Raw genomic sequence first — 72,089 nt, 5'->3', positions numbered from 1 at the left:
CCGTTGAGAGGCCGGCGCGAGTTGTTAGCTGGGGACGTGCCGCGGAAGCCATATCAGAGACGGAGGGGAATATGTCGCGAAGTTTCGGTCTGGCCAGATGCCGTCACGACTTCCAAACACAAATTTTACCGCGCAGGCGGTAATCTGATTGCCATTTCCCACTTTCGGCACGTCTTATTAAAAAGTAAGGTTCTACCTACGCTTGAGACGAAAATTTAATACAATGTCACTTCACGTTTACGTAACCTGTGTTTGCGCCGGAAAAAAAATAAATCTAAATTACTGTGTAGACTCTTACGTTAAACTAACTTACTTTTTTATGTGGACGAAATAGTTAGGTGGATAAAATATAAAAAAATTTAAAATAAAACCCAAGGCAAACATTCTTTACCTTTCAAATAAAAAATGCAGTTTCCAGCATGAATTTAACGTCATTTTATTGTTAACACTGCCATGAATTTTCTTATTTTTTTCAACTCAGTATGTCAATATTTTACCAATAATTCAGATATATTTAATTGTAAGGAAATAAAGAAAAACAAAAAAAATTGCTTTCCTGTAATATTATTTGTTATCCAAAAACTAGCGGTAATAAAACACGTGTGTATTGTGTTATTTCTATTTTTTATTGAGTATTTTTTATATATCCATGTCCGTAGTTTGCCTTGGCTTAAAAGCTAAGGTAACTGTGGTATATTTGTATGCATAAATGTTTACACTGCATGAAGTAACAAAACGTAAATGCCATATATTGTGACGAAATAAGCAATATTTTTTTGCGGAAACTATCTGAGTGTTCGAAATCTTGATAATCGAGGTCATATTATAAATATTTCGTAAAAAAAAGTAATTTGGACTTATAACTTCATCAAGACATGGCTAATAAACTAACAAAAAGAAATTAAAATTTTATAGTAGTTATAAATATACTTTTTTTTTACTTATATGTACTATAATTGTAAAACGATTTGTTCCTCGTATAGTATAATTTTATAATAAAAAACGTTTGAAAATAAAACAAAATATAGCTTCATTACTTGCGGAGATGATTCTTTGAATAATTACACTCTGACATCAAAATAGATCGAACTGTAAATTAAAATTACTTTAGGTAAAAAAATAAAACAAATTACTGTTAAATGTAGCTGAAAACGTTTCGACTTTAAAAAGGTTATTTATTTTGAAACTCAGACATACATTAAAATTGGAGCTGAATAGAATGTCCATTTTTTTCACGTGGCAGGTATTCAATATTTGATGAAAAGTTTTCCAATTAATTTGTTTACATAAACCCAAGTTTATTACTCTTATTAAATGAGTAATTATTCAAAACTTCAAGCTACTTATACGCATTAACGCCTTTTTAGGGCTTAAAAAATTGTAAATTTGGAAACCTGTAGTTGAATTGGTGAACACAGGATTTTTTTTCGTGCCACTACCGTAAATACTGGGTGACTGTACAAACTTTGCCGTTGCAGTTTTACTGTCAGGGTTCTAAAAACATCGTTTGTTTCGCTCTAACACAAAATCATTAGGGTAAATATAAATATGCAGTATCAGTTACAATTATTTATGTGTTTTTGAATGTTTCTGTTAAAAAAAAGGTGGTTTAAAATTATTAATAGTCATACAAGGCGTGTGTGTGTTTCTGTAAGCACGCCATCTTTGATTCAAACGCGAGTGTTGGCAAGCTCCGTCCCACGGCGGGCCGACCTGGCTCGATCCTCGGCGAGCCCGGAGCGCCGGCAGCGTGGCGGACGTTGCCCCATTTGACCCGATAGTTTATTCGTACTCCCCCGCCCTCCCATCACCCCACCCCATCCTCTCCCCTTCCTCTACTCCCTTTCCAACTCTCCCCTCTTCCCTTTCAAACCATCCCCTTACCCCCCTCCCTTACCACCCTCCCCTTAAATCCACGCCCCCTTACCCCCCTTTCCCTTACCTCCCCTCCCCCTTACCACCCAGCCCCCTTACCCCCCTCCCCCTTTCCAAACCCTCCCCTTCTCTTACCATCCCTCCCCTACCCTTATCACCCTCCCCTCCCCCTTACACACCCTTTTCACTCCTCCTCTTACCAGCCCTCTCATCACCCTTACCCCATCCCCAACCCTTTACCGACCCTATCCACCCCCTTAACCCCTCCCCACTACCCGCCCCTCCCCCTTTCCAACCCTCCCCTTCACCTGAAGCTCTGTCACCACTCTGGAGTCTAGTCCGACGCCACAGTTCGCGACCGCCCACTTACACGATCATATTACACAGCCACAATGAGTGCTAACTGGCAGCACGACGGGAAACGGCATAAGCCGCCCCCAAAAGACCAGACCTGACCAAACCAATGCGGACTTAAAGTCCAAGTGCCCCAACCCTTGCATAGTAGAACTTCTACCACGCCCCACTCTTCTTCCAGGACCATCCTTCTATTCCTGTAATCCACCTGCTTGTAATAATGCATGACCTCTGCATCCCGCATGTATGTGCCCAGGGTTTTCCCTCTGTCTATGGAGGTTTTACCTGGGACCAACTTATCTAGTTTTAGTCTAGAATTAAGAGCGAGGGGAGTAGTCATGGCGAAAACGTCTGCCATGGCTGGCCAATCCCCTCCTAGCACATGATGCACGTGACCTTTTCTGCATGGTTAAAAACCCGCATGTTTAGAGCGTATAGGGCTTGCCCTGAGACGCACTTAGAGTCTTCCCTACCTAGACCCCTCCCTTACACACTTAGTTTTAACTTAGGTTAGGGGGAAAAAACCATACCACCCCACCCCTCACCAACCCCTCCCCCCTCCCCAACGCCGCCACACGCCACTGACCAGTCCGGAGTGCTCCGCCGAAACGCGTGATCGCGAACCAACTCGCGGCGGTGTGTTTGGTCACGACCCACGTGACGTCAAAGGCGACCAAACCACTGAAAATTTAACGCGTGCGTTATATAAAATATTTTATCAGTGAAATATAAAGCATTGTTTCACTTACGATTTAATTTATTTTTTAAAATATTATTTTTATTTTGGGAATTTAAACCATCGATGATTTGTTTCATAATTATTTCATTTGAATTACCGTGTATTGCCGTAGCAAACATAACACCACGGATAAAAAATACTACTGTAACAGTTCCTAACCTCAAATACTGTTTTAGTTGAACTTCAGGGTAAATTGGTTTGGCTCCGTAGCGGTTCCAGCTACGATAAAAAGAAAATCGAACCAATAAAATTTCACTTTATTTAATACCTACTATAGTTCAAGGACATCGCTAAATTCTTATTCTTTTCACTCCAACCAACTGATACGTGGCATACAACTTACATAACTTAGCACCGGTGCGATAAATAGCGATTTGTTTTGTTCAAAATCGAAGGTTACGGTACATGCCGTCAGAACGTCATCAACGGTCGGGTATTAACGGAAATTGTTCTTGTGTTCGTAATGGCGCAGCTTCTTCTTGCGGTAATCTCCGCTACCTTTGATGTTTGCCGTGTCCTGTGTTGCAACATGTGTGCTCATAATCAGATCGCTTGCCGCTCTATTCGTACCTCTTTCACGAATAAAGGGCGGAACTCTACTCAAGATGTGTCCCACCTTTAAATAAAAAATTGGTTGTCTGTAAAGTCGGTTTACGGACGATAGTTTAACGTGACAACGTCATAATAAAACATTTATGAAATGATTGCATACTTTTATGAAAAAAATTAAATCATTTTTATTGAATTATCACTATTTTGTATGGATACAAAGAAGGAGTGAAATGAAATCTACAATTTAATTGATAAATTTACTTTTATTTGCACACATTAATTCAAATATCTTTATTACTTTAACGCAGAGATTATTTTAACTATAACTTTTATACATGTTTGCTATTTAACTTCTTTCAATCTGTGATATTCTGTTAAGGTTAGGACGATGATAGGAAAAGTAGAAAACGAATGGGAGTGTTTCAAGGATGATGTGAAGAAAAATGGCTTACCCAACACCAAGAGCAGTCAAAAATAATATATTTCCGTCACGGACTCTGCAGCAATGCTAGGAGGAACGAGTTAGCAAAGAGCAATGAAAATGTTACATTGAAATTCATGAAAACAGAATAATTACGCCACGGACTCGGTCGCAAGGCTAGGAGGTTCAGGTTAGCAAAGAGCAATATAAAATGAGCGTAACGGGACACAGCGAAATGGGACAAAGTGCGTAACGGGACACTTTTTCGGGCGTGCAGCCGGCGTTCATCGATTTATTAGACGTTGTCACGTCAAAAAATTGGTTGTCTGTAAAGTCGGTTTACGGACGATAGTTTAACGCGAAACGTCATAACAAAACATTGATGAAATGATTGCATTCTTTTATGAATAAAATTGAATCATTTTTATTAAATTATTACTTTTTTTTATGGATAAAAAGAAGGAGTGAAATTTACTTTTATTTGCACTCATTAATTCAAATATGTTTATTACTTTAACGAACAGATTATTTTAAATATAACTTTTATACATGTTAGTAGTATAACATAGCCGGTCCTGAAACAGGCGTCAGGCGGTGGAGCCGAGAGCCGGCTCCGCCATATTGGATTGTGACGTCACGGCGGCCATCTTGGATGGTTGTGACCTTGACCTTTGACCTTGACCTTGAATTTGATCCTCAAAATCCGTCAAAATTGGGCAAAATTTGCCCAAAATTCCTCAAAAATCTTCAAAATTTCCATTTATGTGGAAAAAAATTCCGCCAAAAAATCTCAAAAAATTCCACAAATTAAAAATTTCTCTTTTAGAGGGAAAAATTTCCCGTTTCGAGGGAAAATTTCCCGATTTAGTCCTTAAAAATCCCAACGGCTAGAAATGTCCTGATAGAGGCTTAAGCATCCTTAACTCAAGCCTCAGTTAAGCCTCTATCAGGATGTGACCTTGACCTTTGACCTTGACCCCTACGGCCATCTTGGATCCACCATCTTGGATGACGTCATTTCGTTTTCTCGAACATTCCGGCATTGTGTTATCGGCCATTTTGAATTATGACGTCACCGTTGCAATTTCCGTTACGGCCGCCATCTTTAAATTTATTATCCGATTTTAATGAAAAAAATTTAAAAATTATAAAAAAAAATTAAATAATAAAATTTTTAATAAAATATTTAAAAAACAAACATTTACAACACGGAGCTCGGAGTCCTCGGTTCAAACCCGACGAGTGCAAAAAAAAAATAAAAATGGCGACCGATCCTTCCCCCGCGGTGGCTGCAGGCATACTGACTCCCACCACTTTTTTTTTTCAAAGCATATATATATCGTCAGGTAGTATGACGTCATGTCCGCCATCTTGTCCTCGTCTGCTGGAAGCCATCATCAGTGTATCGTCGGCGAGAGTGCGCTGACGTCATGTTAGTTTAATTCTTATCCGCTAGAGTGCAGTAATCATTTATTATTGCTGTGACACCCGACATCTTGTCATTTGGCCGCCATCTTGAAAATCCATAATTATTTAGCTAGAAATTCGGGAAAAATTCCAAAATTCATTAAATAAATTGACAATAAATGTACGGATCGATTAGATCGACTAAGGTCCTTGGTACGATCTAGGACGATGCAAAAAAATTAAATATAACATCAATTTAACATAATAGTAACAGGTTCGAGTAATTAAACGCCACAAGTTCTTTTATAAACATAATATTTATTACATAATTTCTATTCTACTACAGGATTATTTGCGAAAGCCAGCAATCTTATAATCATTTAGTTCCGCAGCGGTGTGAAATGACTAATTCTTAGCTCCAATCGGTTTATACTAGACAGAGTCCAGCCAGAACCTTTACAGACATAGTCCACCTCTTCTTGACAGAGTTTCTGGATACCGTTTTTAACAGTTTGCTTCACATCGTTAGAACTGTAAATTACTGCAGCCGATGTCTTGAATGCACACTTCTTCACTTTGTCATCGAACGGATATGGCTTTCCATATATACAGTCCAACCACAAGTTATATTTCAAAGGTCCGTTTGTTGCTACATCATCAGTAAGCTGATTGATTATGTCCTCTCTGATATCATCAAGAAAATTACAAATGTCTTTCGACTCACCTAACGTATTTAAATAATAGTAGTCCTTCAATGTTCCACGAAATGCAGACTGCGCCAAGTAGAAGCCATTATCGTTCACTTGTAATGCGCCGAACACAGTCTTAGGTTTATTTTCCTGTTCAGACGTCATACCAATCGGTTGCTGCACATCGGTTTTCTTGCTTGTACGCTCACGAGCCTTCAACCTAAACCGAGGAGTCGAAATTTCTGCAGGTAGTTCAGCAGTAGGCACACGGACTTCACCTTTACAGTTTTTCGCATGTCGTCGCAAATTATCAATTCGAGTAAACCATTCATGACACTCATCACATCGAAACTTCATGCGAGATGGATTCTTCATGCATTTGCTCCGCTCATGTCTTCGTGCATCATGAGCAAATGCGAACGACGTATCACAGTAGCTGCAAGGATACCGTGGTAATGAACACGAACCTTTCAGACCCGATCCAGATACTGACGTTGCCGCAGTTGCACCATTTCCAGGCATTCTCTTATGAACATCAATGCATCGTTGTTGCGCCGAAACCTTTACTTTCTGCCGCACAGCAGGACCTTTGCATGCCTTCATGTGCGTTTTCATATTATCTTTTCTGGCAAACTGCTTATGACATTTCTCACAAACAAACATTTTACGATATCGGTTCTTGGCACATTCTCTATTCTCATGTCGTCGAGCATTGCTGTTGTTTGAGAAAATCTTGTCGCAGTAACAGCACCGATGTTCGTTAGTTGTTGTCGATTCGGCATCCATTGAAGTCTTCATTGAGGTCGTATCGTCGATCGTCGTGGTTTCCTGCACATCCAGCACTAGCGGCATTAAAGTCTCTTCTGCTGGCGGTACCACGTCTGTTGAAGTCTCCTCCAGTGTTGACATCGACGTTGCCAACGGGATCTGCTCCACCATCGTCGACGCTGACGTCATGGTTCCCGTAGACGATGGTACAACGTCCATCGAGTTCGGCGTTAAAGTCGGTAAAGATGCCATCGAGTTCTCAAGAACAGGTAATTACGCGACTTATGCACCAGATGAAACCAACTAGGCGATCCTTACAACACCGACGTCAGTAACAAACTAAGCATCCTGTTGTCTAGAGCTCGCTTATATATACATGCACCGTATGGAATAATACGCTAGTCAAATCAAGAACCATTTTCAATAATACTAGAGTCAAAACAACATTAAAAAATAGAAGCACCATCAACAAAAAAAGGAAGCACCGACAACGAAAAGGAAGCACCTTCAAAAAAGGAAAAACAAAAGGAAGCACCGACAACGAAAAGGAAGCACCATCAACGAAAAGGCAGCACATTTGGAAGCACCGACAACGAAAAGGCAGCACATTTGGAAGCACCGACAACGAAAAGGCAGCACCGACAACGAAAAGGCAGCACCGACAACGAAAAGGCAGCACATTTGGAAGCACCGACAACGAAAAGGCAGCACCGACAACGAAAAGGCAGCACATTTGGAAGCACCGACAACGAAAAGGCAGCACCGACAACGAAAAGGCAGCACATTTGGAAGCACCGACAAAGAAAAGGCAGCACCGACAACGAAAAGGCAACACATTTGGAAGCACCGACAACGAAAAGGCCGCACCGCCAACGAAAAGGAAGCACATTTGGAAGCACCGACAACGAAAAGGTCGCACCGCCAACGAAAAGGAAGCACATTTGGAAGCACCGACAACGAAAAGGAAGCACCATCAACGAAAAGGCCGCACCGCCAACGAAAAGGAAGCACATTTGGAAGCACCGACAACGAAAAGGCAGCACCGCCAACGAAAAGGAAGCACATTTGGAAGCACCGACAAAGAAAAGGCAGCACCGCCAACGAAAAGGAAGCACATTTGGAAGCACCGACAACGAAAAGGCAGCACCATCGACGAAAAGGAAGCACATTAATTTGTCATTGACTCCAATATTCATTGGCTCCAATATTCATTAGCTCCAATATTCATTGGCTCCAATATTCATTGACTCCAATATCCATGAGCTCCAATATCAATTGGCTCGAATTGCTCCAAAAGGTTCCATCAGCCTTTTGGCTCCAACAGTTTTTTGGCTCCGATAGTCATTGGCTCCAATAGTCTTTGGCTACAATATTCATTGGCTCCAATATTCATTGGCTCCAATATTCAATGGCTCCAATATTCATTGACTCCAATATTCATTGGCTCCATCAGTCATTGACAACTACAGCCTTTTGGTCCCAAAAGTCTTTTGGCTCCAAATATATTAGGCTAGAATTCTTCGAGTCTAAGAGACTATGAGACCACATGGTTACAGAACTACGTGACTACGAATCTTCAAGTTTACGAGACTGCGAGGCTACAGAGCTACGAAGCCTCTAGTACACAGGTTTACGTGACTGCGAGGATACAGGACTACCAGTCTGCATGAGTACTTGACTACGAAGCTACTCGTCTACAAGGCTACAATTACAGCATCTGTTTTCGTCAGAATTTTCTCTTTTGCTCCAACTGCACCACCAGCATTATGTTATAAGATTACAAGGCCGCTTGCTTACGTAGCTTCAAGTCTACGAGGATACTTGGATACGTAGCTTCAATTCTACGAGGTCCTAAGACTTCATGACAACGCGACTTCGAGCCATGAGGTTACGAGATTACGTGACTACGAATCTTCATGTTTACGAGACTGCGAGGCTACAGAGCTACGAAGCCTCTAGAAAACGAGTTTACGTGACTGCGTGGATACAGGAATACAAGTCTGCATGAGTTCTTGACTACGAAGCTACTCGTCTGCAAGGCTCCAATTGACACATCTGTCTTCGATGGAATTTTCTCTTTTGCTACATCTACACCATCAGCATTATGTTATAAGATTACAAAGCTACTTGCTTACGTAGCTTCAAGTCTACGAGGCTCCAATACATCATGACTACGAGACTACGAACCATGAGGTTACGAGACTATGCGATTGCAAGTCTTCAAGGTTACGTCATCGCGAGGCTATAGGACTACGAAGCTTCCAGAACGCATGGTTACGAGAATGCATGACTAATTGACCGCATGGCTACGAAACTTTATGTCTCTAACTGACTACAATAGCACTATTCAGTGGTGAGAGTTAATTTATTTCATGCAAAGGTACTTGCTGCAAGCAGTTCCGCTTTTCAACATCAGATGACGTCATGTTTTGCTTGCAGGTAAAATAATATTTATTTATTTTATGCGGGATGCGGGTTGTTCACTATCGGTCGCATAAGAAGAATGGCATCGATAGTCTTCAAGGAGAAGGAAGTCGGTCCTTCCTGCTAGTGCTTATCAGATTTCTCACGGTCCGCCATCTTGGATTGCGACGTCACGGCTGCCATCTTGGATGGGTGTGACTTTGACCTTTGACCGAAACCGCAGGAATGATCGCAAGCACACGGATTAACCATCATAATATTGATAAGAATAATCAGGAGCACACGGAGAAAACCATCATAATATTGGCAAGAATAATCAGGAGCACACGGAGAAAAACGACACATGTTTTCTTTGATATCATAAAATTACAGGAAAAAAATATTTAAAAATAAAAATAAATTAATAAAAATTTTTAAAATAAAAACAAAAAATACATAAACTGATTCTGCTAGCTTGTAAACTTATCATTGTTGAGCAAAGATAGAGTTCTAGTACAAGCCAGAATTTTATGTATTTTTTGTTTTTATTTTAAAAATTTTTATTAATTTATTTTTATTTTTAAATATTTTTTTCCTGTAATTTTATGATATCAAAGAAAACATGTGTCGTTTTTCTCCGTGTGCTCCTGATTATTCTTGCCAATATTATGATGGTTTTCTCCGTGTGCTCCTGATTATTCTTATCAATATTATGATGGTTAATCCGTGTGCTTGCGATCATTCCTGCGGTTTCGGTCAAAGGTCAAAGTCACACCCATCCAAGATGGCAGCCGTGACGTCGCAATCCAAGATGGCGGACCGTGAGAAATCTGATAAGCACTAGCAGGAAGGACCGACTTCCTTCTCCTTGAAGACTATCGATGCCATTCTTCTTATGCGACCGATAGTGAACAACCCGCATCCCGCATAAAATAAATAAATATTATTTTACCTGCAAGCAAAACATGACGTCATCTGATGTTGAAAAGCGGAACTGCTTGCAGCAAGTACCTTTGCATGAAATAAATTAACTCTCACCACTGAATAGTGCTATTGTAGTCAGTTAGAGACATAAAGTTTCGTAGCCATGCGGTCAATTAGTCATGCATTCTCGTAACCATGCGTTCTGGAAGCTTCGTAGTCCTATAGCCTCGCGATGACGTAACCTTGAAGACTTGCAATCGCATAGTCTCGTAACCTCATGGTTCGTAGTCTCGTAGTCATGATGTATTGGAGCCTCGTAGACTTGAAGCTACGTAAGCAAGTAGCTTTGTAATCTTATAACATAATGCTGATGGTGTAGATGTAGCAAAAGAGAAAATTCCATCGAAGACAGATGTGTCAATTGGAGCCTTGCAGACGAGTAGCTTCGTAGTCAAGAACTCATGCAGACTTGTATTCCTGTATCCACGCAGTCACGTAAACTCGTTTTCTAGAGGCTTCGTAGCTCTGTAGCCTCGCAGTCTCGTAAACATGAAGATTCGTAGTCACGTAATCTCGTAACCTCATGGCTCGAAGTCGCGTTGTCATGAAGTCTTAGGACCTCGTAGAATTGAAGCTACATATCCAAGTATCCTCGTAGACTTGAAGCTACGTAAGCAAGCGGCCTTGTAATCTTATAACATAATGCTGGTGGTGCAGTTGGAGCAAAAGAGAAAATTCTGACGAAAACAGATGCTGTAATTGTAGCCTTGTAGACGAGTAGCTTCGTAGTCAAGTACTCATGCAGACTGGTAGTCCTGTATCCTCGCAGTCACGTAAACCTGTGTACTAGAGGCTTCGTAGCTCTGTAGCCTCGCAGTCTCGTAAACTTGAAGATTCGTAGTCACGTAGTTCTGTAACCATGTGGTCTCATAGTCTCTTAGACTCGAAGAATTCTAGCCTAATATATTTGGAGCCAAAAGACTTTTGGGACCAAAAGACTGTAGTTGTCAATGACTGATGGAGCCAATGAATATTGGAGTCAATGAATATTGGAGCCATTGAATATTGGAGCCAATGAATATTGGAGCCAATGAATATTGTAGCCAAAGACTATTGGAGCCAATGACTATCGGAGCCAAAAAACTGTTGGAGCCAAAAGGCTGATGGAACCTTTTGGAGCAATTCGAGCCAATTGATATTGGAGCTCATGGATATTGGAGTCAATGAATATTGGAGCCAATGAATATTGGAGCTAATGAATATTGGAGCCAATGAATATTGGAGTCAATGACAAATTAATGTGCTTCCTTTTCGTCGATGGTGCTGCCTTTTCGTTGTCGGTGCTTCCAAATGTGCTTCCTTTTCGTTGGCGGTGCTGCCTTTTCTTTGTCGGTGCTTCCAAATGTGCTTCCTTTTCGTTGGCGGTGCTGCCTTTTCGTTGTCGGTGCTTCCAAATGTGCTTCCTTTTCGTTGGCGGTGCGGCCTTTTCGTTGATGGTGCTTCCTTTTCGTTGTCGGTGCTTCCAAATGTGCTTCCTTTTCGTTGGCGGTGCGACCTTTTCGTTGTCGGTGCTTCCAAATGTGCTTCCTTTTCGTTGGCGGTGCGGCCTTTTCGTTGTCGGTGCTTCCAAATGTGTTGCCTTTTCGTTGTCGGTGCTGCCTTTTCTTTGTCGGTGCTTCCAAATGTGCTGCCTCTTCGTTGTCGGTGCTGCCTTTTCGTTGTCGGTGCTTCCAAATGTGCTGCATTTTCGTTGTCGGTGCTGCCTTTTCGTTGTCGGTGCTTCCAAATGTGCTGCCTTTTCGTTGTCGGTGCTGCCTTTTCGTTGTCGGTGCTGCCTTTTCGTTGTCGGTGCTTCCAAATGTGCTGCCTTTTCGTTGTCGGTGCTTCCAAATGTGCTGCCTTTTCGTTGATGGTGCTTCCTTTTCGTTGTCGGTGCTTCCTTTTGTTTTTCCTTTTTTGAAGTTGCTTCCTTTTCGTTGTCGGTGCTTCCTTTTTTTGTTGATGGTGCTTCTATTTTTTAATGTTGTTTTGACTCTAGTATTATTGAAAATGGTTCTTGATTTGACTAGCGTATTATTCCATACGGTGCATGTATATATAAGCGAGCTCTAGACAACAGGATGCTTAGTTTGTTACTGACGGCGGTGTTGTAAGGATCGCCTAGTTTGTTTCATCTGGTGCATAAGTCGCGTAATTACCTGTTCTTGAGAACTCGATGGCATCTTTACCGACTTTAACGCCGAACTCGATGGACGTTGTACCATCGTCTACGGGAACCATGACGTCAGCGTCGACGATGGTGGAGCAGATCCCGTTGGCAACGTCGATGTCAACACTGGAGGAGACTTCAACAGACGTGGTACCGCCAGCAGAAGAGACTTTAATGCCGCTAGTGCTGGATGTGCAGGAAACCACGACGATCGACGATACGACCTCAATGAAGACTTCAATGGATGCCGAATCGACAACAACTAACGAACATCGGTGCTGTTACTGCGACAAGATTTTCTCAAACAACAGCAATGCTCGACGACATGAGAATAGAGAATGTGCCAAGAACCGATATCGTAAAATGTTTGTTTGTGAGAAATGTCATAAGCAGTTTGCCAGAAAAGATAATATGAAAACGCACATGAAGGCATGCAAAGGTCCTGCTGTGCGGCAGAAAGTAAAGGTTTCGGCGCAACAACGATGCATTGATGTTCATAAGAGAATGCCTGGAAATGGTGCAACTGCGGCAACGTCAGTATCTGGATCGGGTCTGAAAGGTTCGTGTTCATTACCACGGTATCCTTGCAGCTACTGTGATACGTCGTTCGCATTTGCTCATGATGCACGAAGACATGAGCGGAGCAAATGCATGAAGAATCCATCTCGCATGAAGTTTCGATGTGATGAGTGTCATGAATGGTTTACTCGAATTGATAATTTGCGACGACATGCGAAAAACTGTAAAGGTGAAGTCCGTGTGCCTACTGCTGAACTACCTGCAGAAATTTCGACTCCTCGGTTTAGGTTGAAGGCTCGTGAGCGTACAAGCAAGAAAACCGATGTGCAGCAACCGATTGGTATGACGTCTGAACAGGAAAATAAACCTAAGACTGTGTTCGGCGCATTACAAGTGAACGATAATGGCTTCTACTTGGCGCAGTCTGCATTTCGTGGAACATTGAAGGACTACTATTATTTAAATACGTTAGGTGAGTCGAAAGACATTTGTAATTTTCTTGATGATATCAGAGAGGACATAATCAATCAGCTTACTGATGATGTAGCAACAAACGGACCTTTGAAATATAACTTGTGGTTGGACTGTATATATGGAAAGCCATATCCGTTCGATGACAAAGTGAAGAAGTGTGCATTCAAGACATCGGCTGCAGTAATTTACAGTTCTAACGATGTGAAGCAAACTGTTAAAAACGGTATCCAGAAACTCTGTCAAGAAGAGGTGGACTATGTCTGTAAAGGTTCTGGCTGGACTCTGTCTAGTATAAACCGATTGGAGCTAAGAATTAGTCATTTCACACCGCTGCGGAACTAAATGATTATAAGATTGCTGGCTTTCGCAAATAATCCTGTAGTAGAATAGAAATTATGTAATAAATATTATGTTTATAAAAGAACTTGTGGCGTTTAATTACTCGAACCTGTTACTACTATGTTAAATTGATGTTATATTTAATTTTTTTTGCATCGTCCTAGATCGTACCAAGGACCTTAGTCGATCTAATCGATCCGTACATTTATTGTCAATTTATTTAATGAATTTTGGAATTTTTCCCGAATTTCTAGCTAAATAATTATGGATTTTCAAGATGGCGGCCAAATGACAAGATGTCGGGTGTCACAGCAATAATAAATGATTACTGCACTCTAGCGGATAAGAATTAAACTAACATGACGTCAGCGCACTCTCGCCGACGATACACTGATGATGGCTTCCAGCAGACGAGGACAAGATGGCGGACATGACGTCATACTACCTGACGATATATATATGCTTTGAAAAAAAAAAGTGGTGGGAGTCAGTATGCCTGCAGCCACCGCGGGGGAAGGATCGGTCGCCATTTTTATTTTTTTTTGCACTCGTCGGGTTTGAACCGAGGACTCCGAGCTCCGTGTTGTAAATGTTTGTTTTTTAAATATTTTATTAAAAATTTTATTATTTAATTTTTTTTTATAATTTTTAAATTTTTTTCATTAAAATCGGATAATAAATTTAAAGATGGCGGCCGTAACGGAAATTGCAACGGTGACGTCATAATTCAAAATGGCCGATAACACAATGCCGGAATGTTCGAGAAAACGAAATGACGTCATCCAAGATGGTGGATCCAAGATGGCCGTAGGGGTCAAGGTCAAAGGCCAAGGTCACATCCTGATAGAGGCTTAACTGAGGCTTGAGTTAAGGATGCTTAAGCCTCTATCAGGACATTTCTAGCCGTTGGGATTTTTAAGGACTAAATCGGGAAATTTTCCCTCGAAACGGGAAATTTTTCCCTCTAAAAGAGAAATTTTTAATTTGTGGAATTTTTTGAGATTTTTTGGCGGAATTTTTTTCCACATAAATGGAAATTTTGAAGATTTTTGAGGAATTTTGGGCAAATTTTGCCCAATTTTGACGGATTTTGAGGATCAAATTCAAGGTCAAGGTCAAAGGTCAAGGTCACAACCATCCAAGATGGCCGCCGTGACGTCACAATCCAATATGGCGGAGCCGGCTCTCGGCTCCACCGCCTGACGCCTGTTTCAGGACCGGCTATGTTATACTACTCATGTTTGCTGTTTAACTTCTTCCAATCTGTGTTATTCTGTTAAGAATAGGACGATGATAGGAAACGTAGGAAACGAATGGGAGTGTTTCAAGTTTAATGTGCCTCGAAAAAGTCAAATCGATGGTTGTTCCAATCGAGTGGAAGAGAGATAGATGCGGCGCAAGCGTACAATGAGCGTAACGGGACAAATCGTAACGGGACAATGTGCGTAACGGGACAACGAGTCATACTTTTTCGTGCGTGCAGCCGGCGTTCATAGATTTATTAGACGTTGTCACGTCAAGAAAGGCCAAATGCGTAAAATCTAACGTGGATCAGGCCAACGTGTTCTTTCCTCAGTGATGTTGTTCCGTTTTAATTTAAGATAGAACGTTTGCACAAGCATTGAAATTTTACATCTGTGATATAACTGTTTCCATCCATGGACTATCAACTGAAGCATGTAACTTACGAATTGAAATAATTCATCAAGTATGCTTTACTTTATTTCGTTTAAACTGAATTTAACTTTCTAGAAGTGGTTCCCTGTTGATGTGGCTGATCTCTACCTTATTGGTATCCCGAAAAATGACCACGGGCAATGGGTTGGCCACTACTACACAACACTTAGTCCCTCCTGCACCTTTTACATGCTTCTGTCTGCAAGAATATCATAGACCACCAGTTCTGTGGTTTTGTGGCGTGACGGAACAATACAGATCTTTCGTGGCAGAAAACCAGCTGTGTGTGTTTTACAACTACACGAATATACCTTTGTACTTAGATTATATGTTAATTAAATAGAAATTAAGAGAGAAAGTGTGAAGATGCATATATATAATATATACACATATGTAATAGTTGAGGATAGTGAAAGTGTGATTTGATTAACAAAAAAAAAGTTTATATTGATGTAAACGTTAATTTTGGAAGGGAAAGAAAAAAAACTTTATGGAAAGAAGTTTCAGGAAGGCTTTATAGCTGTACGAGGAAGTAAAACGCAATGGATAAGGATGCAAATCCTCCATGTGTTACCCTAGAAAAGTATATATACTTCGCAATGGATTCTCTTGGCTCCATTTAAGATACTGTAACTGGTGAAAAAATTGTGCAAATCAAGATCTAATAGCACTATCTGGAGCATCATGCACGATTATATGGTATATGCTTCAATAACTTTATAAAATAAATAATAACACAACTTAGACTTTGTTACCGCTATTAACAATATACCCCTTAGGTGACCTCTGTAAGCTACGAAATTGTAATAATTTAGAAATCTTTGTAGATTGAAATAATGACTAAAATATAATAGAATATTATAAACAAACGATAATAAATAAACAGGAGCATTATATGTACTGCACAAAAATAAGATATTTGCTTATGCAAAGTTTTCCGAAGCAGAATTAAGAGTATGTAAATAATGATTCATGACTCGTGAGCCAGGGTTGAAAGTATTTTTTTTTCTGGAATCATAAACAAAAATTAAGCCCGAAAAAGCAAAGCAATATCTAACGCATTCCGCAAGCACGAAAAATCTCAGATGTATTTCACGTGCTTCCTTTCATTTTATTTGAGCAGTGCTCGCGAGCTGCGCAGCGACCAATCCGCGGTCCCGAAATTGAAATTTCTGGCATGATTGGCCACATTTTACAATATATCTGAACCTCACGTTTATCTTAAACTTTGAGTGTGTTTCCAGGTCCCGCTGTAGCCAGAGGGTCACGTACCGAAACAAATGAAATTAAAATGTTATAAGAAATGCTAAATGTTACCCTGAAGTGTTAGTTTTAAAGGATGAACAAGCTTTAACGTTCATTTCAGTTGAATATTCTTCAGATATCTTTTCGTATCAAACATATGCTTTTACAGCAAGATCCTGTCTCTATACAAGAAACATGAAATAACCACAGGCTTACAAGAAAACAACAAATCCAAAAGTATGTTACTAACTGAAACTGTACAGCTGCGAACCTTTAATATGCTACATTCCACATAGCTGGTACGTAAATTATAAACTTTTCGTTACGATAAAATACAATAATCTCTTTATCTGATTGAACAAGCATTAATCTTACAGTATTCTACTCCTGGTGAACCTTCATACAATCGTTTTATACAAAAACATGAAAATTTACAATTCGTAACACACTTAAATATTAATATATGTCCGCTCAGTTTAAATTTCTGAGGGTGACCCCACCCTAACAAATTAATAAACAAGCAGTACGCCACTATTAAGTTCAAGGTCAATGTGTTCCTGGACTCTGTTCGACCATAGCACTCTGATCATCTTTTGCAGCAATATTTACTTACAAAATTCTCAAGTTAAATGTAATAATCATCTCACTCTTCAACCGCCATATTAAACCTAAAGGCTAGAGAACAGTTAATACCAATTGGAAATCTGGACATTATCATTACAACAATTTTTGCTTGTGAACATTAAACGTACTCTACTGTCCTACATACAACTGTGAGCTGAAAATCGCCAGGGATGAGCAAACTAGAGTGCTCAAAATTACTAAAGACGTGTTCTCAAGCATAACTTCCAAGAATACTGAAACAGCAAATTAATTTATCCGAAACCCTCGAGTGTACTTAGGCATCACAGATAGTGCATTTAGATTTACCACCACACAAACAAGAAACTTTTGGAACCAAAGTCGTGCTACGAGCTCACTACCATACTTCCCAACAAATTTTGTTGCATCTACAAAATAAGTAGAATACGAACACATTGAACTAAAAAGCATGCAGACTCGAACTGAAACGCGAGCAGGTTCAACCAGATTCCAAATTTCAAAGAGCACCCAAACATTAACATCTTAACTACTAATTAAATGCCACCGCGACTTACACTAAGTGCTGCCCGCACGCAAGTTCTGGGAGACCGTCACGCATCCTTAATATTACAACATGCCTAGCCAAGAGCTCGAAGAAGAAGAGGAAAGTTTTGTCACGATGCAATCATAACTACAACTGTCTACTACCCGATGCAAATGCGCGGAGGGGAAGAAATATACTAAGGAAGGGGAAGGAAAGGGAGGGGAAAGGCAGGCATAGTCTAGAACCGGAAATCAATCAAGTCGCGGCGGGCTCTTCAAATCCTAAGCGTCCACCAGTTACTGCCGATACACCGTTACTAGGGAGGTTTCCTCCTAGGAATAACACAGAGAAAAAAAAAAACAATTAGGTACTTTAACTAAAGATTACTTTAAAAACCAGTGGACAAGAAATTATTTTTAATACAACAATAGAGATATTATAACTTTCTACATCACATGGCTATGGTTAAATGGATATATTAAATAAGTTTTTAGATATAATACTGATTAATTTTTTTTCGAAAACTGGCGTAAAATTTTATATTTCAGCTGATGTTACATTCAAGAATTTTTTAAAACCATTGAGAAGATAACATATTAAATAATTGGTCATTATTTAGCTTTTTATGCTTATTAATGTGCGCTGTTAATACTGTAAAGTTATTCAAGAAACAGTTTGCAAGTAACTTTATATCTTGGACGTATTGGGACAACACAAAGCATAAATTCCCGGTTAAGAACCCGAACCTAGTGTTACTTAGAACCTTATTCTATAGTGATAGTTGTTTTCATGTAAATGTACAAATTGATTAATAACTGTAATTTTTCCTGAGTATATCTGTTACCTTTACAAAACAAATTACAGTGTACGCCATGGATACAAAAATCCAGTTAGCATAAGGCTGCGACATTTTTTGAAACAGAAAGCATAAAATCAAACAATGTGTGTGTGTTAAAACTGTGGCTGTCACTTTAAAATATGTACACATGTGTTAAGTAATTTAAAAAACAATTTTACTTCTAGTTTGAACCAATTATTTTAATCATAAAACTGGAAAATATGATAATTGTAATTTAAATATTGTTCTTGCAAAAATTATTTTGGATACACGTTAAGTAATTGTGCAAAACCCTGTTCATAAGCAGTGATACCTCACAGTTCTGAGAGGCTATAGACATTTGATTAAGTTAGGATAATTTACGCTACATTAGAGTGGTGACGTGGATGTGTTTACAAATTGTGCACTACATGCCGATCATAAATACAATCGAGTAACTTAATACATATACGAAATTGCAATAATTTTAATGCGATTTGTGGCTTATTTTAAATATGAGATTTGAAGTATACTTTCAATGGTAATTTTTGGTACGATGCTTTTGATACGGATGTGTTTGACTAACATGAACACGTTAGTAAAGGCTACGCTAATCTTGTGATTAAAGACAATGAGGGGTGTGGAGTATATGCATGAACGCATGGACATGGGTGAACGGAAGTACCACGAGGAAAAAAAAAATGAATGCTGAACTCAACACGCATGAAAATTTTTAATGACTAATTAAAAAACAAAATGCTCGAGTAAACATACGAAAATGTGACTGCCACGTAGTTGGAAAGAAAACAAAATAAAAACGTAATAGGCGGAGTGGTGGGAAGAAGGTCGGTCGCAAGGACATATATCGAGCTTACGGCGTGTCCCAGCAGCTCCGGCCACTCGACGTAAGCACGCCCGCGCCGGGCGACAGCGGGACACAGCGCGACGGAGTGCAGTGCGGAACAGGGGGGATTTTCCCGAATAAACGGCTTTTCTATTTGTTTCCCCCACGATGCCTTTGTTTCCCGGGAGCTCCGGGTACAATGTGTTTGCGCGCGCGCGTATGTGTGTGCCGGCTGAAAGAGCAGATTTATGTTGTTTCATACATTCCACGTACGTCACCGCCGTTTTTTCAAATTCAAGCATTCGGGAAATTCTTTTTAAGCTGTTTCTTTGTGCCACTTGATAAAATTGCTACAGACGGATTAAAGTTATTGGCTTCTCTTTTTTTTGTTTGAAAATTAATTGGCGTTAGTGTGCTAAAAAAACAAACAAATTAAGTTTATTTCTCAAGTTATACAGCATACGGAAAACTCAACTTGACATGTCTGCAGACATTGCAAGTGCTAACCTGCCGAATTTGTGAACATTCACAATTAGTTCCAGTTCTTAAGCTTCATGGATGAAATAAGTTTGCCTTCGGAAAATCAACTATCATGCTTTCAAGAAGTGTTAAACGGAATCACCGAATCAGTTGATACTGAATATAGATGTTCTTTTATGATTGTTCATAATCACATAATTGACGGGTATTTTGTTATAATTTAAATTAATTAAAAATGTTTTATATTTGGGAAAAATATTGTCTATTTATCCGCTTTGCGTTTCATTTTATAACTGAAGGAGTATCCAAGATATTTTAATGAAATTGTCTTAGTACATACTGTAACATCTTTATAATGATAATCATCAAAACTATGTGTCTTCTAAAATATATACTATTTTATGTTTTAATTATGTCACGTTTTATCATATGGTTCATAATGTTTCTAAGCAACATATTTTTTTATTAAAACAATAAAATAAATACGTATATTATATGAAACACATAATTAACAAAATTCAGACCCTTTAAATATGTTTTGGTTTATATATTTCGTAGTAGGGTGCTTTTAAAATATATTGATTCTGTTATACAATATTAAATATTTATTTTTAATATGATAATATATTATACGTAAATTTTTTATAGTCGCAAGTTACATTCAAAAATATTTTATTCCTATTTGTTTTTAGTTTGAAAAGTACTTGATACATTTTAAATGCATTTAACTTAACTTGTTATTTTATGGTTGGAATCATGAACGTTTAAAAAGTTACTGAAAAAATAAAACTACTCGGTCGAGTGCACGGTGTTTATTTGTAAAAAAAAACTGAAAAATAACCTCTCAATGACGAGTAAAACATCTAGTTTATCATTGGAACTGGAGAAATAAAACTGAGTGTAAAATATGTGTTATCAAAGATACTTTCTGTAGTCAACGTTGCAAACCGTAAGCGAGTTCTAACGCTTTTGAAAATTTTCAGACAGTGGTTTATTATTCATGTTATGGCCACTTTATTTGATTGTCAAATGGAAACTCTTCGATATTCCACAAACCACTTGCTACAGATTTGAGCGATTGCTTCAGGCGAAGAAATAGGGCGAAACGAAATTTTTAAATAAAAAAAAACCTAGGATATAAAATACACTAATAATGTTGTGCAGTTGATATAAAAAGTCCAAACGTGAACCTAATACATACAACCCTTGCATTTTTTGATATACCAGAAATATTTTCAACAGAGATTCACTTAGTGTACACTGTTATAAATTACAGTAAATTTACAAACTTTTCAAGGAAGGATTTAAATGAAATAAACGAAGAGGTCTTCGTAATTTCAAATAACTGAATCTTCGAAGAAACTACGCCGCATTTCGACTTTCGAGTTGTCTGATTTGTTCTTAAAAAAAGGACACGTGGACAAAGAAGATTGTTATTGCTGTAGACATAACCAGTTCTTTGATTGTTTTGTTAATGTTGTAAGCATTGAGAATGTTTACATGTAGTTTATTATTGTTTTTTGCAGAAATTTGATTTTAATATTAATTTTATTGTAATGTTTCATACAAAAGTTATCATAGTGTTTATAACGAGCTACCCTTGATTAGGAGTGTTGATTATTCCTTATTTTAAATTTAATTTCTATTATTTTGTTCATTATATTTATTTTTATAATTTATTGAATCATTCCTTTTGTACTTTGTCTGCACTAGGCACACATTCTTCGTGAATTTAAACCTGAACACAGTTCGCCAGGTAGAAATTATTTCCTCCAATATTTCTCATAGAACTGTTTCTCTTTGCTGCCTTACTCAGTTTGAAGTGGAGATTTGTAGCAATAAGGCAGTTCAAGGAAGCGTAGGAGAGAGTCGCTTTCAAGCAGGACATCGGGCAAGACGTCTCCTGTGTGTGGGGAGATCCAGATTCCCACGTGACCCACACAGGAGGCGAGAAGACCCCACGACGACCGCGGATCAATTTAGTGATCTTCTATATAAGTTGTATTTCAGGACGTCTGCCATTTGTAGCTACAGACGTAGGGAGTAACGCCGGAGCAGCAGTGAACTTTAGTGTCAGGGCGTTTACGAGACTCCAGTCTGGAAGTTTAAACCAGGTCGCCGATGTCGTCCTACACCCTGGTCCGAGAGATGGTCTTTGGTGAGACTGCCTCAAGTTCACAGCAGTAGCGGATCCAGGAAATTCGGGGAGAGATACACCTCGGCCAATCGTAGGTCACCGTCGCAGCATTTGACTGGAGACATTTTAAAAACAATTGCTGACTCGGTTCAGGACACATGTCCTCTAGGATGTGAGTCAGGCATTTCACTATTACGCCACGCCATTAAATTTTAACCATAGCCTAAAAATAAACAATTTTTTGTGTTTGAGGCTCGGTTTCACGCCCCCTACAAAAACATCTGGATCCGCTATTGTTTTAGTGTTTGCCCTGATAAAGCCTAGCCTCAGCTGGGTTAAGCCCCTCCCAAACCAAAATCCTGGATCCGCCACTGGTTCCCAGCAGTTTTCAGCAACCCGGAGGAGCTGTTGACGTCGAGTTCCTGACGTCCACAGTTTTAGTTTCAGCTCATTCTTCATCGCTCTAACTGACGTTCCAGGATTCACCTAGAGGTCCTGTCAACGATTTCACAGTTCTGCCCAAACCTGAGTATATTGCAGTATTTTGTGGTGAAAGTGTTTTCAAGTGTTGTTACATGTAACCCAGAAATTTATACTTAAATCTTGAAGTATTACTAAGCATTCAAGGGTAATTCACTTAAATACTATATTTTACATGAATTGAACTTCAGTTATGTGCATAAATCCATATAAACTTATTGCTATTTAATATGAATAATTTTAATATTGTAATAAAATATATTTTTTGTCCTCCTCGAACTTTCAAAGTAAATGCTTTGTTTCAAATGAAATTAAAATAATAATAGTTATTATTTTTCATATTCATTAAATGTGAATTTAATTTACTAAAATATGTTTGTCCAAGCAACTAGTACAAGGGAGGCATCGAGTTGAATTAAAAAAATAAAACCCTTAAAGGAAGACTTGCAGAAATAAAAAAAAAATTGGTTTTCTGTAAAGTCGGTTTACGGACGATAGTTTAACGTGAGAACGTCATAACAAAACATTGATGAAATGATTACATACTTTTATGAATAAAATTAGATCATTTTTTATTTTAATAATAAAAGAATAAATACTTGAAACTATACTAGTATTCAGATTTTTAAAATGCAAGAATTATTAACCTTTATTGCCGAAATTGCTGTCATAAGCAAAGAAAACCACATTAACTTTTCACTTCACTTTACAAACAGTCGACGAAACAGTTTACGTGTAGATGACTTTTAATTAATTTTAAAAACTAGTGTTTAGCTATAAAGTTTAAATATAATTATGAACAAGTTTTCATATAAATAAACTGTGATCAAATATCTATCATGAATTATATGAATCACCATAATTTTTTAGTCAATTGTAACATAACCTATTATTACTGCACCTGCCGACAGCGTAACGGAACACAGCGTAACGGAACAATGAGAGTAACGGGACACTTTTTCGTGCGTGCAGCTGGCGTTCATCGATTTATTAGACGTCACGTCAAACAACATCACGGCACGTGAAATCGAGCCTCAAACACAAAAAATTGTTTATTTGTAGGCTATGGTTAAAATATAACGGCGTGGCGCAATAGTGAAATACCTGACTCACATCCTAGAGGACATGTGTCCTGAACCGAGTCAGCAATTGTTTTCAAAATGTCTCCAGTCAAATGCTGTGACGGTGACCTACCATTGGCCGAGGTGTATCGCTCCCCGAATTTCCCTACCTGCATACATCAATTCCGTTGTGTGCGCGCGTCTCGGCTGACCTCATAAAGCCCGTTTATACACAGGCTAGCTGCATTGCCCTAAGTTGCGCAGGTAAGGATATTTATAGTGGGCGGTCGATAGTTTGATGATAGTCAAACTGTAAGCAAACTTCACTGGCAAATGCAATCGTTTAAAATTAAGGGCATTTCGGTTGAAATCAAAGGTATTCGCAGAGTGATTAGTTTACCGTTTTCTCTTTTTCCCCCGTTATTATGCTCGCTTGTATAATGTTATTCTGTAGAGGTTTAATACCGTCTTGAGCCGCTCAGAGTTCACAGGAAAATTATCGGTGATCCAACCGGCAATTTTAGGGAGCACAACGGCATTCCTGGCACATTGAACGAATTGAAAAATTCGCTAGGGGGCATCAACAGTGCAACAGCCATTGTCATAGAGATTTCCGAACAAAAATGGGAGTTTTGAAATAGAACTCCTCCGCAACGCCTTTTGGTAGCTGATTTTCGTAAAATCTATCCTTAGCGGATGTCTAAATAGAAAAACTAATATACGTGCCAAATTTTAAATCTGTAGGTGCTGTAGTTCCTAAGTAATCGCGATGAGTGAGTTACCGAGAGGTATTTCGCTTTTATATGTGTGTACAGAAGACTAGCTGAAGTAGTCGACGTTGCCCGGGATTTACACACGTAGAAGAGGCTTCTTAGCGTGATGGGGAAACTTTTTAATTATAAATATCAAGTAGGCAGCAGATGTTATTTAGATAGAAGCAAACAACCTAAAGAACATTCTTCATGAATTGAATCTTCTTAATTCCTAGGGGGCTATAATATTCAAGCATTACATAAATTCCAATCGCACTAGGGGAACAGTAAGGTACGTGGTGGGGGAACCGGTAAAGGAGAGTTCGTCAGCGGCGACGCCCCTCCAACGCATGCGCTAGCGGTCGAATGGGACGACGATAAGGGGAGGGGATAGGTACGTAGCGCAGCATGCTAGTTGTAACGGTCGGGAGGGTTGATGGCAAGGGAGAGGTAGAAATGACGCAGCAGCAATGATACGGAATTCTAGTAATTATCCTTTTGTTTGTCAACCCCTCGGTTTTCTTTATGGCTAACGATTGAAGCTACCATATTTATTTTATTTTATTAAAAGTATCAAATATTTATTTTTTTTCATGTGGAAAAGAGTTATTGATTTGAATCAAGTATCATTAATTTTTATGTGAATAGTGTGATTGTAAATGTCAAAGAAATCGTATGGACTTAAGAAGTTATCTTTATAAGTGAAAGTTATTTTTTTTGTATGTGAACACAGTGATTTGAAATGTTAAAAGGACTGATAAACTTGTAAGATAGACTTTATAAGTGTAATTGTTGTTTGATTGGGGTGTTTCTTTTTTGTTATTTTACTTTATTGAGCTGAAAATAGCGATAAAACATCAATAATAGAAATAATAAAAGGCAGAAGCAGATAGAGGTGTTATGAAAGACAACGTGGGAATATACCGCTTAAAGAGGCGCCAAGAATTTCCAGAGAACGGATGCGAGAGTACAGGGCACGAATAAAATTTTTTTTTCATTTAAGATCATAATCGTATCCGTGCTATTCGAGATTTGTATCTCTTGTTCAATAAAAAATACTAATAATTTACCACTATCTGTATCCAATAAGCAAGAAGTTCCACTACCGTAATGCGTGGACTCCACACACGCAATTTTTAAAAATATATATTTTGAACCTTTTATAGCAAATATTTTTAGTTTGCCCTGAGTGTAAACTCTTTAGCATTAAATATTTTATTTCAAACTATTATTATCTAAAATAAATTATCAATAAACGATACAAAATTTATGTGGATTAACTGTGTGGTTTCTGCTAAAAATGGATAAACTCATTTGGGTGCTTATTGCATTACTATATGATGATGATGATGATGATGATAAAAATGAAAATTCGTAAAGACAACTTGCAGCCATGCTCGCTTCTGGATTATCTTTCTTGCGTTCCGGACGCCCGGGAATGTTGCTCCCGGCTTCTTCCAAGCGGCTGCAACGAACACGGAAGTTCTGAATCCCCCCGGCCACTTTGCTGGCTCGGCTCCACCGCCGAATTAGCGAACTTGCTACATTAGCTCCCGGCGCGCAGGGCTGCCAACCCCCGGCGGGCCAATTAGAACCGCTTCCGCCTGATGCACGGTCCTCGCTTCTGATCGTGGCTGCACGCGATACTGTCGACCCCAACTTTTGTGCTCTTCCTCACCGCGGCCTTCGCCCTGAGCCGAGAGGAGGGCGGACAATCGACTTGGCATTCGCAGTTTTGAAGTAGCTTGGCTTCTGGGTTGTAGCCGCGTCCTAGGCGAATAATTCACCGACGTTTCGGTCGACATTCCAGTCGTCATCATCAGGGAGCAGTTACCTACTAGGTCCATAGAAGCCAGACACAGCATTGATTTCGACCAATTCCACACCATATCCAACATCCGACAATACAAGAAAAGATACATTCGAGAATCAGGTAGAAATATTAAAACACTCGGCAAACATTAATAGAGAAGATGGCTACAAATTAAGCAAAATATGGAACCCACTCTTTAGAAATCCTCAAAAGATAGCTCCTCATCCGACATCAGACAGATCGCCCCTGATTGGCAAAACATCCCAGCCAACCAGAAGAAAGGAAGGCTCTGATTGGCCCACGGCTGTAGCTAATTAGGAAGCACCTTCCACTCAGGCGAGAGTATATAAAGGCAGGATAACTGGGAATAACCTCAGTAGGTAACTGCTCCCTGATGATGGCGACTGCAATGTCGACCGAAACGTCGGTGAATTATTCGCCTAGGACACGGCTACAACCCAGAAGCCAAGTTACTTCAGACAATGACCGTGAAAGCCTGCGAACAACATTCGCAGTTTTTTTTACATGGTCGCAAATATCTGGAACTCGGATGAACTGTAAAAAAAAAAAATCTTGCAAGAAAGAGATAAGTGAAAGGAACATGTTCTTATATACGGGGAAAAAATAGTTGCAGCTTGAAATATAGAAATTTATTCATTTTTTAAAATATTTTTACAAGCATTTTCGAACAGAGCTATATGAATTTTCATCGCTGGTGACACACGTGTGGATGAAAATTATCTCACGGGCACCTGGAAGTATAAAATTTAATGCGTTGCATTATAACAGGGACACAATGCATTCCTGTTTATCGCATTTATTTTTTTAACTACCAAGTTTTTTTTGAGGATACACGAAATGCCTTTTTTAAATCGATGCTTTTGTAAAATGGTTTGCGTTTTTTTGGTAAAAACTCTTGTGGATTTGTCGCTACCTTGCAAACAGCCGTGCATCACATCGGCAGGATTCCATGGCTTGTTAATTGGCCACAGGGGGGGACAGCAAATCCTCTGGGGCCCCCGGACAGTCCAGGCACGGACAAAGCGTTACAACCGCGGGGATATACGACTGTAAATGATTTGTGCACGTGTGTTGTGGTGCATGTTTTTGGTCATCTGCTCGCAGTGGGATTTACCGACGATCAGTTTTACCTGGTAAAATTACATCGACGTTCAGAAGCACAGGGCGATATTCTGTAACATTTATTTAGTTGACACACGGTAACTTAATTAGTAAATTGAATATAAATATTCATGTAAAAATACAGATATTTGTGAATTAGAACATACACATGAAAACCATTGTAGCACTACAAAAAAAGTGTTCGTTGAAATACTGAGTTCAGATTCTTACCCGGGCATTAATGCTTTGTGTTGTTACAATATCTCTAATAGTTAGTTATTTGTAAAACGTTCCCTGAATAGCTTTACAGTATTAACTGCGCACATTAAAAATATATTTAAAAAAATAGTCCAATTATATATAATTAGATTATTTTTTCCATGGTTTAAAAAACCTTCAACTTGAACTTAACATTATTTTAAATATAATATTATGCGCCAATTTTCGTAAGAAATGCTAAGATTTTCTCGAGTAACGTATTTCATACATGCAAAAATATCCATAGCAATGTAATATTATGTAGAAACTATTTCTTGGCAAACGGATATAAAAAAAAGTAATAGAGACTAAATTTTTTTTTTCTGATGATTGGAGGTGATTTCTTCTAGGTAAAGCCCAACAAATTTTTAAATTTAATATAATGTTCTGCATCAATATCTGCGAAAACTTTGGGTGTTATAAGAGAGGGGACGAGTGTATAAAGAGGTTTAATTGATACAGAATCGCAATTAAAAGTACAAAAAGAAAATGGCTACAGTTAAAATTACGCATAAGCAGTTGTCGGAAGTAGTTACGCTCTGCAGTTATGGGCAGCTGGTGGACTCTACGGGCCAGATAACGGAACGTTATTCACGCCCCGCTTATGTTATCTTTTACCGAACAAATATTTTAACGCATACTGTAACGGATTAGCGTTTTTTTTTGCATTTGTAGAATAGGTTGTCAGCAGGCACAATCATGAAATCAAGAGATTATCACAGAATTGTAGAAATAAATGTTATATATATTTGTACAGTATGTATTCTTTAATGGTTATTATATTAACATTGAGTTTTACAGGAATTATTTTTTTTTCTTCATAACATGCCACATATTGAGTTTATTGGTTAATATGACATAAAATTTAATTGTAAGACGTTTAATATCCATTTATGTGTGTATTGCCCACGGAATAGTTTAAAAAATGATATCTCGCACTCCGGTTAGTTTCAAAATTTATATATGGCCCTTGGAATGAGCAAGGTTGGCTTTTACTAGAGACAGAGATAAGAGGTTGAAGGAAAAATTCTTGCCCAGAGCTGTACCTCGAGAGGCACAACACTTGTAGATAGTTTATAGCAACGAGAGAGAGAAGTGCTAAGCGTAAATACTGCTTTATTTCCCATAATTCTTTGAAAAACATAAATATTGTAAATGTTCTCTGGTTCCTACAACTTGGTCTTAGAGTACGCTGTACTCATAAACGACAGACGCTCTGTGAACATATAATAATTTTAAATTAACCTATCATTGGTCGCATTGTAAAATGTTACACCAGTGGTCGTGCATGAGCATTTTGCTCACAGACTTAATTTTACGATTAGAGTCGTGCTTAACCACTTTTAAAATGCCAAATATTTTTCTTATTGCAAATTAAACAACACTGCTTGTTTAAATAATATTTAATATTATTATCACATGATTTTAAATTTTTTTACATAAATCATCATCACAATAAACTATTTGGCTGTATACTGAGTTTTCTTTGTCCGCGCTACGTATACATAAAAAATAAATGCAGTAGTGTTGGAAGCAACAGAAAATCACACATTATTCACAACTTCATCATTTTCTAGCACAAAAATTATTATTATCTACTGACTCTTTTGAGGGCACACTAATTTATTTTATACGTTTGAGATTATGACTAATAGAACCCACATTATGCAATAGAGAATTTCTACATCAAAATTAACTGCTTTCATGGAAATTTACATTTTATGACTCTTAACTCTATTTGGATTCAGCATTTGTTTTGCTTATCTTACTTTACAATATAAGTTACATCAATTTGGTTTGTACAATTGAAAACCTCAAAATATAAAATATACACTAACTGCACCATATATTTCCAGTTCAATGATAAACTGAAATGTCCAAATATTAACTAAAAATTCTCACATAATTTCATACATGTTCCTAAACACTATCTCAGCGCACATTATTTATGGACATTCAGAACATTTGATTATTGTATGTTCATTGCAAATAGGCTTATTGCAGGTTGCACACGATTTAGATGTTCTTCTATTTTTCTTTCGGAGACAGACAGAACAAAATCCTGGGACTGATTTTCGTTTTGATTCTGTTTGTGCTTCTCTTCCAGCGGCCCTTGCTACAGTTGTTCGCAAAGCTACAGGCAAAGTTGTGATTGAGGCACGAGCTACAAATTGTGGTTTCATTAGCTTCAAAGCTAAGTTCTTTAGAAACACACGTCTTGAGAGTTTTTCTCTAGTATTTGAAGAGTATATTACTTGGCTGTTTTCCCACCAATATTCAACAATGAAAAAAATGTTGTCAGAGGCCATCTGCAGCTTATCATTGACACAAAATATTCACCTTTCAGTTCATCTACAACATCTACTCCGCATTTTGTTAGATTATAAAATGTTATAATCTCGGGTTTTTCAAGCTCCCCCGAAGTTTCGTCAATTTTGTCGTCACTGTGAAGTGTGGACAGAAGCAAAACATTCTTGTTTTTTTTTTGTTACATAAGTACCTGCAGATGAAAAAGCGAACATGCTGCTTCTTTGTGCCCTTCCTTTTGTGTTCACAAATAGGTAAAGGAGGGATTTCCCGATTTTTTCTGAGTGTACCAACATTCGTAGTATTCTTCTGAAGCAGCTCTCTTGCTAAGGGCAGTGAGGTAAAATAGTTATCCATGGTAATTTTCCTGCCTGTATTTATGATAGGGGCAGCAATACGCTTTACCACTTTACTTGACTAGTCACACTTATACGGACCCTCAGGTTGTCTACCAGCATATATTTTCAAATTGCTTGTGGAGAATTTACGCGAGTCTACTAGGGCATACAAATTTAGTTCATACTTGGCAGGTTTATTAGCTATGTACTGCCGGAACTTGCAACATCCTCGAAATGCTTCCATGCAACCATGGTGGATCTTCTGTAAATACAAAGCACAGAATATATATTACATTACTGAAAATTCTAGTCAAAAATAAAACAGAAACTTTAAACTATGGAAAGACTACAATTACATATCTTTTTCTGGAATTCCTAAGTACTTTTCCAAAATTATAAAATCTTGTCTCACTTCTATCCAAATTCAGCTTTCCAGCTTCCGTATTCAAAAGTATTATCTTATTTTGATACGAAAATCAACAAGTTTTTGACTAAATGTTATTGTTTACTATAATTGATGTTAATTGATGTTTTATGGAAAACATGTTTTTATTTTTTTATGTATTTTCAAACAAAATATTGATAATTATAACATAACTTACCTGTTCTGGAACATTCAGCGTTTTGTTGAACAGCCAAAGCCACAATTTTCTTCCCCCGATTCATTTCAATAAGTAATACCACGAATCATTAGATTTATATTAAACAAAATAAGTCTCACGAGAATATATATTCCACGACTAAACACAGAACTTTGCAAACCGAACAGTCGCCACAAGTGTCGCAACGCGAATGGTCGCACTGTGAGCAAACTGCTCATGCGGCGTGCATGCCTGTAAGCGATGTCTTATCTCAAGGCCAAGTATCAGCTACATCCTGTCAGCCACCTAGAGAATTGATAAGGAAGGTTCAAAACTCAGCTAGAAAAAAGGACACCTCCACGCAGCAATTAAAACAATAACAGTAAAACAATATTTCTGAGAGTGAGCAAAATGCTCATAGCGCGACCAATGACGAGTTAAACACCTGCAATACTAAGATTTTACAATAGTTATTAAAAAGGCCTTTACTTAATATGTAACGAACCATATTCTGAAAACAGAAATAAGGCCTCACAATATTATATTTCATTTTAACTGGACTTTAGACAAAGTTGGTCACTAAAAATACTACGGCTGCCATTGATTCATAACCGGCTAAACATGTTATTTGATAGCATGAACTATGCTATTATTTCCTCACAGTCAATCCGTTATTATTAATATTACGAAATTAGACTCTCATTTATATTTCTTGCAATATGAGAAAATTATTCTTAACTTTTACGTATACTATTACAGGGTTTCAATCTCAAAATTATTACATGAGCTCTGATAAAATTATCAGTAATTTATAAATCTATTCCTCATGGCATAAATGCCTTTAAGTGTATACCCGCTCGAAATACTGCGTCTATATGAGAAGTCAGACGCCTTGGATTCTGACGTGACAGTTGCGGGACTGCGTTAGCGAGTCCTCGCAGCGGATTGAGCCCTCGGTCACCTTCTGACCTCGTGCAGCGATGGTGTCGCTGTTTTCGTCCCGCTCGCCCCAGATGTACGCCACCCAGCTACTCGTCCTTGACCTCGGCTGACAACTCGTGCGACGATATTCGTTCTGGCGAGCAAACTCGCGACTGCACAATCTCCAACTAAACCTCGTAAATAACCTTGTACAGGGCGCTCTTGTTCCGTATAGCAATTAACACAACACTTAGGATAGCGATCCTGTCCCTTCTTCACTTCTTGTCCTTTATCAATCTTGTCGTACAGAGTAAAATCAAATATTTTAACTGGCCGCACCGTACGTCTACCTACCTTTATTTAAATGACTGCCTTAAACTTGGTGAATGACGTACCTGTAGATTATAATAAAACGTGAGTCATGTGTCAAAAAATTTCACTACCCATTAGTTGCTTACGAAACTCCCACTCTTGTTCCCTCGGCTTATTTGTTACCAAGTTTCCAACTTTGTCACTGCACATGTCTCTTGTGGACGTGGCTAATACTACTCCACGCTGACGTTATACTCGTTACCTCTTCGATATCGACGACCTCGCTCCAGGTTCTGCACTCCTACTCTGCGGAGATGGACCAAGTCCGTGCTGCTAATAATAAATTGGTAACTCACCAGACGGTAAAAGGTCAGGTCCAGTGTAATTATCGCCGCCCCTCCGTCGGGTGACGTCATGTTCCGCGGCAGTCGGCGCGGTGTGGCGGCAGCTTCTCCTGGACGGAGTCGTCGCAGCAGCTGGAGCTCGGGCAGTGGACACTCTGCACTCTCTCCTGATACCAGCCAGCGTCTCTTACTGCAGTCGCCACGCGGGCACCAGAACACGTCAGGCCCAACACAATAAGCACGCGGCGGCAGAGATAGGTGGGTAGCCTGCTAAAAAGGCGCGAAATAAAGGCGGGTAGCCTGCTAGAAAGGCGCGAAATAAAGGCGGGTAGACTGCTAGAAAGGCGCGAAATAAAGGCGGGTAGACTGCTAAAAAGGCGCGAAAGAAAGGCAGGTAGCCCGCCACCAGGCGCATTGAAATGCGGGTAGCCTGTCACCAGGCGAATTGAAATGCAGGTAGCCTGCCATCAGGCGACAAAGAAATGTGGGTAACCGGCCACCAGGCGGCAAAGCTCGGTGCACACCCAAATTTCTTACACAAACGTGTATGCAGTACGTTACAGACGTAACAAACTCTTTCCTAGTTAGCGACTTCAGCGTTCCACGCCTTCGGCGGAGGCGGTGTTGTGACGGACAGGGTCTGGGTCATGTCTATCCTGGGACTTTTAGGCATGTTCCGTTTCTCGTTGCGCTATGTAAGTATCGGTGGAGGGCTTGTGCGACTCGCGCTGTCTTGCTGAGCGGCTGTCACAGGTGCAGCCTCGCTTTTCAGCGTTCGGTCACTTGAACTCTGCCCCGATTATCGGTGTCGTGATGTATGAGCGCGGTTTCCATTGTTTAGAAAAAAAAACACTTACAATTTAAAAAAAAAAACTATTTAAAACTATTTAAAACTATTTAAAATTCTTATACATATTTTCACAATCATAATTGAATATAGTTAATTTTTTAAGATAACACTCTTCGTTATATTCAAAGTCATAAAAAAATGCAGCACTTAAGCGTCGATTTATTTAAGCTGTGTCAGAGAGTGAGGAGTGGGGTACTCAACGTTTCCTCCCCTCCCCCCCCCCCCCCCATCGGCGCCATCAAGCGCTACACTCATGTGCGTTTGCAATTTTCGGCTGTAAAGAAATTTTTTTTACTCCAAAATATAATTACATCTTCGTAGTGCCGACTGGGTGTTTATTGGCCTGCGGCAATGCCGATGTTTTCGGGAGGAAGCGTCAGCCGCGGTGACTTTGTAGCAGGTGACGATGACGTCCCGCGCGGGTGACTTCACTCGGCCGCCGCCGGGAGCAGCACCTGTCCCGTGGCGGGGCCGCGGGTCCGGGGAACGGAAGAGATGTCTAAGATGTCCATCAAGTTCTGTCCCTGCCCGAACACGCCCGAATATTCAACTTCGCCCAACCTCGGTATTTGTTTTATTTTTGCGCAGGAAAAATGAACTCAAATATTAAAAGTGGTCGGTTCGGTTAGCTACATTAAAACACTTTAAACACTATGGACGGTTAGTTAGGTTAGTATAGCTACATTAAAATAAACAGAGAAATATAAATATACATATATATAAATAAACCCGAGGTTGGCCGAAGGTGAATATTCGGGCGTGTTCGGGCAGGGACAGAACTTGATGTACATCTTAGGCTTCCCGGGAACGGGAGGTCTTCTTTTCACAGACGAGAGAGCCACACCCGAAGTTCCCCGAAGTTCATGCTCGCTTTTTTTTTCGTTCTATCTCATCGTAGAAACCGGTGTGGCATTAAATTTTGCGGTCGATTAGGATATGTTAACTACATCATAAATATACTTTAAAACATTGTGGATGGTTGGTTATATTAGGTAAGTATAGCTACATTAAAAATACTGTAAAATCATATTATGGTTGCTTAGCAAATAAATTTTTAATATGTAGCTATCCAGGGCTAGGAAACCGTTTGCATGATTTCACAGTATCTTTAATGTAGCTATCCTAACCAAATCAATTGTCCACAATGTTTTAAAGTATTTATGATGTAGCTAACCTAATCTAATTGACCATTACTAATGAGACCTGCAAAATTCGCGGATTCATTCGGTGATAGGCTAGAATTCAAACACATACACCTCTTAGATCATTTTGCTATTGGCTTACTGTTCATCTGGACGAATATCAACCAGTTATAAACCCTCGACCAAACAAGGATCGAATCACAGACAAACCAGCTCAGACGACTTACAAGTCGGCAGCCAATGAACTTGCGTTATTTGCCCGAGTGTACAGGGGGAATGTGCAGTCTATCCTGAAGGCCATCGAAACCGCAAATTTTGCAGGTCTCTAACCATTAGTTATGATGAGTTACAATGAACAAAAAAGAAAAACTGAGGATGAACGATCGGGCGTTTGGCTCTCTCAACTGTGAAAAGGATGCTTCCTCCGGGGAACAGCGACCGACCTCCTCGCTGCTGGCAGACACGATGCGCTCTGCCGCCCCAGCCGCTCTAACACACTCCCGATCAAACAACAGGGAGCGGTCCCTAACAGTTCTGCTTTCCTTAAAAAATCTCTGGAATGTTTATAAAAAAGCGAACTGGAATGCTACTCCCACCTAGAGACTGGAAAAAATTCGCGGTTTCAATGACCTCTAGGTTAGACTCCACGATCCTCTATGTACTGGGATAAATTGCACCTGCTCATTGGATACTGACTCGTGACACGCGTTACCTGGAATGCTTGTGATTTGATACTTCTTTTGTTGAAGGTTTTTCATTGGCTTAGAGTCCTTCGGATAAACGGTGGTCCAATCACTGACTCAGCATAAAGGTGTGCGAGTTTGGAGTCTAGCCTACCGCGAAATGAATCCACAAATATTTTTTGGTCTCTAATCCCACCCTACCCTATTAGGGCGCACACGTGGGAGGGGAACGCGAGAATGCCGGCCGTAAGGTCGGAACAATCTGTGCTCTCCGCCACAGCTGCCCGGACCGAGAAAAAATAACAATGGAAACTAGCCAGGGGTGTTCGAACGAATAATCCAGCACGACATGAAGCACAAGTGAGTAATAGTTCTTTTTTGTTTTCGTTCAGGGAACTGAGAGAGAAACCGCACCACAATCATAATAATCAGCGATATACCCTATATGGAAATCTCCCAAACAAAAATAAATATTTATTATAGGTATCATATGTCACGCATTATGTATTATTTGGGAAAAAAAAATTATTAAAAAAAAACATTGATTGTCTGTAAAGTCGGTTTACGGACGATAGTTTAACGGGACAACGTCATAACAAAACATTGATGAAATGATTGATCCAGTAGAAAATGAAATATCATATTCGGTCTGAGACTGAGCCGTAATAGGTTTTTGCAACCAAACCATTTAGGCATTAAAAATATTATATTCTATGAGGAAGAATTTTTTTAATTTTTCTATCTTTTTTATGATAAAATCTACCTATGCATACTTTTATGAATAAAATTGAATCATTTTTATTGAATTATCACTATTTTTTATCGATACAAAGGAGTGAAATGAAATCTACAATTTAATTTAAAAATTTACTTTTATTTGCATTCATTAATTCAAATATATTTATTACTTTTGAAGTATCGCGCGCGCCATATTTATTTTTACAAGAAGAAATTATTGCAGCGGCCAGGATTCGTTCCGTCAACCTTTGAATTGGTAGTCAGCGATGCTTACCGCACGGCAATGAGGCCATATTGGGGAATTATTGTTTCAGATGTTATATATATAAATTTTGTTTTGTGTTGTGGAAGTTTTAAAATGTATTTGAATATTAAACATTACTTTTAAATAACCGTACTGATTGTGCTGAAAATCGGTGAACGATCGTTAAATTACATAATATTAATAATTCAAACGACGAAAATATGATTGAAAAGTCAAATCGATGGTTGTTTCAATCGAGTGGAAGAGAGATGCCACGCATGCGTACAATGAGCATAACAGGACACATCCGTAGTGGGACATCCGTAGTGGTACAATGTGCGTTACGGGACACTTTTTCGTGCATGCAGCCGGCGTTCATCGATTTATTAGACGTTGTCACGTCAAAATCTGTTTGTTTTCTTAGATTCATACACCTAGTAATATAACGAAAAGCAGCAAAAATATGTTTGAAGTTCAATCTTATGAAAGATAACAACTTTTTATACAAGTCATGTCTGATATTGGAAATGTTTGTGCTGATAACGCTGTAAATGTCAAAATGTTGGTTTTAAAGAATTATTATCTCGTAAATGTATTAAACAATTAAATAATAATTTTAAATACTACGTACGTTATTCGATTAAATATGATTTTAGGTGATTCGATACAGAGTAAAGGAAATAATTTAAATCGGTAAGTTTCAAATACATTTTAGAACACAAAACAGTTAAAACTTCCTAAGATAGGAGCTTATAGCTAAATTTGATGTTTTATAATCGTGAAACGAGTTATAAAAACATCCAACAAGATTTTCACCCATAATATAAATTTAAAAATTAACATCGAACAATTAAGTAATACTCTACAACGTGTATGTCAGAAAGATAAGTTTCATCACGATTAATTATGAAGACATACATTTCTGTATAAAATAATTACGTAACCTTATTCAAATATCGACTCAGAAAAATCAAAATGATAAAAACACCAAAAAATGGTTAAAAATTGTGATTAGTTATCTTATACACGCATATCGCTTATATAAATGCTTACCTATTCATTATTTTTAAATTTAGTGACAAAGTTTATGTACAAAAATTATGTCATACATTCGTTTTTAGCGTACTAGGTAGGCTTCTTTACCGGACCCAATTTCATTTTTTGTTAGATGCACCAATTTAGTGTTGTCTTTTTGTGATATAAGATAATTTTACGAACACTAAAATGAGCTGTTAAAACATTTATTTGAGACCTACAAACTTTCTCCTCTGATATTTCATTTCCCTGACAAGGAATACAGAAATCCAGAAGCTGGGAAAAATTTTAACTCTGTAATTTGGGTTTGGTCATTTTTATCGTAGACATACACCTTTCACCATTTTCATATTGATGGCTTATCTCAACCTAACAAGAAAACATAGTTTTATTTTGCCAAGTTCTGAAGGTGCAAATGTCTCGCAAACTCTTGAATTTTTTACATTTACTTTTGACTTAATATAATAATATATTTTAAAATACTTCTGGCCCCATCAGTAGATATTCAAACATTTTTACTCAAATTTTACTAGATAATTTATGCTTTGCAGTATACTAGATAATGCAAAACAATTCTAAAATATTATGAAAATGAATTCATCATAAAACGAAAATGTAATGAAAATTCTTGCATTGGTTCATTGAAGATTAAAGATTTGAAAAAAAAACTGCTGTAGACCTAAAATAGTCAAAATAAAAACAAAGAAGTAATTTTATGACAGTAAAATTATATTTTCTCTTTTTGTTTCCATCGCTAAAACAAAACTCTAACTGAAAACTTATTATAAATACAGTACCTTGCCATTCGTAAATGTATTTATAAAATATACTTAAGTTAAGCCTTATGCTGTGGCTGATTCACAGCTGTGAGTTATGCAATGCAATTTCGTAATAATAGCAATGAAACTGGTCACGAATTTGATATTCACACGTTGGTTCCTTGCGTTGTGGCCAAAACATGATTTTATTTGAAAAATGACACCTATACTTAGTAGGATTAGTTTGCTCGCACAGAACACCTCTCTAAAAACTGAACAGTGGTCAAAGATCTCATAGCGAGCACTTACTCAGCAAACCTCCTGACTCCGGGAGTGTTGTAAAACTTCCAGCCTGTTCCTCACCGTGCAATAAGCTGCTGAAATATGAGCCAAAAATTCTGCCCCGGTTAACACACGGGCCTCATAAACAAGGGTTCATTCACACGTGTCACCAAGCCCACTCTGGGTGAATCCCTCTTTAGTTCATTCCTGCTACTCAAAACCTTTAGAAAAACATCCTAGGCAATAGCTGTGCATATTTTAACCTCACAACTGCGTTTTGTAATCTTGTTAATCTAGTAACAAATGACCAAGTGTAGTTATGTACCTTGAAATAAAAATTTTACATTATAATAATTTTGTAGTTAATGGAACTATTTTTTATTTGGCATTACAAAAGAAAGTTGTTTATAAAAATATAAATTGTTATTATTTTCAGTCTTGTGTGACTTCAATGTTCATGAAAATTGTGCCACGGAGAAGGAAAAATATAAGTGTTCAAAACGAAAACTTTCGCCAAGTTTTTTATTAAATTGAAGTAAGGGTTTCAATAAGATACTTCTTGTTCCGATATGTTGTGAGTTGTAAAACATGCATTTTATGTTGTAATTTTATGTTATGTGCAATAGAATGGCTGTCGGAAGTAGATTCAAAAATTTTCAGTCATCTTGAACACAAGACAAGTTATAATGTTTGTTCAGTATTTCTTGAATACAATACAGTTCCTACGGATTTTTCAAACTTTCTTGAATGCAACACAGTCCTATGGTTTGTTCACACTATATTGAACACAATACAACTCCTATGGTTTGTTCACACTATATTGAACACAATACAACTCCTATGGTTTGTTCACACTATATTGAACATAATACAACTCCTATGGTTTGTTCACACTATATTGAAAACAATACAACTCCTATGGTTTGTTCATACTATCTTGAACCCAATACAATTCATATGGTTTGTTCAGACTATCATGAATACAATACAAGTTGTGGCGGGTGCTACAATCTGTCCCTGTTTTTAGTCTAACTTTGTTTATTTGTTCCGTTTTTAAATTATTAAGAAAACAATTATTTTACGAAAATATCACTAGATCTCGTAACATTTTTCTTATAATAGTAACCCTCAGGCCTAAAATTTTGGGAAATTTGTATTAACTTGTATTTTAATCATTTTAATGTTTTTATGTTTGGACCAAATCGTTTCGTTTCACCAGTGATTCTACCAGGATTTTTTAAGTACTTACTTTCCTGAGTTCGACGGGTTTTTACTAACCGGAAGTTTTTGGACCTGGATACATATCACGCCACTGCGAGGCGCCACTGTCGTGGCCAGCGCAGCGCGGCTGTCGGACTGTGACCCGCGCAGGGCCGGAGCGCGCGGAACACGGCAGTGTGGCAACACTGGACGGCCACCCTGTCAGAGCAATGCTTTCGCATTACGTGCTGGTTACTCCGCAGAGACGGCTACGCATTGCCGTAGGGACACCTGTATTTCGCGATTTCATTTCTTGTCAAGGTTTTCACAAAACACTGTAGCTTTTTCTAAGAGTCATGGCCAATTGTGAGGGTGCAGCAGTACGGTGACCACATTCTCATTGGCCCCGTCAAGAGCGGGACGACACCTCTCACCAACCTCAGCCAATAACCACAGGAGAAAAGCTACAGTATTTTGTGAAATACCTTGATACGAAATGTATTCGCGAAATACAGGTGTGTCTACGCATTGGCCCTGAAGGTAAAAACATGGAACCCACATCTACTGCACTGAAGTCTGTGAGCAAGTTCAGTGCCATCAATTTTTTTGGACGTGACAACGTCTAATAAATCGATGAACGCCGGCTGCACGCACGAAAAAGTGTCCCGTTACGCACATTTCCCCGTTACGCTGTGTCCCGTTACGCTAATTGTACGCTTGCGCCGCATCTATCTCTCTTCCACTCGACTGTTTATAAAGTGAAGTGAATAGTTAATGTGGTTTTGATTGCTTATTACAACAATAATTTCGGCAATGAAGGTTAATTATTCTTGCATTTTAAAAATCTGATTACTAGTATAATTTCAAGTATTTATTCTTTTATTATTAAAATAAAAATGATTCATTTTTATTCATAAAGTATGCAATAATTTCATCAATGTTTTGTTATGACGTTGTCACCTTAAACTATCATCCGTAAACCGACTTTACAGACAACCATTTTTTTTTTCGTTTTCACGTTCCAGTAGCTGTGGCTACGTGTTCGTTTTTTTTGGAGTTTAAAGAGCCGAGTACTTGCATGAAAAGATTATACTGTCTTGAGCGGGAAAATGAACTTGCTCGTTTACAGTATTGAACAATCTTTTTAAAGTTTGTGCATGAACTCCCAAACGGGTCACCAAGGGTTTTACGCAAATACACGAGCAGTTTCACAATTTTTAAGTGAACTGAATTTATTTGTACTAAATGATAGCACATAAAGTACACTCACTTTATAAAATCCTCATTTCTGGAGTCTAGATCTAATGTATATATTTTTAATGTACTACAGTTTTATAGTCAGTTGCATAAAAGAATTTATAGAGGATTACACTATAAACGTTTTATTACTAAGCCACGGACATTTTTAGAACTCTTATAATCTTTAAGTGGCATTTATTCTTATCGTATACTTTTTGCTAAGTACTAACTAAGGAATGATACATTTCACCTTTGCGTTTGACATGCATTGTCGCGGTATCCTTGTTAAGGAATCCTCGACTTTTGGAGTACTTTGCAGTTTAAATTTAGATAATTTATTGTTTTCCCAGTTAATTGGTAAATGCGCCGTGTTGGTGCTAGTTAAAATAAAATTTTCGCGTTTGATTTTCTACTTGCCAGGATTTATACCCAAATTGTTGTTGAATTAGTATTTAAGGTGTACGCCCAGTATGAAACCAAGTGTAAGTCATGGCCTGATGTTAACCGCATTTGTAGCATTTCTTTATTTGGCTGAAATACATATTTGTTTGAGAACCACTTTAAATATTTACACTCTATTACTACTCCTTATTTACTCACATTTCTTCTAAATTTTTTTTTCCAACTTCAGGTTTGCAGTGCCGTCTCTCACGAGTGAAACTGGCTGCTTGGTCCATGGGCCAACACACATTTTCAGCACGGCACAAACTTGCGTAACGAGTTTTGCAGTATTTCTAAACTTGCGTAACGAGTCTGGCAGTCTTTCTAAACTTCATGTAATAATAATGCTCCTTCGCTCTCAAACTGTTGCTACGGCGTGCTTGCGTCAAAATATAAATTGCAAACAAATAAGAGTTTTTTCTCTAAAATTCTTGCATTACTGTATTTAATAAATAAAACTTTATAATTTCAATTGCATTTAAAACGTTTTTGGACAAAGGCCATTGCTGACATGAACTGCATTTCATAGAGAGAAAAAAAACTAACAGAAAACAAACCAAAAGCAGCCGATGTCAAAAGTTGCACAGAGAGCACAGAGAATTACATGGAAGAAGAAAAAAAGATATTACAGCACAGACAAACACAGTGGGCTGATAAAAATGAAACCGTGGCAAGACGAACAGTAAATACAGACAGAAACGATCTTGGGCAACACGGAAACAAACAAAGATAACGATGATACATAACAGATAATCGCATAACACAACGACAACGCATTGACGCACGGATGAACCCAGTGATGAGACTAAGCAAATATTATGTATAACTCAACGACAGAAAAGAAGAACACAGTAGGAATTTTCTGTGCTGCCTATGCATTTAACTTTTGATATCGGCTGATTTAGGCTTGCTTTTATGTGTTTATGCGTATTCATCTCTTTGTCTTTTAAAGTATTTCTCCATGACATGTGTACATTAACATTGTATTATATCCATAAAACGTTTTAATCAATCTTCCTCATCAAAAACCATACTGAGGACGTATATTTATTGCAGTTTAAGAATTTGCAACAAGCATTGTTTTGCAAGTCAGAGCCTTAGTGTGAAATTTCTGTTCCAATTTAGTTTTTTTTTGTGGGTGATGTACCATTTAGTTTGAAAACCTTCCTAGCGGCTGCAGTGACGATAATTCTCGATTAGCTAAAGGGGGTAATACATGTCGGTGCATTGCCCGGAGATCTATGGTACTCGGCTGGAAGAATTATTGCTAAAGTTCTGGGATAGGTTTATAGTGCCTTTTACAGCTACTTATTTTTGTTACCATACTCGGTAACAATAGAGAAGGCGCTTCTATGTACCAGTACAATTTTATTCATGAACGAGCACAAGACACGAAGTATAATATATTACTCTTGCCATCATTGAACGCAAACATTGGCTAGTGCACCTATATCTCTCCAAGCCCAATACTGTAACAAAGATATAAACTATGAGCATATCGGTTATAAGATAACAATAATAATTGAATTTATTGTTGTGCCCCGCAAATATTTTATTAATTGGTTATTTTCGTGCATTAACGCCTTATCCCTTTCAACATACATTCTGTCAGAAGTTACGTTATAATATATTATAATCAAATTAAAAAAAAAGCTAATTCAAAACCTCAAATATTTACTACGCACGAAACTCCAGATGTTTCTTTAACAGTAATTATAGTTTTTATAAAATTAATTTGAAGCAGCTTATTACTTGTCAAACTATTAATCAAATAATTATTTCAAAAATTAATTAATCATTTTATCAGCACACTGAATCATTCATGGGTTTATCCTATTCTCTGGTATTATTATCAGTACACAAGATATAATATTAATACTTGTGCGAGACACGCGAACACGTCTAGATACTCGTGATAAGCCCGCGGGGGTAGCGCCACTCTAATCAGCAGCTATCAGTGAATGCAGACTCTTGCCTCGCGACCGTCGGCTCCCAGGCGAGTTCCCGAGACCTGTTCGGGCGGCGAATCGCTACTCCAGGGTCTGCGCAGATGTGCAGGTAGCGAGCAGCCGCTACTACTGCAGACTCACCTGAAGACTGGCTCCGGGCTGTCTCGCCATGTCTTCCTCCTGGTGTAGAGGGGAAGAAATTACAGCATTTATTGATTTAAATAACTTAGTTATACTTAATAAAGAAGGAGAACTTTATACCTACGACAGTATTCACGGACAAGAGAACATTGATATAACAATATAATCACGAAACTTAAGTAACAAAATTACTAACTGGCATGTCGAAGAATCCATAAGCGACCATAATATAATTAAATGGGAATTTCAAACATCAACTTCAATAACAATAACTGAAAATAGATTACACAGGCTTGTTAAGGAATGGAATGTTGTCAGAGAAAAAATAAAAAACTCACAACCACTTCAAATGAATGATAATGTAGAATCCGCAATAAAAACATTTCAAGATAACATTATTCAGGCATGTACACAAAAACGCAAAATTTATAAAATTAATACCACAAAACATAAAATATGGTGGTGGACCCAAGATCTCACTAATATGAAGATAAAGGTCCAAAGAGCGCACAGAAAATATAGAAGATGCTGTATCTGCTGTGCCAAAGATCAATATAAAATAGAATACAAAAATATAAGAAAACAATACAAAAAACTTATCATAAAATAAACAATCGACAAATGGGAAGAATTTGTAACCACTGAGATCAAGAGACATTTGGAACATCCCGGACAAACTTGTCAGGAAGAAAATACGCCGAACTGAAAACATAAGTAATATTAAGATCAACAATAACTACACTACAGGAATTCACGAGACATATACAAAACTTATAGATCACTTATAACCACTTGATATACCATCAGAAAAAGAAATAGCTATACGTCAAACCACCTATACAATAGAACAGAATATCACTATGGAGGAACTACAAATAGCAATTAATCTTTCGAACAATAATAAAGTACCTGGACCTGACACAATAACAGCAGAAGTTTTAAAAAATATATTCCAGGAAATTAAAGCAGACTTATTAAATATAATGAACCGTTGCCTACAAGATGGCATATTCCCCAAAATTTGGAAAATATCGGAAATAATACTTCTATATAAAGGCCAAAACAAACCGAAAATAAATCCCAGCTCTTATATACCAATATGTCTTCTTACAGTCATTGGAAAAGTTTTTGAAAGAATACTACTGAAAAGAATCAACACTACCATACAAGAACATCTACATCAACATCAGTTCGGTTTCCGACCAAAAATTTCAACCGAAATGGCGATCAACAAATTACTCAAGGTAATAAATGACATAGCTGATAAATATATTATAATAATTTTCTTGGACATAAGTAACGACTTCTCAAGCTTAAGATGGGATTTTATTAAAGAATAACTCAACAAACTCAAATTAACTATAACAATGAAAAAAGTTTTATGGAGCTACTTGACTGATAGACATATACAAATAACAAGAAACTATATAAATATTCATAGAAAAATGGATAGAGGTTGTCCCCAAGGCTCATTCCTTGGGCCAACCATGTGGAATATTGTCATAAATAAGTATATCACGGAAAATGTAAAATACAATGAAGCCTATACAATTGCATTTGCTGATGACCTCGCAATAATAATCCACGGAAATAGTAGAGCTGAAATAGAAACAACTTCAAATATGATCCTCTCTGATACATACATTTGGATGGAAGAACATAACCCGGAAATCTCTACTTCCAAAACATTTGCGATGCAAGTAAAAGGCAATTTATACAAAAGACCTCCACACATCAAATATAATAACAATAGTATCAAATTCGTAAAACAATTTAAATATTTGGGTATTATCTTAGACTTCAAACTCAGCTTTCTACCACATATCAAGTATATAACAGATAAAACTAAACAAGTATTCTACCAATTCTGACAGAAGATCTGGAACATCAAAAATTATAGCAAGAAAAGACAAATAATCATATATAAAACCCTTTATGTTAATACCATCCTATATGCAGCATCAGTCTTTTCACACAGACTCAATCATACACACATTGCAAGAACAATAAAGTCATCTCAACGCTACATATTGTTAAAGCTAACAAGTTTGTGCTCCACAACATCTTACGTAACAACATTGGTATTAAATAAAGAAATACCATTATAATATATTATAAAAAGTAGAAATATTATCTAACTCCTAAAACATAACGGAAAAATAACCATCGATCAAGAAGAATATACTGCTGAATTTAAAGATGGAAAATACTTTTTCTTAAGAAATAACGACAACCCTCTTGACGAAAAATATTTCAAATTATACTTACGGGAAAATTGTATACGCGAATGGATTCAAAAAATAAACAATAACATCGAAGGAAATTATAATATAAAAAATTTCATTAAAAAGTTACAAGAATGGTACGACAGCAATCTTTATTTTTGCAACGAAGTAGCATCAATAATTTCTGGCCATTGCCAAATTAAATATTACTTTAAACAAATCCTTAATAAGGAAATCGATACTTCTTGTCAATGCGGCCTATCTCAACAAGACACATACCACATCTTATATGACTGCCCTCTTTTCGAAAATGAAAGGAATAAACTTAAAACAAGTCTACAACTTCATCAAGAAACATGGCCTCTATCCCGCAACGAAATATATAACAACATAATATACCCAAATATTGAAGAATACATCAAGATAATATATAAAATAACTAAAACCATGAATGATGACCTTGACGACTAATTGGAAAAAGTATTTAATTTCGTGACCCCTGTAGATATTCGCCTGCGCGGGCGAACAAATAACGAACAAATAACAAACCACATAATTTAAAAAAATCATGAGAGTTTATATTCAACCTGTCAGCAGAAGAAACTATTTAATAATAATAAAATAAGCTCTTTTTCTCTCTTCATTGTATAAAAAAAAATTATGTATGTGTTGTGTGTTCTTGTTTGTTAAGCTCATACTCTTTGTACTTTTTGTATTTAATTGGACTATTCTGTATGATTGTGTGTGTCATTAAAAAAAAGTGTATGTGTTGTGTGTTCTTGTTTGCTAAGCTCATACTCTTTGTACCTTTTGTATTTAATTGGATTATTCTGTATGATTGTGCGTGTCAGTTAAAAAAAAATCTTGTTCTTTCTCTTCTAGTGATCATTAGTAGTTAGTAGTAGTTTACGATTGACTTGTTACGAATTCATGTTTGTATGTAATAATATGGTTTCACGCATTTCACACTATGAATATATCCATAATTTTACGTATTTTGTAACATACTGTTAAGGAATGTACGTTGAAATCATAACTATCTTCCAGACAATTCTTACAACTATAACTATGTAAAAAAAAAGCTTTTCCTCTGCCATCTTTGTATGCATGTATATAAATAAGTATATATTAACTTATAACTATCTTTCTGCTGACCCTCTCATGATTTATATTGTATTGTATTGTATAAACATGGAATATACATTGTATCTTATATATTGCATCCTTATCTTCCTTGAATACATTGTATCTTGTAATTGATTTATATTATATTTGTATTGTATAACTATTGTATTGTAACTTTGCATTGCACCTTGTATTTATTGTATTATCTTACATTGTAATGTCATTGTATTATTGTGTTATACTGTATATAATGCTGTTCAAGTATCACATATGGAACCATAGATAATGTATTTAAAAAAACCGACATCAAAGCCTAACAATACCAATTCTGTTTCTGAGGGGCTTGGGTCGCCGAGCGGTAGCCTCCCCGTGGCCCCCGCTGGAAACCGGACAATCTATTTACTTATGAAAATACCTTGTCTGGGCCAAATACCGCTCTCCGCTGGGGGTGGAATATCCTTCAGATGCTCCTCCCTCAGCGGACATCAGGGGATTTCCAAGCCTGCAACAAATTATATCCCTAATTTATTAAATTTCCATAACTATCATAAATTTTCTAGTTTTCGCTGATAGTTTTTACTTTACATAAAGTATGAATATTAAAGAAACTTACTAATAACAATAGATTTTAACCTCGGCAGGGCCACAACGGCTAAGAGAGGTCAAAACATGTCACTTTGTTTATGTCCCACCATGTCTTCCTACTGGTGTAGCCGACTGCAGACGTGTCTCTGGCGAGCGAGCAGGTTCCATCGGCGGCCTCGGTACTGTCGGGATACATGGTTGCCACGGTAATCACGGAGTACATTACACTCTTTACTCTCTCTCTCTCTTGTGCCGTAATACAATTGTATGCAATTGTAAACACGAAGTATTATTTTTGTGCCGTAATACAATTGTATGCAATTGTAAACACGAAGTATTATTTTTGATATTAACAAAAAAAAAAACGCGTCCTTCACATTTTTTTGCCTCTTCATGCAGAAGGGATTCTACAATAGCGAGGTTTTTTCAAACTCCACTTACGTAAGATACGTAACTGAACGTAGCCTCCTAGTGCCGGGCCTGATAAGTATAGGTCCGAAGTAAGAAATGACACAACCGCCACACCGACCAGCGACCAGCTCAACGATCAGACATGCCAATAGCCATCATATGCCATCCACGCTTTTTTGTAAAGTCCCAAAGTAGTTGCCTTTTCAAAAAATTCACAAGTCCAACAGAGACTCGTTAAAAGTTAGTCCATCCCGTACTTGGAATACTTTCCACTTGGGGATGCTGGGCTATCGCCTGAAAATATTCTATTGCCAACCCCACTTGCTTGCATAAACTCTAAGTCGAAATCGACTTAGTTTAGGGATGTCATACCAATCCTGACGGGGTGGCGACGACGGGCAGCATGACGTGCTTGAAGAGTCTGAGCGTCGGGGTGGCGGCACGATGTTCTCCCGAAGAGGGCGTCTCCGAGCTTCTCCGGGCTTCTCCGGGCTTCTCCGGGCTTCTCCGAGCTTCTCCACGCTTCTCCACACTTCTCCGGGCTTCTGCGGGCTTATCCTCGGGGGCGCAGTGCTCTAGGTGTCTCAGCAGAGGCCCCTTTTATATCCAAAGTCTGCCAACCTCAGATCATCTAGAATGTTTGGGTAGTCGACCAGCCAAAATGGTCGAATTCCTGTGACGTCATTATGACGTCACTATGACGTCACTTCCTGGCACTGGAGTTTTTTATTACACTGCGACACTTCTTTTGCATCCGTACAGCGGGTGGCCTATACCTCAGGCTGTATACGCAACGCCGGTAGTTTAGCTCCCAGGCTTCAAAGTCGCAAAGCAGAATATCACAGAGACGGAAAACAGTCACGTAAAATATGTTCAGTGGGGGATGCACTTTACAATAGCACGTTTTTTTGGCGCATAAGCATTCCAAAGAGTTGAACGCACAGGTATCTAAAACGTCTACATTATTTTGAAAAAAAATAATAATTGAGACCAGCTATTACGTTGACGTATAGTTGACACATCAAACTCATTTAAACTAATTGCAGATTTGACTATACCTCGTAAACGATTTTTTTTCGATAGAAAACGTTGGAGATCTTTCTGAAAGCTTCGTACTTACGTAGCGCCTGTTATAAAAGAAAAAAATGCAAGTATGATGGTAAGCACCAATTTTCACATCCCACATTATATGTAGAATATTCGTACCGGAAATAGTACCTAATGGGTTGTTATATAAATCTTATAATTCTTAACTGCAGATGGAAATACCAAAATAATATATGGAGACTGCGAGACTCAGAACAGTAGGGTTCAAGATATGATTTAATGTAGTGTTCACAACAGACAAATGGATATTACTGAAAAAATGTACGACATAAAAAATTACAGTGTACAACTATAAATATACTTAAGGGGCCTGTCTAGTGAGTGGCGTACCTGTTTTAGTGAGGTGGAATGATAAGTGCCACGTTCACTGGTACTTCTAGCGCGGTATCGCCTCTAAGTGCAAGACTGTGGACTGGTGACCGTCTTCTCGTTGCCCATTGGGCAACTATGATATCTGAACGATAACGATATCATTTGGCGGAGAAATGTAGCTGAAGGTGCAATGTAAGTCCCTTGAATTCTTTTAATAATCTCTACCGAGAGTTTCACGCCGAAAAATATTATTCTGGAAACACACTCCTCAAAACACAGTTTAAAAATTTGGTTGACTGTAATGTCGGTTTACGGACGATAGTTTAACCTGACAACGTCATAACAAAACATTGATGAAATTATTGCATACTTTTATGAATAAAATTGAATTATTTTTATTGAATTATCACTATTTTGTATGGATACAAAGAAGGAGTGAAATTTAATCTACAATTTAATTGATAAATTTACTTTTATTTGCACTCATTAATTCAAATATGTTTATTACTTTAACGAACAGATTATTCTAACTATAACTTTTATACATGTTTGCTATTTAACTTCTTCCAATCTGTGTTATTCTGTTAAGGATAGGACGATGATGGGAAAAGTAAGAAACGAATGGGAATGTTTCAAGTTTAATGTGCCTCGAAAAAGTCAAATCGATGGTGGTTCCAATCGGGTGAGCGTAAGCGTACAATGAGCGTAACAGGACACAGCGTAACGGAAAAATATGCGTAACGGGACAATTTTTGGTGCGTGCAGCCGGCGTTCATCTATTTATTAGACGTTGTCATGTCAAAAACGAAATTCTTAACTACTCGTCCGCCTACAGAAAATCGGATATATTGATTATTTTTAAAGCGTGTTTTCTTTTATGAAGTTCTGCACCCAATGTGTGTGCCAGGGTAGGCGGGGCCCTTAATACGCGGTTGTGAAAGCAACAGCGCACCTAAGGCTTTCATGGCAATGTGATTCTACGGCGTTTTAACATCACCTACATGGCTGCGAAATCACACTGTAAAAATATTATTTTGTTAACTTAGCAAGATATTTGCTTTTATAGCCATATTAAAAAAAAACTTGCTAGTTAAGCAAAGTGATTTTTTAAAGCGTCTGTCTAAAAGACCATTTCAAAAACAGTATGACTATTAAATTTTACCCTTTAAATATTTTTGCCGAACATGTCTTACAAATAATATTTTTCCCAAACTTATAGCATGTTTGACGTTATTTTGAGTTGCTATAAATAGTAGGGTTATTTACAATTGCGTAGCAAACATTTTTAGTCACTGTAACTTATAATTTAGTGCAGGGTGAAGATTTTAATACCTTTGAAAAAAGGCCTATAGCTCGAAAACTACGAAAATTATTTGAATTTTAGTTCCTTGATTCAGGACCGTAATTTACTTGCCTATCAGTTGTTCTCGGCTTGACGTTGAGTTATGGGACACTCTGACTATACGCTTTCAGCAATATTTAGTCTTCATCTGCAAAACACACAATATTTAGTGCCTCTACTTAAGTTCAGGTGCTTGAAACCTTAAAAATTGATAAAAATACTCTTCTCTTAGTATTCCATTGAAATGTTATCTGGATTTAGTTTTTATTAAAGTGTTGATTAATTTAAAGTTTTGTATTTTATTTAACAGTTACTGGATTGAAATATTGTTACTGGATTCGGTAAAGAAAACCTTTAATTTCTGTGAACGTTGGCGTATTAATACTATGAAGACTTAAATTATGTCATTAAATGTACTTTATTTGAAACTATGTGAAAGAGTTTGAGCGTACATTCACTAAAGTAATGAATGAATCCAGTGACATTCACTGGAATTCGTCATAAATCGCGGTGGAATTACTTGAATTTAGAAACTTTTCAAACAGCAATTAATTGAGATTCAATTGGGTATTTTCATTTAACTATAATTAAAAGCTTCAAAGTTGGACTGTTTCAAAAGATATTTTAACGTTTAAAATTTAGAGCGTAGTTTGGGAGACGCATGCGATTTTAAGTTGAATCAGCACATCCGCAAAGCTATTTTATTTCTTCTTTGCTATCATAATGTATTAAAGAAATACAAATTTAAAAAAATATATTATCTTTTAACCAAACATTTACCAAAAAATTGGATGAATTTTAGAACACGTTTCACTATTTTTAAGATACTTCAAAATGAGGAAGTTTTCAGTTTGTCAGTATATATTTTTTTATTTATGTTCGAGCATTAAGTCTTTGTTTATGAGCCGATTTTAATCATCCCTTTTGCGTTAAGTTGAGTATAGCTCCAAGGTGGTCACATTTTAATTTCATTGTTATTGGACCTTGTAATTCGAAGATACATCAGGGTACTTCACAAAATCAAATATGAAATGTATAGTGATTGAGGCATTATTAGGTTTGTGACAATCCAAAAATAAGGTGGGTAGCTAACTATGGTCAAGGACGTGATGGACTGGACTTGGATTACGAAGGTTGACAAACTGCACGAATGTGTAGATTGAGTTATTATGGATATTATGTAAACACTATTAGTACCTTACTATAGAACTAATCAGAAACACATTGTAATTCTTTAGCAAAAAATAAAAGCATAAATACGGTGAATTGACTTATTATGTGCGAATTATGCAATTTTTAATATAAGTTGTAAATAAAAAGGATCATTTGTTAGTACATAAGGTCAATTACATGACGACATTAGACTTTGCAAACGTATCATTTCCGACAATGCTCTTTCGTCGTGTGGCCTACTCAATAATTTATTTGATTAAAATTAGACAATGCTGTTTCTGTAAAGATTTTCACACAAATGAGAGCTACATACACCTGACCTTTAGCGAAATTTTTGTTTCCTAGGTTCATGACAGCTTTATAAAGTATATTTCTGTGTAACTTGTGCATCGTGACTGCCCAGCTTAGAATCAAAGGTAACATTCGGCGCTCGACATCTCCGTATCCTTTAGTCGCCTGAAATGTTACAACAAGAGTTATCGCAACCAAGGCAGCTTCACCTTTCATTCTGCTTCCAATCGTATCATTATAAATTTAATTAATACACTTTCAGGTAATTCACCCTCTTCGATTTGTCCTCTCCGAAGAGCAGGACGCTTTAATTTCTTGACAAACTTTATTGCTCCATTTACAAGCCGGTCTGAGACCGATACATTTCGCCCTAGCATGACTCGAATTTCTTCAGCCAACTTCAGCGTTAATAATAAACCTCTGCAGTTACTGACATATTTTTGAATGACAATATTTGGTGGCGTCTTTCCATAAGTGGCTATTTCACGAGACTCATCTACAGCGTTCATGGTGTAAACTCTACGTGTTTTCGCATTTGCTGCTATCATGAAATCGTTGTAAACATCCACTTGTTTCAGAGTGGAAGAAATTCGAACTGCAACTCCGTCAGAAAACTCCCCTGTTAAAGATATTCTGTCACGTTCACATATCAATGGCATCGAATTGGTAGTTAATTCACCAACTCGTAAACTAATTAATAGATCGATGAAATCACTATCATTTCGTTGGCTTATAATTATATCCAGCTTGAAAAATGAAAACCAATGCCAAAAATTAATTTCTGTTTAAAAACTATTTGATCGGATGCAGTTGCATAATGTCAACAAGAAGTAAGATATTAACTCCACCAAATAATTTAGCGTTGTTTTTAAATTTCTGTAGTCGTAAATTGATAGTTGCGAAATTCTCGTAGGAGACCATTGAAATTTCGTCAATGACTAGCCAATTTATATGGCACTACTTGCGTCTCTCTTGTTGAAGCTTCTGTACAATAAAACGTTTTAATGTCAGTGTGTCTTTTTCGATGGGAAATAAAAATACGCAATGAAGAATCTGGCAAAGTATTTGTCTGGCAGCAACTCCAGTTAAGGATGTAACTTTCACAAATTTTTGTTTGAGTAATTCATGTGGCTTATTCATGTGGTACAGTAGCAACTCCCATCTTATTCGAATAAGCTTGAGACTGAACTTTACGTTTTTAATATTATTTGAGCATTGAAAACACGTCACTATCTTATTGACCGAAACTAATTCTGGAGTCAAATTACACGCTGTTGCTAATTAAGTATTTTTTTTGCATACGACACATTAAATACCTGCAAAACCGTTTATAGCTGTTCGAAATTTTTCCAACTACAATTATATTTCTTTAACGGTGTGCTGCTTGTCTTAAATTATTTAATTGACTATCTCTTCCTTCTGAAGTTTCGTTAAGCACCCTTTGTAAGTATTATTAACGTAAGGCGATTAATTGTTGTGATCGCTGTTCATCAGATTCATTTGCTAGCCTCTCATGAATCAAATTTAAACGATGGGCACGTTATTAATTTAATTCATTAGAAAATCGCTCGCGAATTTAACTAAGCCGATGAGCACATTCTTCATTTGTGTCGCTGTCCAGTCGCCCGCAAATTAATTTAATTCGATGAGAACGGTGTTCAACATCTGCATTTGTTAAATTATTACGTATCTTGGCAAAGCAATGGTCTCAATCTTCTTTGATTTCATTTCTTAATTTAATTAAAAAATAAACTCTCACACCCGACAAATCTATTTTTTCGCTCCTGTGAACTTTCTTTCTTATATCTTTTAATATTTGTTTCTTTTTTTTCTAAGCGTTTCCGTCTTTCATCTTCAGTTTCAACTGGCCGTCGTTTCTTCATTCGGGAAGTGTTTTCACAATGTCTAAAAATAACTAAAAATTTAAAAAAACTTAAAAAAATGTATTCAACCGACTTAAGAATACAAAAATGTAGCATAAGTTCACTAAAAAGCAAATAAATAAGTAAATATTATATACACACAATTCAACAACTTATTGATTATTATGTCATTATTAATTATTTTGTAATTTTGAAATAGGTGCTTAGTATAACATAATTATATACCTTACTTCTATAGTATTTGATATATAAGGTAGGGGGCCCATATTTCGTCCCCCAGTCGTATTTTGACCCCTTCGAGCTCTCAGGAATGTTTTCTTGTTCTAAAAATTTGGATGTTTACTTAACAACTATTCATAGTTAAGAATATATTTCACCGAAAGAAAACAAAAGAATATTCACGTTGAAAAAAAATAAAACGTTTCAGTTGGAAAAAATTGAATTTTAGAAAAAGTGTTCTTAATTTCGTCCCCTTTTATTTTTTCCAAAAATAAAATTAAAATAACGCAATCTACACTATTTGTTTTCAAAAAAACTTAAAAATATTTATCTATGCAGAAATGTAACACGAAATTGTTAGAGACATGACACACTTTAACCATTTTTTCTTATAAAATAATTAATTTTGCAAAAATTACAGATGTTTAGCCTTCCAAACACGTAGCACAAATAAAGTTATTTTTGTTCTGGGACCCGCAGCATAGTTCATGGTACCAGATAACATACTTCGTACAGCGAATCCATTTCTCACCATGTTTATCTAAAGAAATTTTTTTTCTACAAATAGGACATCCAGCATCATCATCATCGCTATCTTCATCATCAGTTGACACATACTCAATGTCTACACTACTGTCACTGTCGCTGGAAACGGCTTTGAAAGATTTTCTTTTTTTTATTATGGTAGTTGATTTTTGTGGAGCCGCGTGTCGTTTGCTGAACACCTTGATTCGTTTTGCTACAGCAACTTCAACACTTTGTGTGGAGAGCTTGTCACCACAACTGCAGAGCCACGTCTTGTAGATGTCGATGGCTGGATCACGGGAATAGCTCTGATGTTTTGAGGGCTGACTGCAGGAGATGGCTGGGAGCTGGTAGAAACTTCTTCAACTGCATTGATTTGTTGAGCGTGAGCCAAAAAATCCAATTTACTGAACACGTTAGCATTGTAAGGAACGATGCCAGTTTTGCGGAAGCCATTGACTGAAGTTTCCATAGTTGCTGCTCTTACGTATGCTTGAGAAAACAGCCTAACAAGCAGCAGATTAGTGATAACACGACCAGGGTTACTACTAAGCCAATTCTCAATTGCCTGAGAATAAAATGTTTTAAAGGGAAACATAAAAGCAACATCGAGAGGCTGGAGTTTGGCTGTAGAATGCGGTGGTAAGCTGACAATGGAAACCCCATTTTCACGAGCACAATCAATCACATTTATGTTACGTGTGTGGGAGTAGTGTCCGTCTAATATTAAAACAACAGGATCTTCATGCGACGTTTTAACTGTAGATACAAAATGCTGGAACCATTTGAAAAATAGATCGCCCGTGATCCACCCAGATTCGTGAACACCCCAAATAGTTCCCGGGGGTGCCCCATCTAGAAGTTCTGCTTTCATAATTTTTCTTGGAAAAATCATCATTGGAGGGATGTATTGGCCTGCTGCCGACACACACACCACCACAGTCACCAATGACCCCCTTTCAGCAGAAGACATTTTATGCACTTCTCTTTTACCTTTTATTGCGACGACTTTTTGACTCTTGTGCTGAACAATAGAAATCCCTGTTTCGTCAACATTGAATATTTTTAGAGGGCTGTGTTTTACTTTTGCAAGTTCTGGCTCTAGCACTGCGAAAAACTTGCTTACATTTTCTTGACTGAACCCATTTATTCTGGCAAGAGATAATGGCTGTGGTTTCCATAGCGATAACTGAGGATGTCGTTTCAGGAACAGACGTAACCATTTGCGACCAGCAGATTTCTTTTCAACTGAAAAAGGATGTTGAATATTGTTGCGTATCGCAAGTTGAAACGCCATGCGACGAAGATCTTTTACAGTTAGACCATAATAATGGCTTTCCATTATCGTGCAGTAATCCACTAATTCTTTCTCCAAAGTTTTAGGCAAAATTGGTTTTCTGCCTATTTTCATACACACTAATTCTTGTGTTGAAAGGTCACCACTTATTTTAACATAGTCTTTCAATGTTGCGCGAGGAATGTTAAAAGTCTTGCTCGCAACTTTGTATCCCATTTCTTTGGCTTTAACTGCACATATGGCTCTCTGCATAGCTTCTTTGTCCCATGTCTTGCGTTTCGCCATCTTCTAAACAAAACAGGAAATAAATTATAGTATACGTTTTGCCATGACCTTTATGAATAATAATAAGTTCCTAATTTCGTCCCCTGGACGAAATTTGGAACCCAAGAGGGACGAAATTAGGAGCAGTCTCTCCTTAACACTGGAAGCTATTTCAAATGCATAAAAAAATTGATGGTGCCTACGCAATATTTATCACTGAAAGTTTAAACACTCATAAGTGATTGACATAGATTTTAAATTATATTCATACATACTTTCGAAGTAATATGTTTCAAAAGTAGATGTACTCAAGAACTTACCGCATCAGAAAACACAAAAACGTTGTCAACTACAAAAATTTCATTACTACACTATCTGCAATCTAGCGGAATGCTAAGAAGCAAGCGTTCTTATAGTTCCACGCGCTGTCACCAGGTTGCAGCAACTAACAGGCGAAATACAGGAGGGGACGAAATTGGGCACGCGGACGAAATATGGGCCCCCTACCTTATAGCATACATTATTTATCACAAACAGCATAAATAAAGACCTAAAGCGATGACTACAGAGCTAATAATAGACAGTGGCTGGTAACCATGGCCAACACTGCGCCCGCGCTCCTAGCGACAGTTGTTTCCTGACTAGCATTAAAACTGATTTTAAACACTCGTTGAAATTTAGTGACTATCAATAACATATAAAGTATACTCTTCAATTCTAGCGCGACGAGATTAAAATTTCAATGCTGATATGTAATGCAACATTTTTGTGAAAGATTTTTGTGAAACATTTTTGTGAAACATTTTTGTGAAACGTTTCTAACGCAAACATAGCAAGGAATAGGTATTTGGAGACATAGATATGAAGAGAGCACTTGTGTGCCACAAATTTGAAATAATTGGCAAAAATTTATTTTTCACCTAAATTTCCAAATATAAACATTGTTAGCCCATTGTTCATCCTGATCAAATATTTTCTACTTGAGTCCCACGACGTTTTCCCAGCGCCACATCCGAGAACCCAGTGTAATTTCGCCAACCAATCATTAGTCATCATTTTCTCCCCGCCTCAGGCCACGAACGCGACCAGTAATAGTGTCCGACTTCGTGACCGAGAGCGCTTTTCTCAGCTGCCTCCCAGAGTAGCCGACTTCCTAGAGCTCAACTTAGGTTAGCGGCTCCAGTCATATCCCATTATAATGTTCCAGGGCTTTCGGGCACGTACCGGCGCCCATCCGAAGACTTTTAATATGAGCCAGCAGATCCTCCCTCTTTGTACACGAATTTCAGCCAGGGCACTGACCGAGGTCTTTAACCTCAGAGCCTAAATCAAAGTCTTCTCGCTGGCGGGCGAGAGGGCTGCCTTCGCCATCTCGCGGCGAAAATGACAACCACTTCACTTTAGTTCCGCGACCTCTACCGGGCACCACCACACCTCTCTCTCGTTCCCTCTTAGCCCGACAGGGCTTATGCTAGTCCCCTCTTGCGGGACTTTTGTGAACTAACCCTTAGTTTGTTCTACCTGTCCTCTGACGGAGTGCGAAGTTTTCAGCGCGAGTGATCTCCGATGCCCTTAAGTTAGGCTACCAGCAACATGGTTCTTTTTTTTTTTGGGTCGGCGCCCCCTCCAGCCAATCAGAGGCCAGTTCCCCTACTTCCAAGGCCCCTGGGCCCCCGAGCCCATGTTTTAACTACATGTAGACCTATAGATTCATTGATTCGTCCTGTCGTCACCGTGGTCGCATCTCTCCGGAACTTCTCGCCTGCGACTCTATTCGGAAGATATCTCACCGCGACTAACTTAAAGGATGTGATCCCATGTAGTCCGGGAGTGATCCTTACTTATTTATTTTATTTTATAGATTGCTAGTCACTTCAGTTTGAATTACTAGCTAATCTCGTAGCATGACTCACGCGTAGCTACCGTGTTCTCAGAGATTTTCATCATTCCACCCCCAGAATGGTAAGTGGAAAATTCTACGCCTCCTTGCCCATAGTTGGCTCTTTACTTAACTTTTAGCCCTGACTTCTCGATTCCTGTTGCTTGTCAACTTAGGGCCGGTTTTATGACCCCGGCTAAATCTTCAGGTTATCTAGCCCTCAGGTTAGGCTAGCCTCCGGTTAACGAACGAGGGGTGTATTATGACCCATACTTAGCCTGCAGTTGGCTAACCGGAACCTGATGAAGCGTGTGGTGTAATAATGGGTGTGTTGGTAATGAAGTAAACCAGAATTTGGTAATTTTTGTTGCGAAACAGTTTTTTTTCTGGTAGAATGTTAGTCAGCTGTTTGTTTGTATTGTGAATCGTAATGTTTACAGCTGCAGTAAAGAAATATGCCGCGAACTTTATCTTGCAACAGATATAATTAAATTAACCAAAAACTACTTCGACGTCAAATCTGCTTAACCATAAAATTACAATTTAAGATTAAAAACCGTGTGTTTTTAACTTTACTCTTGTATTTAAACTCATGATTTTGTTACGTTATATATTAAACCAAAACTAACGAAGTAATTCTCTACAAACAAATAAATTGGGATAAGACATTTTTGCTAGAGAACATTTATTTCTTTCATAAATTAATTTCACAATAAAATAATATAGACTCTGTTTCGGGAAAATACTTGTCGATTTTCATTTCACATGCTAGGTTTCATTTTTGTACTAATAGTTTCGTATCACGTATCCAAATTAATCCGAACCTGATGGAATTAGTTTGTGGTATAGGATGATTGCTGTTATAATTTAGTAGGTCGGGAGATCCTAGACATATTCACTGGTTAAATAATTATGATTGTAATATGTATACGAAAGAATTACATTTTTACAAGACCTGACATAATTTGTTTGTATCGTGATATGTTAGGTATTTTGTGTTATGTACAGGATTTTTCAACATTCTAAATTAAAACAGCAAGTATAATGTAAAACAAGACCAACATATAAAGGGTCATGCCGATAAGATCAAGGGATAAACTTGGATATGGGAAACAGAATAATTCCAGTGCTGTTTTCGTTTTGCACTTGTGTGGCAGGTAGATAATAAGTACCTAAAGGTTTCTAAGATAGGGAAGGGATAATTGAATAACATTTATTTTCACATTCAATTGTATTCATTGAATTAGAACCACGTCTGAAGTCGTATGAAGTGCATTTAATTCCCGGCATATGTCCACTGTATTACGAATAAAAATTCACAGATACAACTTCCACGAAAACACGCATTTTATAGGTTAAAATAACCCTCGTTTTGCAATGTTAAAATGCACTAATTTACACATATTCTTAAGCAGGAACATTTAAGTTTATATACATTGCATACGTTTATGTACTTCGTGCTCAATTAAAGTCAAATAATAATATACGACTCTACGAGAATCGAAAAGCGTGACTACACTTTCATGTAATTTTTAATAAAGTTTTGACGAATACGGCGAAGCATTTTATATTTAGTAATAAACTATTCCATCGCATCCTGCAAATATTCAATAGAATTCCTAAAATAGTCATCATAACTATCAACAACTAACCTCGCCTGATACATTGTCATTTTATTTTCTGTTGCTTAGCCTCCGGTTAAGCAGCTAGCGGCCGGTTCATCCACCCGCTAGGTTAGCCGGAACTTTAACTGGAAGGTAGACTTTAACTGGGAGTCATAAAACCGAAATAAGAGCTAGCCTAAGGTTAAATTTTAGCCGGAGGTTTAGCCGGGGGTCATAAAACCGGCCCTTAATTTCAATTCTTGGCCACTGGATTCCGTTTTTTGGTTCCAGTGGGGTTTAAGAAATGATGCAATGGTTCAGGGTTTTCTCCGACTCAAGCCCATCGCAAAATTGAAATAAATTTACTCCATTCTCTCTGGAATGGGCATCAATTGTACGCGTCTCTCCCGCTTCTAGTCAACGCCAGTGAACAGGCAACGAGCAGATATTTTTAAATCAAAATTTACGTAGTCCCGCACTATTTGGGCTAACAACCTTAAAATTAGGCTTGTTAACGGTTTTATTTATTGTGAAAGCTTGATTATGTCAAAGGAAAATGTTAAATTGATATTTCATTGACAATTGATTATCTATTTGTAAACAATGAGTTTTGACGGCTGCCCCCCCCCCCCAAATTAAAGTGGATCTGTGTAATTTTGCAATTTCTGTAACTATCAAAAGAAAATAATGAAAACCACAATTAACAATAAAAAGGGTAAGCTTTAAGCAAATATCTTCGTTCTTTTTTTTATTTCTTCAAATACGATCCAATTTCTACTTCCTAGTGCGGAGAAGTCATTTTTTTAATGGTTCTCTCTTGTGGACCTCTGAGGGTACCTAAGGGTCTTTTGCCCACTTAAAGCAGCTTCCAGGACTTTTATAACATAATTAAAACAAAGTTCTTTTTAACTACACAAGGGCAGTATCACTTGTATACATAATTAGATGAGGTTTGAAATGCCAGGGAAGTAACACTTCTATCACGTGTAGGCCCTACATATTAACACGCTCACTGTATCTTGGCACCGACTTCTAAATTATAAAAAGTAATTACATAATAAACAATAAATTCATATTTACAATACGGAAAAAATTATGTTTTAATTTGGTGTATAAAACATTTATTTTGTGCTTTTAAGTGAACTTATGTTACTTATGTATATTTTGAAGTAGGTAAATTTTTAAAATTTGTTTATTTGTACTAATTTCTTCGATTTCGAAACGATCAACATGAACTAAAAAGAGTTTTTGGAGTTAAAAAAACATTAATGTTTGACCATATTTATGTTAAAACTAAAAGAAACGTTTTGCAACTGAAGGTTATTAAAGGTTTTTAAAGCTAAATTTAACTAAAATTATATAAAAATGCCTGCTATATTAATGTTGTCTCTCGTATTCTAACCCAGAAACTATTTCTCTGAGATCTGCTTCAACTTAACCAACAGTGGCTGCAACACAACTATGGTGAACCCTTTTTTATACTGTTTTCCAATATAGTCTTTAATTGTGAACCATAAGTTATGCCTGTGCTAGCGGTAGTTCCCTTGTAATTGCAAGAAAAGTATTTGACCGAGCCAATGAGGACACGTTTGCTTCCACACCGGATGGCAGTGCCTGGTGTGCTGACATGCACCTGAAATAAACCCACGCAACACAGATAATGGTATAAAGCTTTAACACCCAGCTTGCATAAAAATCCTATATGCGGAAAGTACATGGCTCTAAAGATCACCTGTGCAATACCCAAGTGACTCGGGTGACACTAATATATTTTTTAACAAAATAATAACTATTTAAATTAACATACAAATAATAGCCAAAATTAAATTCAGAAAAAACAAGGATTTTAAAGATATTTCAAAATTATCTGCAAAAACAATATCAGAGCCAAAAGTCTCTAAACTTATCGCAAAAAACCGATAAGTTACAAAACAATACAAAATAAATAAATTTGCATTACAAAAAACGACAAAAACGGAAAAAAAAACCTAAAAAACGAACCAAGATGAAGTTTTTTTTAAGTTATTGTCAATACTATTATTTAAGGGCACTTTTTTTAGAAATTCTAATACGATACTTCCTTTCAATTAATTGTTTTTGTTGTACACATATTTTCAACAGATGTTCACTGAGTGTAAAACAATGGGTGTAAGAAGTTGCGCATGTGATAGTAGTTACAAACACTTGCGCGAATTTTTAAGTCCATTATTTTATTACACTTATTCAATACCCGTTGGAAATATTTGTGATAGAGCAATAAACTCAACTGAGGTATCGTGCTAAAATTCAGAAAGAGCCCTTAAATAATAGTACTGAAGAGATAAGTAAGGAAAGAAATCCACGTGGTGTATTATACCAAGCCTTAACATTATTAACCTTTCGTGTTCTCCTTCTATCTCACTGTACCTCAGCGCTAAGAACGTCTCTCGGGCCGCGAGATAATATACTGCATGGTGGCGACGGAAGAGGTCGTTACGAGCGAAGGGACAATAGCGAGCGCATTGTCAGCCGGCGCGGGATGCAGGATGGGGCTGATAAGGATGGGAAGTTCTGCCTTCACGCCGAAGGTTAATTCGTACTCATTTACCGGTTCTCATAAAAAAAACCGTGAGCATGATAAAGTGTGACCATTGTCGTTAAATAAAAACTGGTTCCTTCACACAACTCAGTTTTCCTGCTTTTTGAACAATTAACTTCATTTCAGCAATCAATAATGAAATTACTGATGGAACTTCTGGAAAAAAAAAAGCTTAATTATTTCGAAAAGTGTGGCTAGTGCCCATATGAGTACTTGCCGTCTACACGACACCTACCTGAATTAAAAATACAATTGTTAGTAAACTATTTGACATTTAACATCGTTTTATTGCAAAATAATGCTAAAAAAATACTTAAAATATTTGATGTGAAACTTTTAGTACTTTCACTTCAGGGCTGAGTAACAAGCCACGCAAGAGAGAACACAATGTCTGGTGTGTTATGTGGAAACTAACTCATACATTGCAGTAAAAAAAAAAAGAATTCACAAGACTTAAACACAACTAAGGCTCAGTTAAAAAAAAACACGTTTTTATTTGCAACTGGGAGTGTTAACAACAGTCTGGTTGTGGTTGGAAATCTCACGCCCGATGAAACGAAAGCAGTCCGCCATAGCAAAGTCCTGGGACTGTCATTGGGACGTAAGGTCCCACGCCGCACTCTCCACAAAGCTCTGTACGGACGTCTTTGTTTGCGTGACGAAAGCTAATTGTGAACGCGCGGCCATCCACAAGAACCAGTCACAACGTCGACAGTTTTGCTCCCGAGATCAGACTGGATGAAACTCCAACCACGCGGAGAATGATTTTTAGTGAAGAAGCACTTTTCCACATCTCAGGAAATGTTAACTAGCACAACTTTCGCATCCGCACAAAAATCCCCATAGTGTTCGGGAACACGTCAGAAGACGGCCAGAAGGTGAATGTGCGTTGCGGAACGATGAAATATAGAATTGTGTGACCGTTTTTCTTCGGCGACGGGAAACATTTATCAGGAAGTGTCAGGCCAATTTGCAATCCCTCAGATCCTTCTGAATTCTAATGTCGTCTTCCAGCAGGATGAAGTGAAGTACCGAATGGAGTTTGAATGTCTGCGTGTTTTTGGACACAAACCATTCCACAGCGATTGATAAGAAAGGTGTTGATATATGAAGAAAAATTGTAAATGACTTAAGGCTTCATATTCACAGACATACTATGAAACTCATGGAATGAGGTCGATCGAATATCGCTTGGACCTTCTAACGGTTACGAAAGAAGCGCACGTAAAGTGCTCTGCATTGTCTGAAGAAAATTTATGGGTGATTTAGTTGGCCCGGGGGGGAAACAAGAACAGCAAGGCGCTATTTTAGTTAAACTGTTTTTATGTTTTATGGTTTATTATCAAAAATTTAGCATTCAATGAAGGATACGATTCACAAAGACTACAACATAATGTAAGTATATTGATATTTTTATTACACTTGAAAAATTTCGTATAAAAGTAAATGAAAATAAAGGTATTTCAGTACTCGTCAGAGATGTGTAACATCGTTTCATCGTAACATATTCCTGACGAGCAAATTCATGTGTTCTCATGTTGTAAATACACTTATAATACGATCTCGGACAGAAAAATTAACGTAGAGGTTTAAAATAATTCCGAGCGTGATAAACATACAGAAATTGTGTTTTAATTCACATTTCTTGACACATTTTCTTGACTCGAATCACACGTAGTTGCCGCACCTGTCACTAGAATTCGCTGCTGGAGCAGCGACGTTGAATATTGAATAATTTTGTCAGCAGACTGGAAATTTAAAAACTGATAATGAAATTGCTCCGATAAAAGCGAAAGAGACTTAAAAAAAACTTACTAAACCCCGGCCCCGAACCTAATTTTTGACAAGGAATTTTATCAAAATATTTTCCATCTTACAGTTAATATTCTACAGTTTCTCTTTAGCTTTGCGCATTTTGGTCCACTCCATCCGCCACAGGTGGCAGCACCGTGGTTTCACATTTACATTAAAATCAATTTACATTCCATTCATATAATTTATCAAATGCCGTATACCGAGAGCTAAGAAGTTACGAGTGAAAAAAAAATATTTTAAACGGGAATAAGGTAACGTATATAGTCTTGTTCTGGTTTCTGGATGGACTATTCCCTTTGGCGATAACATTTAGAAGGGAACTTCCATTCGTATCTTGTGGGTCCCTTATGGTACACCAGACCACACAGCACTTTCTGTAAGCGGCGTTGGACGAGAAAGACTCGTTTCGTCGCGGAGATTTTGCTCGTATTCCACGCGATTTCCAGCGAAGCACTTACCGTCTGGAGGGACTCCAAAGAGAAACAGCTGGACACTACCTCGCTGCCAGCGCTTCGTGACGAGCAGGCCTGCCAGGCCATCGGGGAAGAAATGTCTTCCGAAGCACTTAAAGCATGGAGTTGGGAATTGCCAGGAGACTGCATGCTGGGACGTAACTGAAGTCACTTTTTAACCTCGCCATCGCCATGTTGTTCCGCCCAAAACATTAAGGAAATATGCTTTACAATTTCAGATGATGGTTTATAAACATGAATTAGAATATTCTTCATTAAAAACAGTCACTTTCTTAAAAAAAAAATAATTTAAAACTGTTTCTACAATGCAAACAATATACTTCAGCCAATTGTTTTGACGTTTAACCAATATGGTTCAACAATTAGCTGAAGGAAAAAAAATGGCTTACCTAATTACCAAGTAATCATGTTGACGTGGCCACACACTGACTTAAAGTATGGAGATATTATTCTTTGGAGTGGTTGTCTGTTTTAAAATGGAAGTCACTCTGGTTCATGGAGCAAATGTCCGTTATAATGCTAACAATTGGATAGCAAAACAAATCTTATATTTATAAAGGCTAAAATGGTATAAATTTGTTCAATAGCTTAAAAAATACTCGCAAGGAAGTATCGTAAAGATGCCATGTAGTAAATATTGCTAAATAAACATAATACAAACACATATGCAAGTAATTTCATAATAACCATAACCTGTTTTGCTTCAAGTATTAAAATGGAAAGGATTGTAAACACCACATCCCTTACTTCTTACCTCTATGCTCTGGTTAGCATAAATGTAGTTATGTAAAGGTTGATTCTAGAAGTTAGTTTAATAGCTTGGATGTAACTCGTTAGGATGAAACGAAAAAATTACTAATGAAGTGAGTTCACAAAATATGAGCAAGGAATCGGCGCTAAACTTCATTACAAATAAAACATATCTTGTTATCCAAAAATGGAAGAGAAACGTTATGGGGGTAAGGGTGTGTTCTCTGTTTATCTTTAGTAATTAACATGACAAAGAATGCACATACAACACCCAAAATGTCTTATTTCATTGACTTAAACATAAGTAAATCACCAGACATTTGCACAATGTTCCTAATCGTTTTAAAATTCACTAAGCCCACAAAAGAAGTGATTTGTTACCAGTTTTGCAAAACGTTATCTTCCTCAATGGCTGTGATGTAATGTTAAATTATTTCTCAATCCTCCACAAAATTAAAGAACTCTATTATTCTCCTTTATTTCGTTAATTTACATTCTTGTGACTTCATGGCAGTTATCAGGTTCCTTTCATTTTCATGAATATTTGCACGCATTCTTGAATAAGCAGCTATGGCAGAGCCAAAACACAATATTTGTGTAAGTTGGGATGTAAATACTAATATACTGAAGGACACAAAATTCGTCAACATATTATTTTAAATCCATTATTTTTCAAAGTATGACCAACATTATAATATTTCACAAAAATTATTAAAAGAATACTCAACATCAAATGTAAAAATTACCAGATCAATAAAGCTTGAGAGGTATCTTTGAACTCATAGGAAAACGATATATAAACACTAAAGCTTTTATTCTGTCCACGATGCCAATATTTCCTCACGGTATTCCAACAGAACCTTTAAATTCAACCAACGTAAACAATATTATATGCGCTTGTTTACGTAGTTACTCACGTAGATAAAAAATTATGTTAAAGAATTAAAAATGGAAAGTAATAATTCAAGGCAAACAATTAAAAGATCCCGTAGTGATATATTAAACGAAAACTCAATTTATACTTGGACGTATCACGTTGTTATGAAGTTATATAACCTTACCAACGTACCTGGCTGCATCTGCCACGATCCGCATTGTGTAACAGATACAATCATGGAGTTAGGTGTCATGGTCATGTGACGGTATGTTGTGACGTGGTTGAAGTCACTTTATACCTCACCATTGCCATGTTCCAAAACCCGAAACTCTGTAGAAATGGCGTGCGATCCGGCCTGATGACGGCTAATGAGCAGGGCATGTATTATACGTGAAAATATTTCGAGACTGTCTGTGCGTTAAAACACTGTGGCACCGGCTGTGTTTTAATGATTGGTTACTTTTAACTTGCACATCGTCTCTCAGCACAACAATTACAGCAATTCGGTGCGAAGGCAAACTCATCCCGAATGGCTACAGACTGGAAATAAATCCTAGATTTATTTCGTGACATGATACAATTCAAGTAATTATACCTTTGTGCTTTTTCTGCTGTTGGTTCACTGTTAATCTGGAGAAATCTTGGCCAATTGGAGACTATTAATCAAAAACGTATCAAATCACGAGTTACCCAGTTCAGAAGACTCGCAGGTCAGCAGCCAATGAATTGGCGTTATTTGCCCGAGTACACAGAAAACTGTGTAGTCAATCCTGAAGGTCATCGAAACCGCGAATTTTTCCAGTCCCTAGTTATGCATGCATCGCCACTCCCTGGATGTATTGGCAATCAGGCCGTTCAATCTTACTAGGGCCGGGGAGGTCAGGAATTTTCTACCACGTAGCTTGCGCGCGTGAACTGTATCCGTGTTGGGGCCAGCACTGCACCGGCGCGGCGCCTGGGGGTGTTTCATCCGCTGAGTGTTCGTGGGTTATGATAGGAGCGGTTGGAGAGGGGGTTGTAGGTTCGTGCGCTGCCTCGCTGCAGCTACGCCAAGACGCGGCCTGCCGTACCCGGTTGAATGGGGCGAGCATGAATATCGCACGGAGGGCCTTCGTAGCGTTCAAACAACCCCTCTTCCCCCTCCCATATCCACCCCCATCCCTCTGCAGACACTTATCATGGGCACGGGGACCGCACGTTCTACGAGAGGGGTTGATATATTATAGCTCGGCGTCCGATGCAGCAGGGGCTTCCAGGGAGTTACGTCTCTCTCTATCTCTCTCTCTCACTCTCTCTCTCTCGACTGCGAAGGGAGGTCGTCGTGATTCCTTCCAGAACTTATCGCACGTGATCTTCCTGTAATTCCAGACTTACGTGCTCTGGTTTCAATTCGTGGATAAAAATGTATGTAGTTGGAGGTGATAATTAGGGCCAAGTATTTTTCCCAAAAAAAAAAAAAAATCCATAAAACTTTGAAGGGCCGCCTGTGTTTCTTGGTGAACTGTGTTTATTTCAAATACGTCATCAATCATAGCCATCAAGAGTCCTGAATTTCCCGGACAAATAGGGCAATGGCTTCTTTTTCGGACGGCCGACAGTTCCAGGGGAACTATCGCTAGCGCGGGCATGCCTTTTTGCAGTCTAATGAACGATAAGATTATTTCCTTAAATTTACATACATCCCTACTCATGACTAGTCATGGGATATTTTTACTGTTTGATAGGTTTACAACATTTCTTTTTCTTATTGGCTCTTACCGGAGAAAGGATTGAACATTTAACTCAGCCAATGAGGAAATACTTGTAATCATAAATTCTGCGATTCCCTATAAAACTACTATGTCATTCAGACTACCATGGTGTAAATATTCTTAGCATTTCATCATCTCAGGATATATTTTTTATTACTAAAACGATATATTTCTCCTTCCTTATTTTATCTGCACAACTAATATTATTAATTTTTAATGATGTTTAGAAGCAAGGAATGGTTAAGGTATTAACCGAAGACATTATTTTAATATGAAACAAACTTTTAAAATAGGACCATGAAAACTAAAAAAAAAATAAAATGTGAACCATTTTTTTCCAGTTATTACTTGACAAATGATATCAAGACGGTAACTAGTTATTCGGAAGAGGACTAAAGTGTTTAACATTAAATTTAAAATTGTTTATTTGATATTTTATTATAAAGCTGATTTCAAGTTGACGTAATTGTTAAATGGCGAGTTAAAATTGCGGCGGAATCCGATTAAAATTTTATCAACGTTGTATTTTAACTTTTGTTCCCATTTATTTTTGTTTTCTCTGTTTTTGAAGATATTTATTCAAAATCATGCATATTTTCCCTGTCCCTTATTGCAAAGTATAACTTCATGTTATCACTCAGACTTAATACCAGGAATTAGTGTCTTCAAGTTATCTAAAATTTGTATTGACCTTAATTCAATCTTCATTGTTTCATTCTTCTCTATGCCAAATAAAGATAATTTGATATGAATTGTCCTCATTTTATCTTTAAATTACCAGTAATGTTTCACATATTCAAATGATTTTGATTTTCTTTTGCATTTTGTTATATTTTATCTCGCCTACTACATGAGGACTTCAATTTCTTTCCCCCCTTTTCTGATGACATTCATCCTGCTGCCACGCATAAATAGTTATCGTCTTCCTCTTAATCTTCTCCTTCTCATGCCTTTATTCAGGAATCAAACTCTTTAGTTCATCTTCATCAATCTACTTTGCTATAGTCTAAATATCATTAAAATTGATAATATACTGTTTCTTCTTCCACTTCAACTTCTTCTTTTCGTGCCTCGAAAAAGGAATCGAACTCTTCCAGTCTTCTACCCAAGGCATGCTATTACTTGTGCAGAATTTATTACTCGCCTATTATCCCTTTGGAGAACCAACATTTACACACTGGGGTGGGTAGAACGGATATGACCGGACCCCATATGGCGAGGGAAGTGAATAAGCCACTTAACCGCGGTTCAGAGGTGTTTTGGGAGAGGCTATGACGAGAGGCTGAGGAGACTAATCACAGCATCGGCACCACTGCCTCCCTCTTAACACATTTAGCAACCATGAGGAACTCATTGGTTATCCCCTCCAGTGAGTAATAGAGGCGCCTGTCATAGTCTTTAGCATCTCTGGGACTCCTCAGAACACCCAGGGAGCCTGTGGACCTGTCCAGCCGATACTAGCTGCCCAGGCCAGTGCTTGAGCAGTCACCTGTCTGGGGACTCCTGTGGAAGTGCTCTAAGCAATCAGAGCTAACAAACGGCCGGTGCGAGTCCTCGCCTGAAGAAAATGGCGCTATGAGCCAACCCCAGCGGGGGAAATCCCGGCAAGCCCAAGGCAAAACGCTATGACGTCAGCCAGGAGCGAACCCAGCATTGCACGAAGTGAACATCGGCGCTCTCCGCAACCGCCGACCAGCCGCCAGAGATTAAACATCCACCCCATCTCTAGCTCTGCAGTCATGTTCGAAAAAAAAAAAGATGTTAAGGGCGTAAAGTGCACATTAGCCTGCATACACGGAACTGGCGACTTCATTTCAATGCTTCGCTGGCGTAGGGGAGGTGACGCAACCATGAAAAATGCGAGGGATATATCGTTATCCATCACAGGGAGAGCCTCGCCGTTAATCTTGACTGAATATCTTAAAACTTAAGAGGCCCGCGAAGTCAGGGGCGTATTTGTGTCGGTGAGCCGGGATGATAAGTGCGACTCTCGCTGGTACTTCTATCGCGGAAGCGCCTCTAAGCGGTAAGCTGTTGAATGGCGAGCAGTCTTCTCGTTCTGTACAGGGTAGCTATGAGATTTGAGCGGTAAACATATTATATGGCAAAGAAGTGAAAATGAATTTTGTAATTAAAGTCCCACGAGTGCTTTCAAGAATTCGTACTAGATGTTTCATGCCATAAATTTATTCTGAAAACAGGCCTTTTAGGATTTTGAAACCGAAAAACGCAAACACACCCTCAGAGTATTCCTATATATTTTTCAAAAACAGACCGCACTCTGATATAGTGGTTTATCTAAAGTTCTGCACACGGAATTTGTGCCCAGGTAGACGGAGCTATTAACTTATTGTGTAGGAAAGTGCGGTAGTGAGGCTCTGGACCTGTATTCCAGAGGAAAGCCCCATAAAACACTTCCATTAATGGTATCCTGGAATCGCCTTAGCAAGACGCTGAGATGGTTCCCATCCCACATCCACGGTCTGAGCCGGTATGTGATAGAATCTGTAAGGACCTCTCCGTTGAGGACGATTTTGGCCCAAATAAAATAATACATAACCCTATCTTGAAGACACACTTATAAAGAAACTACAACCATCCTCAAACTATAACTATTAAAGCAAATTTCTACTCACAGCATAAATAAATCTTTATCAGTGAATTTTCTGCACTAAAATTACTAAAAATTGACGTGAAAACAATATAAACTAGTTTTTCTCGTCTGAGAACACTAACTGAAGCCCTAATGAAATAAATTGTCAGTTGAAACTATGACAATTACTTCAAAATTTGTGTTGTAATGTTTGAGGTATTTTTACCTTCAGCAAGGCTAAGTTAGTAAGCAGCGAGTTGGTGGAAAGACGACAGTATATCTTTGAAAAAATTTCCTCCTGCGTCTTCCGGTTCATCTTTGATTGAGAGCGCTGTCTCCAGCTTGGGCAGACGAAAGACAAGAAATTGGCAGAAAAACTTCGGTCGAACACGGGAAAAAAGCAGGTGGTTGTTTTTTTCCCCCTCCATCTTCGTAAGGTTTTAAACATCTTGTGCATCCATCACTTGATTGATCAAACGAGGCCATTGAAATAATTATATATTTCGAATCACAAATGTTTTTCACGGCTGCAACAATGACTACTCTTAACAAGTTGAAAAATTACTCGTTTGAGACGTGGTAAACTTAGAAACACGTATAAAAATACCAAAACAGGAACTGCTACTTCTGTTTCGCCACCAGAATTTCCGGACGTTGATTAAGATACCTTCATTTTAGTTAAGCCATATGAAAAAAAAATCCACTCATTTCGAAAGCGTTAATATACGGAAAAAGCTGTACACCGAGCGACCCAGTAATTATGTTCGTACTTTCAGCAAAAGGGGTAAAAAAAAAACTTAAATAGCTGAAGTAATTAACTGGCGGGCTAGGAGGGTGTAATTAATACGTCTTCTCTTTCGCCCCTGTACCTCGCCGCACCCTGTGTCGGCGGCGCTGCGGCTGCTAGGTCCTCGCTGGGCCAAGTATCGCCAGATCCCCGGCATCAGAGCGGGGACGGTGTTCCAGGGACTCTGCCCCCCCAGCGCGCACCCAGTGCAGGGCGGTAACTGCGCACTGCTGGGCTGCCGGCGAGCGGTTTTAATTAACTCCATGATTTGTCGCGGCCGCAGCGTGGCCTCTGCCCCCCCCCGCCCCCACAGACACCTGCCCCCTGGCCCACAACGTGCTCACTCGCCCCTTTCTGGGTCCGCACCACGCCGCCTCCACAGTTCCACCTAGCCCACCGGCCGAGCATTTATGCATGCACTTGCTTCATCGGAAAATTTTACAGGTTAGGTGCTTTCGAAGAAGGATAAATCACTCTACCAATTTTCAAACTGTAAGAAAAAAAAATAATTTTTGTTGTACGTTTTCAAATACTGAAACTAGAAAACTAAATTTTAACTAAAGTCTTATCTTTGAAAGATTTGTGCAATGGGAGTGCATGACTTGATGTAAGCTTTTGGACATTCGCCATTGCTAAGCACAAGTAAGTCTGTAGAAGAGCACTACAAAAAAAACACAAATTAAGCAAAAAATTGCTTAACATAGGATATAAAAAGGATATATACATCAAATAATATTCCATATCAGGAATATGGTCAACAAAAAAAGAAAAACAAAGAAAAAAGGACTAAGAGAACGAAAAAAAAAAACCCACAAATGATGAATTTAACCCCAAAAAAATTCAGCACAACGAGGCAAAAATACAACAAAACGAAAAGACTAAAGTCATTACACCTTAGACATTATGAACATCACGAAGTCATGCACATCACGGGAAACAAACATTACGCCTAAGAGGTTTGAAAATCACTGATAAATGTAGATCGCGTGAAACAAAAATCACACATTAGACATATGTATGGCATGACTAATAGATCGTGGGATTCATGGAGTTAGGAATTCTCAGAAGACGGCGTGCTGTGACGTAGGTGAAGTCACTTTTTAACCTCGCCATCGCCATATTTTCCCGCCCGATACATCGCGAAAATGGTTCTTAACCACGTATGATGACGTTTAGTAAGAATGTATTAGAATCTTCGTAATATGAAACAGTTAAATTTTTTTTTAAAAATAA

This window comes from Bacillus rossius, chromosome 6 (assembly GCF_032445375.1).
Source record: "Bacillus rossius redtenbacheri isolate Brsri chromosome 6, Brsri_v3, whole genome shotgun sequence".
In the NCBI taxonomy this organism is placed as follows: Eukaryota; Metazoa; Arthropoda; class Insecta; order Phasmatodea; family Bacillidae; genus Bacillus; species Bacillus rossius.
This window is presented reverse-complemented; position numbering follows the sequence as displayed.